Here is a 72,089-nt window from a genome sequence, read left to right as displayed (position 1 = left end):
TACAGGAACTGGATTAGAATGAAAAAACTTTGAATTACGTTGAAATCAAACATTGAAAAAAAATTAAACCTTCGGGGAATTGGAAGAAATCTGCAAAAAAATATTAAACATTTTAGAGGAATCTTCATGAGAGATACATTACCTGAAAAAGTTAAGAAATTTGAATGTGGAATTGTGAATTTAGACTCGATTATGGGAAGTGGAAACGCATTGTATTTGTTATTATAAAAATGATAAGAATGCATGTTATTTTGATTCGTATGGAAGAATTGAGGACAAACCACCTATAGAATTGATTAAATATTTGAAAAAATCAAGCGTCTACTATAATGATTCTCAGATTCAAGATTATAAAGATCCCCCAATTTGTGGTCATTTATGTGTTTTTGTTTTGAATGAGTTGACTGATGGTAAAGATTTTAAAGAAGTTGTTAAACAAATTATTACTTAATAAATATGGATTCACAAAATATTTTTGACCGTATTTGGAACACAAATTAAAACAGAAATTATTCAAAATGTAGATAATAGTTTGAATTTTGATAGTGTTGAGAAATGAGTTTGATAACAAGTTAGAAAATTTATTACAAAACCTTCCAGATTCAGATATGTTTGCTGTCCGAGAGATTGAAGATTTTAAAGCAGAATATGATAACAAACTTGCAAATTTTATGAGTTCAAATGAAGTTGCTGAATAAAATAAAAACATTCGAAAAGAAGTTGATGATGGTGTAAAAAATTATTTACCAATTTAATGTCTTCATATCGAAAAAGCTGATAGAAATTACTAAAGCGATCAAAGTTGAAAAGAATTATGTTAGTTTGGCTAATAAAAAAAGAATTGTCGGTGTTCGACCTGGTATTGACAAAACATGATGTTGTTATTAAAGAACAAATTTTGAAACCTCTAAAATTATCAGAAAACACATCGATATTGTTGATTTACATGATCCGAATGTTAAAAATACCTTAGATTTTAAAGGAAAAAGACTTAGTAGCGTTATTAAAGGAATTAATCCATTTGATGTTGTTGTAATGATTCAATTAGAAGATCATATTAAAATGTTTAATGAACTAAACAAAAAATTTACGAGAATCATAAACAACTTGTTAAAGATTTTACAACAGAAGTCTATGAAAAAACTTGATGAAAGAAGTAAAAGATCAGTAGACGATGTTGGTGAAATTTATGAAAAACTTACTAAATTTAAGTATTTGATGAGTATTTTGATAAGTTTAGTTTAGATGCTACGAAAACTTTTGAGAATATTGGTCATAAATTTTTTGAATACAATGATTCTTATGCTGCAAAATTTTAAAAATTAGAAGAAAAAATTAATAACTTCAAGGAAGATCTTACTGAAATAGGTATTCGCGTAGGGTTTTATGCCTGATAAAATTTCCTTATATAAATGACGCTCATATATTGTGTGAGGTGTAAGGCAAAAACTGAAACAAATGGTATAAAATACTATGCAAACATCAATGGAGTTTAAAAGAGTTTCTGGAAAATGTGCTGAATGTAACGCTAAAAAGAGCCAGTTTATAAAAACTTGAAATTTTTTCTTAATAAATAGAGATGGCGGGACATTACAGTGCTTTCGATCTTTTTATAATGCAACACGAAAGAGATTTGAAAAATGAACATTGGGATGATATTTCTCAAAAATATGAATTGTCCGAAGATATGATGAGATTATACGTAAACAAATTGAATTGGTATAACATTGCTAAATATGAAACTTTATCATCAGAGTTCATTCAAGAAAATATACATTATCAATTAAAAGATCATATGTCTGTTCTTTGCCTCTATCAACACTTGAGTATAAAGTTTTTGGATGAAAATAAAGATACAGTTGATTGGAATAATATTATAGATAGCGGTTACTATCCTGTGCAGATTTTATTGAAATATGTGGCCGAAAATTGCAAAATTTAAGGAAGAGAATCCTGAATATGACGAAGTAGATCATTAAAAAATGACTAAAATTTATAACTTTTCCTATCGACTTTTACATGATGTTTAAAATTTTCGTAAAATAATCTTGAAATTTTTTTATATCAATGGCGGACTACAGAAAGTATGCTAGTGATATTGAAAGGACGGAGTTTAAAAATTTCTATCCAATTAGTAAACAACATTTGAATGAACTGAATAAAAGAACTGAGTTTAATATTGATTTTGGAGATAATTTTTGCTCGTCTAACTTCCAGTTTTATATTTCTGGAACTTTAACAAAACAAGATGGTCAAGCGTATCTTGGAAAAATGATGTCAGATTGATTGATAATTTCGTGCCGTTTTTATTTTCTAAAATTGAAGTAAGAAAACACAACAAATTGATAGAAGAAATAGAAAATTGTGGTCAATTAAGTACTATTAAAGGAACCATATGTTATTCCAAAAGTGATGTATTTTCAAACAGTTTTTGAATCAACTTTTAAATTTGGACAATTTGAAGCGGTTCGGTGATTTAGCACATTTCGGCTTAGGATTCTTTGAAAATGTAAATTTTCCAATCTATAAAGGTGGATTTTACATTAGTTTCATAAGAGCTGAAGATGATGATGCGATATTTAAAACAAAAACTGGAAATGATATGCCAGTTGATGGCAAAATTACAATTAACGAGTTTTGTATTAGAGTGCCGATGATTGATTACAAAACTACGAGTAAAATTATGTTGATTAACGAAATTACAAAAACTCAAAATATTATGTTTAATTTTCTAGATTGGCAATGTATTGAGCAAAAAGGTATTTCCCGGAACAACTTATTCGTTCGATATCACAAAATATTTATAGAAATATCTTCAATCCTAAGTTTGTTATTATAGGTTTTCAAACAGATAGACAGAATAATCAAGAAAAAAATCCTTCAAAGTTCGATAGTTTGAATGTGAAAAATATCAGAGTAAAATTGAAAGGTTCTTATTATCCAGATGAATTACAAAATTTAAAACATTTCCGGTGGTCTTTTCAAATCATGTATCAGATGTATCAAGATTTTAAGAAAGTTTACTACAAAAATATGGAAATATATTACAACCCAAAGAATTTTTAGCGAATAGACCTATTTATGTCATTGATACAACAAAGAGTTTGACAAATATTTCTGCTTCAAAGAACGATATAATTATCAATATGGATTTTCAAAATGCTGTTACAAACGCGATTTGTTACGTGGTTGTGGTTTCTGAGAAATTTTTAGCCTATGATGTGATTAAGAACGATATTAGAGAAATCCAGTAAAATTTTAGATTTCTTGATTTTTCATTCCATATCAGAGATTTGTTTTTATTAAGATTTTAATATATTTACCACAGAATTTCCGTTTATTCGAAACAGATATGAGAAAATTGGCAATAGATTTTACATGGATTCTAAGCAGATTTATTACAATTGTTATAGATTTTTCGACTGTTACTGGAAAGAAGACTATTAAAGATAAAGACTGTGTTACTATCAATTTTGTAGAGTAGAAGATTTTTCGTTTATTCGTAACAGACATTTCAAATAGATTGATTTGACAGCTCAATAAAGTAGAAGCAAACAGCTATAGATTCGGTTATTTTTTTCATTCGTGATTTACAGATTCTTTTATGGTTCAATGAACAGTATTTCACATTGATATTCTGACTGTCCCAAAAGTGGTCTAGGACCGCCATATTACTATCTACTTGTATACTCACATATACATATTTTAAATTAAAATGAATATATTAAGGTCGTATATTTTTACAATTGTTTTTAGGTTTTGTATAGAGAAGGATTTTTAGATGCACCTGTAACTAAACCTGGAAACATGAAAAGTTTACGTCTATAACCAATTTTCTAAGTTCCGAATTCCCGTTAAATTTAAGTTTACATTAATATTCGTCATGGTATAAAAGTAAATATTTACTTACACATACATGCGCACACACACACACACACACACACACACACACACACACACACACACACACACACACACACACACACACACACACACAAACACACAAACACACACACACACTTAAATAGAATAAGTATTATAATTTCTTATAATTTATTAAATGCAAACGATAAAATTAATTTAAAAACAGCATAATAGGAAAGAATGAGACAATATATGAGAAACCAGCGAAACTGTTGTGGCTATACCATTCCAACCCCTCTAGAAGCAATTACAAGAAAGCCTTTATGGTCAGAGCTTACTGAACACCACGGAGCTACAACCCAAGTGACTATAAAATCATAAATAACGTGACAATTCCTTTATACTTATAGCTCTTTATTTAAAATATCACATGACGTTGTTGTCTCTAGTGATGTGTTATGATTGATAAACGGACTAATGTGCTCAATACAATGAGCATTTTTTATTGTAAACCTCATTCATGGATATTATAATAGGGTTGTACAGGTGTGAATCTTTGAGTAACATTGATCGTTGACATTTGTTTCAAACCGTTTTGCAATAGAACTGTCATTACAATTTGATTAAAGGAAATTTATACTTAAAAACAAAATAAATAAGTTATTTATTTAATGGGAACGCAATGCCTACACAGAAACTTAATTTATTACATACGTAACTTCTACCTTCATATAATATGTGTATGTATGGAAATTATTGAATTATTAACAACAAAATGGAAACTATTATTTTAGTGTAACTTAAGATAATATTATTTTATGTTAATAGTGTTATTTCAAATCAGTTTAAAACACTTTTATTCTTAAACAAAATAACCCAGGAAATACAGGATCTGTATGAAATATTAAAACATGTGTTTAATGTTTGTTTAAACTAAACAAGCATCGTTCTTTAATTGCCGTATTATAGCATATACTTCCAAATGCAAGAAATAAATTCTACAAAATGTTCATTAAAGAGCAAAATCTTAACATTTGCTGAATAGTTCAAAGAATGTTTTAAAAGAATCAAAAATCTTTTCAAAATAGATGGAAAAATATAGTTCTACAGTATTATGTGGTTTTTACTACAAAGTAAAACCTTAGACGATACAAACTAAATTTTTTACTTTTTAAAGCCGATATAATCCACAATATTAAACAAATCGAAATAATTTATTTAGAAAGGAAGACGATTTCGGTTGTTACTTATTTAAAAATAAGTAAATCTATGGATTCAAAAATTTTCTTCAAAGGTTTTTCGTAATTTTAGAAACTTATAAATATCATGCAAATATAAGCAAATTTTATAATATCCTATTGAGAAACTAATAACTATTAAAACAGTAACGGGTGAAATATAGTACATTAGTAATCAAGCTAAAGAAATTCAAGAAAAAGTCGTAAAAAAATGTATAACAACAAATATGTTAATTATATAGTGGCCTATTATTTGTGGCCTACTTCGGACTAAAAGCGTTATATAGGGGTCTAGTAATCTACTTCCAGTCTAAGGTATTTAAGTGCCAGGGGTAAGTTAGCATTTATATAATGATAAAAAACTATACATACTCACGTACGAACAGATACAGTGGTCAAAAATTTCAGCTGTTTAAAATAATTTCCTGTCTAGTTTTATTCTCAGTTCACAGTTAATTTTTCTTTATTAGCCCAACTCGTATATTACATGTAGCACTTGGATACCACCTGAGATTATAAACCGTGTACTTTTGGTCTGCCATATATTTGTTACTTACATTTATATAGAAATTTATCGCGATCAATAAAATATAAACATAAAAAATCTTAAAAAGACTAAATTTTCTCAAAAACATTATATATATATATTCTTTTAGCTTGTGTTCTGCTTGTGGTTTACGTGTAATAATAGAAACATTTTGAGATTATGTCCATTTAACGTAAAAAAATAATCGTTTATAATAACTTTTCGTTATAGATGCATTGTTGTTTTTCCAATATAAGTCTGTAAAAGAATAGCTTATTGAGAAATGTTTTGACACTCCACCTGTATTCCAAATGGCACTCTAATAACTCCATACACAATCTCAAGGTAACAAACCCCTTATGTGCAAACACTCACGGCTTTGTTTATTAGAGAGGATTTTATATAAGTATTACAATAATATTTACAATGCTCCGAAATTGTTTTTCAAGTGTTTAGAATCGGAATACGGAGAGCTATCTGAGTTGCAGTATTTACCTAAAATCATAATATAACAGAAATATGGATTAATGATAATGAAACACAATTTTATCAAATCCCAAATTATATCCTACATGCAAAGACAAATGAGCATTACAGGGCGGGTGGTGCAGCAGTTTTTGTACATAATAGTAATTAGTAAGTTTGAAATAATTCCAATAAATTTTGAAACTGCTGATGTAGTAATGTTTTTCTTTTCAGGAGATGGGTTTTAATATTAATCTAATGGCTATATATAGAAGGCACCAACATCTAGTACAGTTTTCATTGATGAATTAAAACATTAATTAGAGAAACATAATGGTATGACCTGCAAGGTCATGTTAATATTGGGCGATATAAATATCAATATTTTAGAAGATAATTCAGTAACTGATTATATAAACTTACCTTGGCTTGTAATGGATTTGAATCTTTAATTAACGAACCTACTAGAGTCACTGTAAATTCAAAAACATTTTTAGGTCATATACTATTAAAATTAACGAACAAAAACAAAATAGAAATTAAAGCCGGCGTTGTTGATATTTGTCTGTCGGACCATTACTTGACAGCTGTTAGTTTGAAGGTAGGGGCCCTTCCCGCGCCGTGTGATTCGGTCAAGGTAGCACAGCTGTCTTATCGCATCGATAAGGATCAGCTGACAAATAGTTTAGAGTTGATGGATTGGAGTGACGTTTATCAGCAGATTAATGCATCGTTGGCCTTTGACGCGTTTTCACAATAAATTAAATTCCATGAATTGCAGATTCAAAGAGTGTCATAATAATTAAAAAATCCAACGTAAGCCATGGATTAATTCAGCTACCTGTAGGCGTATTAAAATTAGAAACAATCTGTTAAAACAACTTAAGAAATATCCTAATGACGAGGAAAAACAGAAACAATTTAGGGAATTTAGAAACAAGCAGCAAAATGATATACGTGTTCTAAAAAATAACTACTATTCGGTACTATTAAATAAATTTAATGGTAATCCTAAAAAAACATGGAGTATTGTTAAAGATATTACGAGCCAGACAAAATGCAATAATTCTGCCATAAATTTAAATGTAAATGGTAATATAATTAATGACTCTGAAATAAGTGGCGAATGAATTTAACAATTACTTTTTATCCATTGCTGGTGAAACTAAGTAAAACAATTAAGAAACCAAATAATAATGACTATAATGATATTAAGAATTGCTTTAAGAAACAATGTAGCACCAAATCAATGTTCTTAACCCCTGCAACCTTAGATGATCTCAGGATAGCAGTTGTTTCTTTAAAGATTGGTACCGCTGCAGGCCTTGATGGTATTGGCATCTCACTGATTAGAGAAATGTACAATTATATTGCTAATGTTCTACTTTATATAATAAATCTTAGCCTTGAAACGGGGCATTTTCCAGACAAATTAAAAGAAGCTCTAGTTTATACCAATTTTTAAAAAAGATTCTAGAACCTCTCATAGCAACTACAGACCAATATCTTTACTGTCCTCTTTTGCAAAAATATTTGAAAAAAAATTATGAAACAAAAATTATTAAACTTTCTCCAAAATACCAATTTTTTTTAGTATAAATCAGTATGGATTCAGACAAGGTATGGGTACTGAAATGGCTTTGCTTGAATTCATGGATAAAGTGGGCATGGGATCAACAATGGGAAAAAAGTTTCAGGACTATTTCTAGACATTACAAAAGCGTTCGACACAGTGGACCATGAAAATTCTCTTAAATAAATTATATGATTGCGGAATACGAGGAACTGCATACAGATGGTTCAATAGTTATTTGTCGGGGAGGAAGCAGTGTGTTAAAGTCAGTGACAGTATAAGTCAATTAGGTGAAATTAAATATGGAGTACCCCAAGGGTCAGTTTTGGGCACAACCTTGTTTTTGATTTATGTAAAGGATCTGTGTAACGGCAATTTTTGTGGTAGAGTGACTGCATTTGCTGATGATACCGCTTTGTGCTACGTGAGAATTCATGGGAAGAGATCGAGGAAAAAATAAATTTAGATTTAAAGAAATTGAGGTGGTGGTTTGCTGTAAATAATATGATTTTAAGCCCACAAAAAAACTAAATATATAAATTTTTCTTTAAAAGGACGGGCACATTTTTTCAAATAAAATTATTTACAAATGTCTATATTGTATTAACAGTAATGTTCAATGTAATAAAGATTGTAGTTTAGTTTTAGAGGAAGAATCCCTGAAGTATTTGGGGTTATGGCTGGATAGGAATTTAAGTTGGAAAACTCATATATCAAAATTAAAACAAAAACTTAATAATGTCATAAGAATATTCTATTTTTTGAAAAATGTTTGTGATAAAAAGCTCTTAAGAATATTATATTTTTCCCTAGTTAACAGTAGAACTGGAATATGCAATTTCGTGTTGGGGAGGGACGTACATCTCAAATTTAGAAACTTTAATTACTTGCGCAGAAGCACTTTATAAGAATAATTATGAATAAAACGAAAACTGAATCATCATATCCATTGTTTTTATGCTTGAATATACTGCCTTTAAGATACTTGTTTTTATTTAAAGTCCTAAAAATTTTCTTTATGAGAAGCCAAAACTATAAGCCTACAAATGAATATAAATTAAAGCTACGAAACGCAAACGATTTATTAGTACCAAAACCTTTTAATACCTTTTTTACAAAGACATTTTTCTATATGGCACCAAGAATGTTCAATCTGTTACCACAAACAATCAGAAATGAAAATTCGTTAAATGTATTTTTAAAACATCTTAAAAAATGGCTTCTATCATTTGTAGATATTGAACCAATATTATTTAAGTTTGATACTTAAATGGTTAAGTAATAAAAGTTTTATTTGTTTATCCTCCTCATCTATTTTTATGGAAAATGTATTTATTTATGCAAAGACAAACATTTATTTATGCTTACTCTCCTTAGTTATATTAATTTTGTAATTGTATTTTTTGACTCGTGTAATTGTATATATAGGCTCTTATAAATTATCTGAAATTATTTATAGTATTTCTAGCTAAGCGGAAAGTAATTATGTATTTCAGTTGGTGAATGTAAACTTGTATAATATATTGAATGTTTATTGTATTTGCTTGGGTTGCTGCTATATTTTTTTTCAGTTAATTGAAAGTGTGTAAAATTCTCCAATCAGGCATGCCTGGGAGATTATACCTTTATTTCTCAGCTTTACCCTATTGTTGTGCATGTTGTAATTCATATGGTATAAAGAATTATATTGTTATTGCATTGTATTGCAGTGTAGTTTTAATTTGAAGATTATATTATTATTAATTACGTATCGAGAATATATTATTTATTCTGTGGACCTCCTTGAATATTCCGAAACATTTTTCCCAATTTTTTTTTCAAAAAATCCCCTTGGACTTATTAGGAAATTTACTTGGTGTTACCAAGAAAATATATTATCCGACACTTTTTCATACCCGTTTTATTTTACATTAATAAGCTTGAAAACACATTAGGCATTCCATTTCTTTTTTATAAGATGTCAAATTATCAAGAACAAAAATAATGGATGTAAACACATGTTTAATGTTATAGATACCATTACAAAGTATAATTTGGTTTCTAGGCAATAGGGGGGGGGGGGGGGGGGGGGGTGGGGGGGGGGGGGGGGGGGGGGGTGGACATATTATTTTCAAACACACTTGAGAAAAAAAAAATTTAAAAGTGAAGCATAAAGCTGCTTAAAAATCTTCTCCTATCCTTAACATAGAGATAGAGGACTTATAGCTTAAAATCATGGGGGGGGGGGGTGGGGGGGGGGGGGGGTGGGGGGGGGGGGGGGTGGGGGGGGGGGGGGGTGGGGGGGGGGGGGGGTGGGGGGGGGGGGGGGTGGGGGGGCAGTACATTAAAATTACCTTTTATTCACAATTATCACAAAAAGTTTCGTTTACACAGAAAAATTGTAATATCAGAAACATAAAAGATTTTTGTTTATATTATATATTTAACTACAACTGTTTGAATATATTTTATTTAACGCAATAATCAGGTCTTATGTTTTAGTTACAATTTAAAGGTAGGCTATGTTTACTAGCTGCAACAGAATTAAACAAATGCTATTAGTCGTTCAGAGGGCCGTTTAAAACCGACGTTACCTGACGCTCTGTTGTAATTTTATCAGGTGATAGTCACTCTCTAAATGTAGTGTCAGTGACTTGTCCCCAGAGTCTGTGGAATACACAGACACATTTAGTTTACTCTACAAAAGCACAATATCACGTCCATGGAGATTACGGAACATATCATGGTGTGGGTCATTCACTAATTGTAAAGTGACGTGTATTCCTATATTATGAAACTAAACTATGTGTTAGTTATTTTCAAACATTATTACGGCATATCCTTGTTGGATGTTGTAGTTTCCTAACTTGTAAAGTGGCATACCCAGGTTAATACGTTTTAAGAAAAATTTAGACTGTTCGGAAAAAATAACTCATAGAACCTTTACGAAAATAAATGATTTTCACATTTTCTTACCAATTCTCTAGCTTATTACAATTATTTCATCGGGAAATTTGTATTTCTTATGCACATCTTCGATGTTTATTAATGCAGAGATTGGCAAAGGATGAAGAACTTAATTTTAATTTATAAACATTTAGCTAAAACACTGCAATTATTGTTTAGGTCATGTTTGACTTCGGATCACTAATAAAATAAACAGAAAACAGAATAATTTTCTAAAATGATGAAACTTTCTATTTGGCTTCGACTAAGTTATTAAGCAAGAATAAATTTCGTACATGCACAAGAATCAATTTCAAATCTTTGTTTAGAAAATGATAACTTGATATATTGGCAATATAATAATTGATAGTACAGGGTGGAGCGCGGTAATTTGCTGATTTGGAAAATTAAAATAAAAAAATTATGAACCATAGACAAAATTATTTTTTATTTTAATTATATTGAACAGTAAGGGAATTTTTTTATTACATGGTTTTTAAATAATGTATCTGGCAAATGTCGACCTTCGGCATCCACACACTGCTGCATACGTTTTCTGATGTTTTCATTAAACTCTAAACAAGCGTTGTCGACTGGTATTCTGCCAATTTCAGCCTCAATATTGTTCCTTATGTCTTCCAAGGTGTTGGACGGTTGATATACACCCTGCGACTTGAGGTAACGCCAAAGGAAAAATCGCATGGGGCTAAGTCTGGTGAGCGTGCCGGCCAGTTCACAATCACCCCTCAAAGAGATAAGCCGTCCAGGAAACATTTGCCTCAAACAATTCAATGGTAACCCTCGCTGTGGTGTTGTGCAGTGACACCATCCTATTGGAAACATGTATCCTCTAATTGCATTTTGCCTCAAGAGGCGGCTGAAAAAAATCCTGTATCATAGTCAAGTACCGTTCGGAGTTCACAATTATGGCACGACGTTATCCTAAAAAAAGTAAGGGTCAATGATGCCTACTCGTGGTATGGCGCACCACACAGTGACGCGGTCCGAATGCAGAGGTCTCTGGTGGACTTCTCTGGGGTTTGTTTTACTCCAACAGCGCATGTTTTGCTTGTTGACATACCCACTGAGGTGAAAATGTGCCTCATCAGAAAAGAACACAATTGCGTCGCGCAGTATAGTTGCAAGCATGTTCTTCACAAGAAGTACGCCGTGTCAAATAGTCCCGTGCTGACAATTGATGGACCACAGCACATTTTATACGGGTGAAATTTTAGTTCATCATGAAGAATCCGGTGGAGAGAACGTCTTGAAATGCCAAGAGCAAGTGATTGCTTATGAGCAAGAGTGTTTTGGAGATTGCAGTACTGCTGCTCTAACTCTATCGATGTTTTCCGGTGTTGTAATCCTTCTCTGTGGTCCCCTTCATACACATGACACATTCCCTGCTGTTCTGAATGCAGTTACCCAATTTACAATTGATTGCCGACCAGGAAACACGTCCGCGTGGTGGGAACAGCGAATCGTAAACGAAAAAGCACGCTGCACTGCAATGATCGAGTGGGCATTTGAAAAATACGCTTTAACACACAAAACGACCTCTCCTCTTGTGTCCACTGCATGATGGGCAACTGGAACGCGGAGGTATACAAATCTCCCGTCAGCCACCATAAGCCACGCCCACTCTCCCCCTCTCTTCGACCAACAGTGGCGCCACAGCCTGCAGTGCAAAAAGCAAATTACCGCGCTCCACCCTGTATTTATTGAGAAAAAACACACAACCCAATTCAATATTATACAGAAGGCTAAGCCACAGATTTTTAAATACTACTGTTAATTTTTTTGTAATAAATATCAAAACTTTTAAAACTTATGAATATAATATATGAAAGTTATACAAGAAACTGGCTATTACCTAACTAAAGAAACCCAGTTTTAAATACTAGAACCATGAAATTTTAATCCAGATTAAGACCTCAGTTTTATGTATTAATGCAATAAAACATCATATTTACCACAACGTTATTAAGGTAATGTTTTACTAGAAACTTTACTGTAATATTTTACCTCCAAAAAGTGTATTACTTCTTATGAATTCGATATAGAGCTTTAAAAGTTTCAATTAATAGTGTCACCAAACCTCATTATAATCATAATGATCAGAGGTAAAGTTGTGTTCGTACAGACGACGTATGTTTATGATATAGAGCATTGATATGATATATTTTCCAACTGATCCATTTATGTACTTAAGAAGCTGTGAAATACGGAAACGGATTTTTAATCTTTTCCAAACTTCTACAGAGGCTTCGTGAAAAACACTGTTAAATTCCCTACATTGCGTAAAAATTGGGCCTCTCAAAATTGACTCGTTCACTTACAACGTAGTCTCCTCTACTGAGACCTCTACTATGCGTAAAGTACAAAAACCTATGATTAAGATCTACGTTTTTGTAGCTTCCTCTCTCCCTGCATAATGACCGCTAAACGTATTATGGAGTTACTCTGGATCTTGACTGTCACCTTGATCCCCCGTCCTCTACAGATGAATGACTGATCCAAAAAATTGTGAACTAAACGGGCCTTCTGACGCATTGTTACGTAGCCCTAGTATGCTTATCGTGCACAAACAGTGAAGGTGAAATACGCGTAAGCCTAATTTTATCAAAAAATCGTGTTGTCCGTATAAGCGAGTTACACTGTCAAGACTGACACTGTGTGTTTGAACAATTAGGTAAACATTTCACCATTGACTCTATTATTTTGTGGTGTAATTCTACTGTAATCTTTCCTTGGCACCAAACCTCCGCCTACGCTCTCAAGACCGGCGGTTTGCTAAACCGTGTAGTGCAAACAGAAGAACTCATCCTCCCGCAGTGGTATTCTCGTGCCTCAGTACTACTTAACAGGACATCCCCCTCTCTCTTGGCCTCTCACCAGAGTTGCCAGTGACATCACTGGTAGTGACAGTGTGGTGCAGTTGATACACGGACGTCTCAGTTTAATTTTAATTCCATAAATTTCAAAGTAAGAGTTTACTTTGCTCGCCATCCAGCGTGCTATATTTGCTTACACCATCAGTATTCATTATTCAAAGTTATGTTTGTATATGTAAATCTAAAACAGTGCATTGCCTATCCTTACTTAAAATTTTTGTTTGCTATTTTATCCTATTTTTAGATTTAGTTTACCAATGAATACATAAATTGTTTATTTCTAATCAGGTATCGCGCTCTAGTATGATTTATTTAGTTTAACCTAGTTTTTAATGACGTGTTAGGTTAGTTATTTAGCCGAAGAAGAGATCATATTGCAGAACTAGAAACGTAGTGTTGCAGATTTTTTATTAGTAAACGATGGCAAATGTCCGGAAAATTCCCGTTTTTTTAAACATATACCTTCCCTAAGAAAACTACTTTCTACCTAAAATAGCCTAGATTGAATTCGTCACTGCTACAGTTATTAGTAAAGGTAATATTACAATATTATCACAACAATGTGTACCAAAGTACGAAAGATTTTTGAATATAATATAAAATTAAGAAATCAGTATTTTATTAGAAGGCATATTATCAGGTATTCTTATATCAAAGTGATACATATGGCAAATTCCCTCAAACCGCCTATTCTAGAGTTTATGTGAGTGAGTATTTAAATCTAAACAACCAAATATGCAAATATCCTGATTTTCAAGCACCTTCTTTACAATAGTTCTCATGTATTATACATATATAATAACTCTAGAATAGGTGGTTTGGGGAAATTTCCATATGTATCACATTGATATAAGAATACCTGATATGTCTTCTTATAAAATACTGATTTCATATTATATTATATATTATTCACATAAATGTAGACTTCTTAGTAGAAATATTGTAAATATTTCGGCGTATTTATACATTTATAAAACCTAAGTGAATATATATATATATATATATATATATATATATATATATATATATACTCTATATATATATATATATATATATATATATATATATATATATACTAGCTGTTTCCCGCGGCTTCGCACGCTTTTCGTAAGTTTTGCCCGCGTATGAGCATTTCTGGTTGAAGTAAATTATATTTCCAACCCCGATGTAGAGTTTACCTTGATCACGATCAAGAAAATATGTCAAAAATGTATTGTACATGCATAATGTATTTTATTACAAAGTGGTCTACCACTCAACCTTTAAGTTCAACCAAAAATTTAGTTTAGACAATTATGCATCATAACTTAGCGCCTTCAAATAGTGTTTCACTGTTTAATATACGTATCTATCTCGTAATTGCAGGTTATAATGTGCAGGCGCTTTGAAAAACTTTTCTTCATTTTATTCGTTTATATTCACGACATAAGCGAATAATTCAGATAATAACTATCCTATCTTCTAAGTTAGACTAAATTACGGATACATGTGAAATTTGATTGAAATTGGTTCAGTCGTTTTGGAGTTTATTGGAAACATACATCGTGACTCAAGATTTTTATATATATAAGATATATATATATATATATATATATATATATATATATATATATATATATATAATATATATACTATATATATAGATTTATGGACTGTGTTTAAGCTGTTTATTTACAGGTACCGCCTCCCTGACGAGAACAAATATAATAGGTAATGCATAACATAGTAACAACCCTTCATTGGAATTGACTTGTCTTCTTCTTAACATGATATATATAAATATAATGATTGAAACAAATTGTGCATATGTAATAAGAAAAAATATTATTAACCAGCATATATATAATATATATATATATATATATATATATATATATATATACATATATGCTGGTAAATTAATATTTTTTCTTATATATATATATATATATATACAGGGTGAGTTTTTTAAAGTGATCCAATAGCTAACTTTTTAATTACACGACTTAGCACCACACTTTAAATTTGGAACTTGCTCAATTTTAAGTTTCACTCAGGGATACACTTTCAAATTTTTTGACGATGGCCGCCATTTTCCAATATGGCGGTCAACTTTAAAATCTCTTATGGAACACCCTGTATTTTATGTTGTTTTTAGATTCTACTCAACAAAATAATACATTTTTGCTTTTGAGAGTTTTTCAATATCTCTAATGGGTCAGGAGCTACGTGGACTGGAAGTTTTCATAATTTTTGCCAATATGGCGGCCAACTTTTAAAATCTCTTATGGAACACCCTGTATTTTATGTTGTTTTTAGATTATACTCAACAAAATAATACATTTTTGCTTTTAAAGAGTTTTTCTATATCTCTAATGGTTCAGGAGCTACGTGGACTGCAAGTTTTCGGATTTTTTCGGACTGATGATAAAAACTTTTATTTTATATATTTATATGTATTTATTTATATAAAAGCAAAGTAAATCAAACTCTCACTGTCAATTTTTACAACTATTGGTTTTTTCAAATTGGATAGGTTCTGGGAGGAATTCAATATTTATCTTTTACAAGTATACAAAAATAGTCTATGACTATGTGTATTATGCTATATTTATCGATATTAGTATTATAAGAGTGGCGATGAAAACAAAGCCAATTAACTTCACGTAAAGAATTTAAACATCCACGTATAATACACAACACTTTACAGAATTAAGACAATCACTTCATCAGCATTAATAGGAGATCAATATTCACAACAAGCATTAGACCTTTAATTGACTTGCGTATTTCAATATTATTAAATCATTAAAACAACCAACCAACGAAGTTCGAATTGTGAATCACCGCTAAATGACGTTGCCATCAAAATTAAAAGTAAGCTGTGAAATAAAAGTGTTATTTCATATTCTAACTCATTACGAATCCATTCCAAACTCATTGTATTGGAAATTTATGATTTTTGTTTAATTAAATCCAACATTTTCTTGGTTAATTGAAAGACATAAATACTTTAAACATTCTCTTCCAGATTATGTATTAATTTTAAACAGCCCTCTCTTAAAATAATGTAACATTCAGGAAGTAATTAAAAAGTGTACAATTAAAAATATAATATTCTGCAAATATTTTAATTTTGCAGTTTTTTTATTGTGACTTTTAATCTCCCAGGATTCTGATTTAAAAGATTTCTTATGATAGAGGCAGAATATATTTTGTAAACTTCATCGTTTCCTATGAACTTCAGACATCTGATTATAATGTTGTACATTTTAAATGGTATTAATAAAAACTAAAGATACCGAATATTTTGCTTCATTGCCAAACTTGAAGGACAAGAAGTATCATTCCATTTATTTTCTGGGGCTGTTAAACACATCAGTAGTCACTGTCGGCACTGCAGTTCTTTCGCCTTCCTCTTCTATATGTAGTAGGTCCGGAGTTTTATCATTTAAGAAAGTGTTGTTACTAATGGAGAAAAACATTTATCGTAGTAATTTAAAAGATTAGCCGCAGATGAAATTTAAAGTTCTCAACGGAAGGCAATTTACTAAGTTATGATCATTCCTTTGACTTCATTTTTTACAGTTACATTCATTCGGACTTTCGTACTAAACAATACTAGATATATAACAGATTACCTGTTTTGAAGAAGGTCTATTGAGGAGAGCTTAGTTGAGAGGAATCGTAAACATTTTCACCACAGGTCTGATTCTTAGAAAGATTTATTTACATCTAGGTATATTTTTAATACCTGATGATGGATTAAGTTATGTGTATACACATCTGTCATCATAGAATACGGTGAAAAAACAACTTTGGTATAGGAAAAGCTTGAGAACAGCAGATATTGGGCAGATAAATGCACGGAGGGTCAAGGTTATCATAAAGATTGATGAGCTTGTTTACGTTGTCAATGAAGGCTTTAATTCATAGGTATTTCAATTCCTGTTATGATAGAATCTTGTTTACATACAAGTAGTAAACAACACCTATTAACTATATTACTTTATTTGTATGTGTCAGTTTGAAGATAAATGTGTTACTAATACTATACAGATAATCACCTTCCAAACATCAAGATATCGAAGAGATCAGAGCAGCTAACACCTATATCAGTATTAATCAAACCATAAAAAATCGAAGAACAGACCATGTCAGCATAGAACTTGTAATAGAGTACCTAAACTGTAATAGAGTTTAGACATAGTAAGACATATCCACCGCCCTTAACAAAATTTTTTGCGATTCATTTGAAGTAAGAGGTAAAGAAAATTTCACCTCTCTAGTACTGCTATATTTCTATCAATATGTTCATTCCATCATTTGCTAGCTTTAATTGCAATATTGCTATCTAAAATGAACTATTATAGACTGAACGAGGGAGTGATTAAATGGATAACCTTGTCAATGAGACATGTCATCCTCTATCTAATTAAATGACGGGGTGTTACTTTCGCCTCAGACCAATTTTTTTTTAACTTGTACGCATCTTATTTCGCGAGCTATTTTTGGCCCAATTTTATATGGACCATTTATAACTGCACTTGACATTTGAGCCAAGAAAATATTTTCAAAAGCCTTTGATTAAATAAACTATGACGTTAAAAACGTCCTTATATAGTCAGTGAACTGCATATTAATGCGAGACAGTGTTCCGTTCTTCGTAGATTCCCACACAATATTCTGTAAGCCCTATCTGTAGGCAACATAGAGTCGTGGTCGCGCTCGATGGTGGAAATCTAAGCGTATATGACAAAGTCTTGGGAGTCGTGCTTGAGTGTGACTTTACATTTACATCATGTCACTAACACTTCCCAGAGTGTACTTAGCGGAGTGAAGGGCGTGCACGGGTTTAGAAAACTGCTGCCAGGCTTCAGTTTATGCAGTAACTTGTCTTATCACAAATTATTTCGGAAATAACTTCTGATAGGAATCAGGAGCCTGTAGAAACAGCATCCGGCAAATTTATAATCTCTGTCTCTCTGATCACCTGCCTACTGTGCGGGATGTTGTTAATATGCTCCTAATAAAAGAAGTGTTCACCCATAAACCCCTTATTCTGAAAGAACCACTGTCAGTGAGGAGAGATTTTCTTTCATAAACTTAGGTTTCAAGAGTGGAGGAATATCTGTTCAGATTTTGGCCCTAAGCCACTTACAGGTTACAAATATTGTTTCTGTTAGTAATGTTAAAATAAACCCCAAAGAGTTATTGGTTATTTTAAACAAAAACCAAGATGTTTTTTACTGTATTGTTGGTAAGGTGTGATTTTTTAAAAGCTGATTTGGAACTAGCTTGAGATAAAGACGTAATTTGTAAATGATATTACATTTTATTATTATATTATGTTACTGTTTGAGGAAAAATATATCCAATTCAATGTTTAAATTTAAACGTACATTTATAAATTTATCTTCATGACCCATCATACAAAATTACTTATGGGCAGCATTTATAAATATCGTTTAGTTTAATGAAAAAACTAAGAAGTGTGTCTAAATTATGTGATGAAATAAAACCACAAGATTTGTGTTACCAACCATTTAATGTTTACACAGAAACCGGAAACCTGAAGGAAGCGGGATTTCATGAAGCTCTCGTGGCTCCCCGCAACCATTTGTAGCAACCCCAACTGTTTAAACTTGCATTGAGCCTTTTCCTTATATTTATCAGACTTACTTCAGTTTCTCTTTTTTAGTCTGCGGTTAACACATATTTACTTTCTGATCCCTCCTACGTCCAATACTGCTTCCATTTTAGTATCTAGCACTTAAATAATTTAAAAAACGAATAATATACAAATAGCATCATGTAATATAAATAAACCTCACTTTTACACTACATACTGTGAATTATACTTGATAAAATGAGAGTCCGTTATTTAATTGGTAAATCATTAGAGGCATCATATCTAAGATGACTTTTCCTTGTATTGGCGATTGAAGTACAAGAATGTAATCTTGTCGGACAATAGTTCTTAGAAAGAATGTGTCAAAACCTTAAATCCCAATAAATAAATTTACTTGATTATTTGAATTAATTGAAAGTCAGTCACTTAGTAGATTTTTTCGGATACTAAGTACTAAATAGGTTACAAAAATTGGTGATATTGGCTGTAAGTAAATACAAATTTCTCAGAACGGTTTTAAAGTTTTATTTTAAATTTAGTTCTTATATATATATTATTCAAAAAGAATAAAAATTACTGAGGATTTTAACTTTATTTCAATCATTACACATGTCAATCATAGCTTTTAACACATAACAAAACAAACTTTAACACGTTCAATGAACGGGTAATGAACTATCCAATATTCAAATTATTTTCTTTTTAGCTAATGTTACAAAAGACTTTACTATGATTATAAATATTTTTACAATTTTAGAGACTATAACCTAATATGTAATGACACCATTTATTAGATATGTAACTACTACTTCCAGATCGTGTTTAAAAACTACCTCTAAAAGAGCGTTTACTGGAACCCTGATGTAGACTAGAAAAGTTCTAACAACAACAACTGTGAGGTAACTTATAGATATATGGAACATTTTTACCACAGCATACTAATCTATTCATAACTGTGATAACATAAGGTAATAGAATCTGGAACGGAGATATGTGAATGACAAACTGATTGCAGCAACACGGAGGACATCAGCTATGTAATTAATAGATAACAATCTATGTATTATATCTTATCTCACTACTCTATAATGGATCACAAATTCCTAAAACACACCACATAAACTGGAACTTCAAACACCAATCAATAGCGACTTTAATTCCCATAATTTGTAACGCTAATTTAAAAATTCTTGGAATTCCTAAGGTAATGATAGTGACCGAAAAATACATCAAGTAATGATTCCATTACGCTGTTCAATGTGCTATTCAGTTAAATATTAAAGGAGGATCATTTTGAACCCTGGTAAAACTAAGAAACTTCCCACAGAAACTCTTAGTTAGTAAACTGTAATTAAAAAAAACTCCAGTCCCATTCTTTAATGTCTCTCATTGCTTCAAAAGGACTTCATATTGTCAATTAGAAGGACGACACTCGTAAAATTAAAGTGAAAGGCGAATAATCCGACAGCAGCTCTGAAGTAACGTATAGTAATTTGTGATTTCTAATCTGTGCACTCAATACTATCCTGCTACTCCAGGACAGATACATTATATTGTTTTTAATAGAAGAGATTATTTGGATAGTTGCCATAATAATGATAAGTTTCGTATATAACATGAAGTAAGTTATGGACATTCGAAGGAATAAACATCTCAGCGTCGTATGTCCTACCTTTTCTCCATATCGTATTTCAAAAGACTAGAATAATCAACTGTGAGGTAACTTATAGTGAATTGGAAAATTTCTATTTCTACAATAAATCCTGTCCCTTTACTCAAGGACGGTCTTTATTTACTGCCTCCAGTAGAGATATCGTTCCGATGGCAAATGCAATGTTTCCTATTAGTTCAGAATCAAGTCGTAATATTTGTTAGATACCAGAATTTCCACAACTTATTTGTTTTTATTCACTATATGATTTTATTCGTATAATGTATGTTAATTTACGAGCCATAGACCTATTCAATCCTAACAAGTTAAGTTAGACCTCTTGGCTGCAGAAGTCTTCCGTTTAAAAAAACTATTTGTAAAATCGGCTCAGTAATTTTATTCTGGATAAATAAGTGGACATGAAAAGAAGTCTATTTTTGTCTGTAACACCTATTAAGCTTAGGCTGGAGCACTTTCTATTGTGACAATATTAATGTGACTGTCTGTCTGCAAGACAACTTGAAAATCAAATTATCTATAGATTTAAAATGTTGTAATCCAACCTCAAGGAATCCTTACTACGCAGCACGTGATATGGAGTACACATGCCTTTTTTAAGAGTTGCAGCTATAATGTAAAGGCTGTATATATCTAAACTGTAAAGAAGACATTAAATTTATTGGGAACCAGTGGCTTAATTTAATATGTCAGACCAAATTACTTAAAAGTACCGTAGTAACTGAATGATATGTTTTGGAGGGATTTTCCGCCTACTTCTTACGATGCAAGTGCATCATCATAAACGTGTACCTCAAGTGAAGTATTAAACTTCGTGCTGCTATCTTATATTATTTGTCGCCAGCCCTGTCACCACTTTATTCCATTAAGTTTATTGTACTATTTTATAATAATATTGTAATTACTTGTCTTGCCATTGATTTATGTTGTGCGTCGCGGGTTTGTATTTATTTCAGTTATAACATCTTGTAATGTAACTAACTTTTTGATGACTTCTGGTTAATTAACAACTTCATATGAGGAACAAGTTGATGGCAATCTAGTGGAATCAAAACCAAACGTAATCTTTCATATATCCCACTGCTGAGAGACTTTAACCATGGATTCATTCTAGAAGTTTGAAGTTCTTATTGGTATTAGTTATAAATTTAAAACAAAAACACTCCAACAATATAATTTCTTCTTCATGTATATCATTGGTATATTAAATTAAATGTTATATTCCATGAAATATATAACTATATAATATAACACGTTGTAAGAACACTGTTAGGAAAGAGTATTTTTCGCTTAAACATGTTGTAAAACATTTTACAAAGTCATAATAAACTTTGACTTCCACCGTTGGAAGAGTAACAGAATTAATTATACTCATAAATATAATATATGTATTCAACAAAGTTAGTGCAGTTATAGCAACTATGAATTTATTATTGCGGAGTTTAATTTATGATTGCAATTTGTTTTATAAAATGCATTTTATTACCTTTGATAGACAGAATAAAATTTAACGACATTACTTCATCATATATACAGTACAAATAATGAGTTATGCTTATTTTTAACTCTATATATTTAGATTTATCAATAAGTGTTAAAATCGCATAATGTAGACAAACTTAATTCCTGCACAAAATGTATTCTTACATTCAATACTATATTGAATTTGTAAGTTAGTTCAATAGATTAAAAATTAATGAGATGAAACTCTTCGGATACCAGGAAGGAGTAAATGTTATAAAGCATAAAAGATATCTATTAAATTATAAGCAATGAATAAATTTATTTAATTAAAAGCTAAAGGATTATCCCTTACATACTGTGAATAACGTTACTTCAGCCATCCTAAATAAGCATCGGACAATGCTGTGTGGGTCCCTCACCCCACTTACTGCTTCGCTATTACCCATTCAGCTACCGACTTATATATATTCATATGCATTTTATTACCTTTGATAGATATGTATAGATAGACATAAATACACGGCATCCGTCCCAGTTGTCGATACTCACCCGTCACTCGGAGTGTGACCGTCGAGTCTGGAGGAAGCCCGACTCACACGGTGCCGCTGTATATATATATATATATATATATATATATATATATATATATATATATAAGTAATAAGAAGCTAATCAATAAAACTAAAAAAGAACATGTGTGATTAAATTTCGCTAGTATTTTGTTTGTTTTCGAGTAAATTTATCTCTTTTCATGGAGTCTAATGAGTGTTCTCGGACAATTTAACTTAGGAATATGCAATGAAAAAGATTTTCTTAAACATATAGTTTTAACATTTATCCATAAGATCGTAGGTATTCAGTTGTTTTTCAACATTTTAACTTAAGTTAGAATATATTGTAAAATTCGTCTCAATGGAATAGACGCTATAGATATCAAATGTCACAGAACGGAAAATTCGCATTTCATAAATAAACAGTTAAATTAAACTCTTTGCTAGGACAAATATGTTCATTACCTGATACTATTATTTGAGTGCTCTTGTTACGGTGACAGCGATGTCAGGTTGAACTTTATATTCTTAGCCATGGACCTGGTACAGTATCGGTTGTTTATATACGGAAGAGTGTCTATACGTCTCAATTGAATATCTATTATTGTAAAGGGAGAAATTATTTTATTTAATCTATTAAATGGGAACTGTATATATTAATAATGATAAGCTGTACACTGGGCTATCACGACAAATACTTAAAACAAATAAAAGGATAATGTTTTTAGTTTTACAAAATATTCTTTCGGAATCAAAGACAAAATACCAAATGCACCTCTCTAACAATTTCATAAATTACTTCACTGTATCAAGTATATGACAATTCGTCCTTTCCATGTTGCTTTAAAGTCGTTCGTGTCTCATTCTAAAGGTTATAAAGTAAACAAGAGATGTCTTGAAGTACCGTGTTGTTAAACTTCTTCCGGATCATGTTTTATAATTATATGTTCAATAAATAATACTTCTAATTACGGATTATAGTAAAATATACCTAACTTAGTTGTTGTAAACTAAATCACTTTCTGCAGGTGTTTAAAGTTGCATTAGATTTGAGTATACAAAATTGATTAAGTTAACATAAATATTGTGTTATATAAAGGATGTTTAATAAACAACAACCTTGCGTACTGCTAAGGAAATTATTTTCAAAATACTGTATCCAAAATAATATATGTACAATTCATTTAGTATGATCTACTCTTACTTGTATTAGTTACCGTATTTGTGTATTGTTGTTTTAAAACTTAATTCATAGTGTAGAGCTAATACAGTCACTGTACTGTCTCAGAGTAGTTCCAGTGAAATTATTGAAGCATATATTTATAGCAGGACATTTTACAGATTTAGAATGTTCTAAGTAAGCAAGTAACAAGTTTCAAAATTCTAATATTTCATGTCGTGCTAAAAATATCCTGGAATATACATTACAAATTATGGTATAGTAAGATTTATTGTGTCCATACAAAGATTCTAATCAACTACAAAAAAATATTTAATTATTGTTAGGAATTCATTGAATTAATAGGATAACATACATATCTTTTAATTACTCTGGCAGAAACACTCACGTATGGTTGTAATTTTCAAAAGGTATCGTCTAAAAATTTGAATACCTTTTAAAGGAATTTTATTACTTTATTTTATTATTTGTTTTAATAACAAATATGGAAAAATATAGAGTAAGCGTATTTATAAAGTGTCGCATCATTTTTCTAAAATATAGTATGTTTAGATAAATCTTTAAATTTAGTTTTCAGTCTTTTAAATTAATAATTAATTATGAAAAGGTCATAGATTTCCTTTCATATGAAATATTATCTTTATTATTTGTTGCATAACATCCAGTGCAAGAAATTACATTACTTGTAATAACGTGGGACAGTTACGTTCTAACGAAATGGCAGGTGCACAGATATGAACCAGCTTGAGTGTGCTTGTGAACCTTTTGAAAATCGCTTGGCACACTCGGTCCTTTGTCCTCAGGTCATTGTCAAGGCTCACAATAGCTTTTTCTCCTGTGTCCATCATATGCTCTAGAACTAACACATTTCTGTCACAAGTAATTATCGTAGTGATCCTAGTTAATCGTGGTATACACAAATTTAATTATATCTCCATTATGCTTATAGACAGTACGTGCTTGAGTTGCATCTTCTAAATTTTATGAATTATTATATTAATACTAATTTTCATAATGTTTTATAGTAGGTGATTAGAATCTTCATATTGACACATGAAGGCTTAGGTTCACCACAGTTTATTTTCATTGGAAGGTAAAAGTATGATTTTCTTTTTTTAATGTTTTATTGTATCTAAAAATAGCTTTTTACAAGATAAGGAGAATGTTTCTATTTCCATTTCAATTTAGCTCAATGTATAAGTTATATTTTATTTTTGTGTAGGGACTCCATGTTTAAATAGTTACTTACGTATTTAACTTTTAACTACCGCACAGAAACTAAAATCTGCTATTATTAACTGTAGGATTGGTTAAGAGAAAAATTACATTGGGTTTTTTTAAGTATATTTATTTTTTCATACTTTGCATGGAAAAATATCAACGGAACTTATATTCACTGTTTTATAGATATTTTGTTATTATACTTTTCGATTTACAGTATCCCATTGATATTTACCGGCACACATAAATTTCACTGCAACATTAGAAATAATGTTTAAATATGTTTGTAAGGATTCTGTTTCTTTTTTTTGTAACTAATAAATTTAACTCGTGATTCACGGTGACTTATACTCAACCGTGAGGAATTTTCATTGTTACTACGTAATTATTTCGTAACTGTGTCTTAACCAAAAATAGGTTTTATGTTGTTTGAATCCAGCATAATTAAACTAAATGAACAAAACAACTCGGTTTTTTGTGTTTTTATCAATGTTCTTTTTCTAAAGAATGTAAATTGTCGTGTTGCAGCATTTTTATGTTAGGGATAATTTCATGATGTATGTCATAAATTTTTGTTGTGATGAAGACTGCTAAATGATATTGTGTACAATCTCAGTACAACGATATAACAATTTATTTTATGATTTGTTAGGTAATGTGACAAACACAAGCGAGTTGTAAATATCTATGTTATCTTTTTAAAAGGACTCCTACAATATAATTCTGCTCGTGAAACTTGTTCCCCCTTACCTTCTCAGGACCCTGCTATAGACATTATAAACACTGATTGCAATATTATAGAGTAAATAATAGTTTCAAAAACTACAAAAAAACACGCTTTTATAGCTGACTAAACTAAAAAATAGAAAATAATTTTTAATTACAAAGAGTTCATATTATGGTAGTAGAAGGCAAAATTCATAGTCATTTCACCTCAAAATAAAATTATAATAAAATTATGTTATTAACAGAATAAATTCATTCAGAGTAAAAAGCGTAGGGTGCTTGATATATTAAATTTTACAATCATTCTATAGGTAATTATCTTTGAGAGGAGACTTATGAAATGTAGTAAAATGCACCCACGCTTTTTACTATGAATTAATTTATTCTGTTAATAACTTAAATTTTATTATAATTTTATTTTGAGGTGATTGACTATGAATGATTGTTTTTCCTTCTACTACCATAATATAAACTCTTTGTAATTAAAAATAATTTTCTATTTTTTAGTTTGGTTAACTATAAAAGCGTGTTTTTTGTAGTTTTTTAAACTATTATTTATTTTTAATTTTTTAGTTCGATGTATCAATTAGTTTCTTGTGGAAATGTGGTATTTCTTACGAATCATTCCGAAATCTCATCATTTCATTTAAAGCTTCACTTTTGCATGGGGTATTTCCTGTTAACTTAGAGCAATCAAGCTCTTCAATCCGAATACCGTCTAAAGATCTTACACGACTAAAGGCCATGTCACACTGCTGTGGCGTCGCGTCCATCTGCGGATGGATTTTTAAAATAATCGCTAACCATGTTGTCAAATAGGACAAGTCACACTGACATAACCGACGTGGCGCAACGTTCATCGCGTCGGCCGCCGTCTGCTGGGATATGCGGCTGGAGCGATTCTTGGCCGACGTCGGCGAAGCAACTTTGGCTGGCGCATGCGCATAAAGTACCTTGGTCAATTAAATCTAAAACTTCGTAAACTTTACTTGTTTAGCCTAAAATAAGTACGAAATTTGTCATCATCGGCTTCAAGGTCATGCATTAAATGATGGTACTCGCCAAACATCCTTTGTTTTTTATTGATAGGATGTACCCAGTGATATCTTTGTGGCACTGAATATAATAACACCAAATCGTCATCACTGCTACTATTATCGCTGCTGGAATCACCCAGCCATGGAACTGCTGAACGTTAAGTAGGGTCTCTTAGTTCACTACAAAATACCGGTACACACATTTTATTGTGTACTGAGCTTCCACCCTCCTAGAAAGACGTGGCGTTGGCCGTGGACGCGGATGCGTGTCAGGTAGTCTGACGGGATTCGAGACCGTCGCGGCATACGCGGACGTTCATACTATGGATGGACGGACGCGACGCCACGGCAGTGTGACATGGCCTTAAGTGCTTCATAGGCTTTTCCAGCAGCAAACAATCGCGAGCCTAGATCAAGGATGTCGGGTCGGACAGGTTTTTGCCCGCTTGGTGCGTTTCTGTCATCTGTGCCCCATTAAAGGTTCTGTCCTATTAATAGCTACCAACGGGGAAATAGCAACCTGCATAGCCTCAATATGACTCCTCGAGCTTGCACGTAAGATGTCGGCTCTGATCCCTGGAGACTCGGGTCATCGCAGTTCTCTTTAGATTAATTATTGTCGTAAAATTCGAAGGCTGGCATCTAAGCTATCAAGGAACTGTGGCTGTTTGAAACACCTTTGCCGGACTGGAGGGTTAGGTATGTGAAGTATTTAATAAACGTAATGATAGCTAGTATATATCATGTATCATTCTTACTGAGATGTATTAAACCTATTATTTATTTGAGATATACTATTATAAAATTTTACACCCTTAACTAAGTTGAATTTTTCGTATTTTAAATCATTTTATATTTTTATTATATAATTGCTATATTCTGATATATATATATATATACATATATATATATATATATATATATATATATATATATATATATACATATATATATATATATAATTATATAATACTATATAATTTCAATAAACATTGAATCGCAAAAAGTACTTGCTCCGCCGGGACTCGAACCCGGATCTCTTACTTGCCGGGTGAATGTGCTACCATTACACCACAATTCCCTCAATTTTTCCGATTCAATTATTTTGTATTTCGCCGTATCTGTCACATATGTGTTTAAATAAGCAAACTAACATATGATCAGAAGATCCAATACCTGTCAAATGACTTTTATTTACATTAAATAGTATAAATGTCAATAGCCTTATTTAATTTCAATAAACATTGAATCGCAAAAAGTACTTGCTCCGCTGGTACTCGAACCCGGATCTCTCACTTGCCGGGTTAATGTGCTACCATTACGCCACAGAGCCCTCTCTTTTTCTTTGATATATATCAAACATACACATACATAATAAAACTAATGGTTATTGTAGTTCAGACTCTAATATACCCATATTTTGGTACTTTTATTATTTATTTTATTAGCTATACGTCTTCGGTAATGTGTAAAATAACTAAACTGTATTTGTTCAACTTTATTTTGTAGAATATAAAATTGGAAATTCAAGAAAAATTTGGATTATTGTTGAAATGGAATTAGTTAAATTACACTGAAGGCTTTGTCTAATAAAAATACTATGTATGTTTCTGTAAAGCAACATCCCAAATTTTTAATATGTAATGTTAAACTAAACAAAGAACATGCATGGATCGTGTACTTAGAAATCTGGCTGTCAAGGAAACCACTGGAAATTGCAGAGACTGGATGACTACTATAATATTTATATATTAAGAGAGTCAAGCACATACGAGAATACCGAGACGAATGAAGACTTGAACGCTGGATTAGCGCAGCTCGCGTGCTAGCTCTCTCTCACTGAGGATCTAAGAAAGAATTTATTAATCCTGGCGGTCCTTATAAGGATAATGGAACACTATGATCAAATCATTGCATTGTCATCGGTCCTTGATACGTATGCAAAGTTTCACATTAATCAGACTTCTGGAAATTGGTGAAAATTATGCTCAAAGATTCCGTTACATTGATGTAACCGAAGCTTATATAAAAGCGTGTTAAAATTATTGATGATCAGTTAGCTCGAGTTAGTGGTTTTACATTAATTACTTTTAACCTTACACTTTATTGGATGTTTATCATCTATCATCATGTTTGGTCAAATCACATATTCCAATAAAAATAGAAACATCTAGTATAGAAAATACTAATAAACTTGTAGCAAACAAGAAAATTTAACTTTACCTAATATAATATAACAATTTCCTAAAGTGGCCTCTTTCATTGTCTGTATATATTTAGCACTTTTAATTACTGATTTTTTTCATAATGTTTGCTCATTCTTCTGTTCAAAGAAAAGTAGAAAGTTTTCAATACTATTCGAAGATCCACAAGAGATTCTGTATCAGTTACTAACGGCAGTAAGACGTGGAGGCAGGGCCGTGCGCAGAATTTTATTTAGGGGGGGGTTCTATACTTATTTTGTGAAATAAAAAAGAAGAAACTTAAATAAGTAATAGATTAAAAATTAATACGTATGGAAAATGAGTTTATTATAAAATTGTAAAACTACATACTTTTAATACATTTGTAACTCATTCTTTAAGCAAAGTAAAAACTTTTTCAAATAAAAACATATGTGATCTACTCTTTCAATAAGTTTATGCGTCGAGATACAGAAAAAAAATCATCTAATACTGAGTTCACATCTACTTCAATGTCTCGATGAATGTTCAGTGATGCCAATCCGTTCAATCGATTTTCACTCATGGTAGAACGCAAATAATTTTTCAACCTGCGTAATGTTGAGAAAGAGCGTTCGTTTGTCGAAGTTGTTACTGGTAGTACAGCCATTACCCTCAAGATTTTATGGACATTAGGAAAAGCATCCTCATTGCAGACATCAAGAGCATCAAGAGAATTTTTGATATTTTTGTCCAAATTTCTTTTCGCCAAATCCGCACTTCACTGATCCATACTTCAGGAGAATCAGCATTCAAAATCGTAGCGTACTTCGAAAAGAGTTTTTTGCAGGCTTCTTCATCTAGGGTTGAAGTTTTCGATGGAGAAAGACATCCAAAATTTGTTAGTATCTCGCGATGTTTGAGAAAACGGTCTTCAAGATGAGTGATGAATAAATCAAGGTATGGTAAATACGTAGAAATTCTATAGTAATCTTCAATATCCCCACTCATAACATTGCAACGTTGAGTTTGACGGGAAGCAAGTCTCGGCTTTTTTACTTCAATATCGTGCTTTCCACATGTCTGGCGAACTTCTTCAAAAATCGTACTGAAATTTTCTTCTGCGTGCTTTATCATATTCATTAATTCTTCTTTTACAGCATCGGCCAACTTTATAGCTTCAACTGAATCCTGATTCTCAGTTTGAAGTACTCGACTTAATGATAAAGCCAACGAATGAACTGATTGAAGAATTTTTTATGAAATTTGAAAATCCAAGGTTCCTATTGCAGATAGAAGTTGAAAAGCGTTGGCCGTCGTTTTTGAATCAGTCCAAGAACTTGAGATGACTTCCAAGGCGTCTATAACTGCTGGTTGTAGATGAAAATATATTCCAACTGACTCGTGCTGTTCCACCCATCTCGTCGTACATGATTGTTTTCAATTTCTTTTTTTTTATCATCACGAAGGTAATCATTTCTAGCAATGGCGTCTTGAAGTGCAAGCAGGCGTTTGGGGTAGTTGAAAAAATTATATACGCTCTGAATAGTGCCTAAACAATGTCTGATCGGAACAACTTTGCACGCGTCACTAACAACCAAATTAAAACTGTGAGCTGCACAATGTGAATACAGAGCTAAATTGTATTTTTCCTGAATATAAGCTTTAGCTCCGTGAAATTCTCCACTCATATTTCTTGCTCCGTCGTAGCACTGACCGAAGAAGTACGTACAATCAATCTGTGAAGTTTTCAGGAACGATAAAATCACATCCGCCAGTCCTTTCCCAGTAAGTTGTGTCGTTGGAATAAAACTCAAGAAATCTTCGCAAATTTTAAATTTACTGTGATCTTCGCTTACGTACCGGATGCAAATCGAAATATGTTCGACCCTCGAAATGTCCGCTAACTCATCTGCCATAAGCGTAAAGGCCTTAGAATCATTAATCTTATTGATGAGCTGTTTTTGTATCATTTGATTACAAATGGAAATTATTTCATTTTGAATACGGTTTCTAATGTACATCACATTCTTCGGAGAATGCTCTAAGTGAAGTTTTAATTTCACATCAGTTGCCGCACGATATCTCAAAAGAGCTCGAAAATTCCCGTCATTATAATCGGGTCCTTGCAGAACGATTCAACCAGTATCATTATTTCCTCGGAGTGCCAATCCTTGTCGACCACAAAGCATCACTGTTTGAACTATAGCTTCCATATGTTCTCTGCTTTCGGCTAAGAAATCTAGTTTCTGCTTCGATAGTAATAAATCGATCGACAACGTAGCTTGATTATCAATATCACCTCTTAATTCTGATTTTAATAAAGCTGTTTTGTGGTATTTCAGCGACGAATGGTTGTTAAAGCTTTCTATAGCTTTCTTCCAATTGGTGAAAGGTTTTGATACTAGGTTACCTACTTGTTGTCCATGAACTCCTGCCTTCGTGACACCAAACAATACACAGCATTTGCAGAATGCTCCGTTTTTTACCGCCGAATATGCCAACCACTTATACTTCGTTAACCAAGACCTCTGGAATTTTAAATTTCTTGGGCCCGATGCTGGAAATTGATAGGTGTCTGGTGGAACCCAAATATTTTCTTGAAGTTTCTTCGTAGAATCAATGCTCGAAGCTGCAGGCTTTTCAACGAACAGTCCAATATCGTTTGGGTTTACTACTTGTATTTCAGTTATAGTTGTCGAGGCAGATTCTTCATTTGCATTAATTTTTTCAAAACGAGCCAAAGGTTGATTATGTATCTGTAAATACCAAATAAGAATAAATATTCGAAAATTATATTCTAATTTCGCATTAATTATATCTGCATGCGCGACGAGAAAACCTTTAGTGCCAAAGAAATAAGCATTTTATACTTACATTTACTTCATCGTTCTCAAGTCGTGGTTTTTTACTCAGAAATTTCCGAATGTCTATTTTGTTCCAGTAGAACGATATGTTAACGTCGTAACGTGCGTCTTTGAAAACAAACACTGCAGCTTTCTGGTGTAATTAGTTCAGTCTGCGCCACTCAGTATACAAAACAAAGCTTGTCGTTAAAACGGCGACTTGACAACGACAACAGCGACGACAAAAACTTAGGGCCGGCCGCCCGTTATCGCTCGCAACAACGCACCTATTCACACCTATTCGTGGCTGCAGGAGGACTGAGCGCTGCACGCTCCGTAGCTCTATCGCTCTGGTCCGCGCATGCGCGCTCCGTTTTTGGTCCCGCGCGACCAATTGTGTAGCGCGTCGGAGCTCCAATTTTTAAACAGTATATAACACAAATCAGGCGGAAAGCGCGCGCAATCCAACGATTGAAAATATTTGCGCGCGCATGCGCGTAAACTGACGGCGCAATACAGCACAATTAAACTGATATATGGAAACAATATGATATATCCCAATCTTCAAGGGGGGGGGGGTTTGAACCCCCAAACCCCCCCCCATGCGCACGGGCCTACGTGGAGGTAAGGATTGTGGTTTTTAATGAAATTGTTTTAATATTAGTTGGAATATGTAATAGTTGCTGTTCCTAGTTTCTACTACTATAATGAATTGAAGTGAAAGTTTTATATGTTGATGTGATAACTTGAATATTGCTGCCAGGCTGCAGATGTGGAGTTTAATACTTTTACCTATACTAGGATTTATTCCTAGGAATAGGATCATGTTTGTAGGATCATTTAAAATCAAGCGATTCCATTTTTTTATTATATGCTTTATTTATGACACGACATATGTGCTTTCATCAATAAGGTCTAATTATTAAAATCATAATTAAGGTAATAAGTAACACCACATAGTAATATCTATTTATTTTCTTATTGCATATTCCCCTATATCACTCGAAGGGCTGGAGACGTTTATTTACGTATATATGTCTGCCTTTCCTCTTAATATCACTTTCTATAATTTGTGAATATAGGCTGCATCAAGTTTGATGATGGCAGAGTCACTTTACGGGGTTAGATTAAACACTGGTATTGCTGGTAACTATGATTAGAACGGAAAAGTTGTATTTTAAATAAATTTGTAGGCCTAAACTAACTGAGAAAAATTATATACCATTCCAACAGGTGAAACAGTACGATTGCCCCCTACTTTATAAATAGGTATACTAAGTTGAGTAATGTTTCAATAATTACAAAAGTAGTTTCCGGTTTTTATTAAACCAAAATGATTGAAGAAGAATATTATTCAGATTTTTGCACAGAAATCATGTAAAAGATACTTTAATTATTAGTAAGTGTTCTCTGTAAGGAAATAGCATGGTAATAGCTACATTAAGCGGTTGTAGTAAACATATATGTGAGAGGGCAAAACTTAATTCACCATAATAGATCAAATGGTTGCAATCCTTAAAAAATATCTAATATTTTTAATTTGCCAATGCCCTAAAAACATTAAATTTATTTAAAGATAATAATAAAAAAACGATGTGCATCAACTATTGATAGGGGTTAAAATAGAGTTGGGAAACCCTACAAGGGCTGTATTACTTTTTCAAACTTCCTGATATTATAGGAAGACTATAGGCCAGCAACTCTTTATATATAGGAGGTAATTTATATTTTGTTAAAATTTCTCGATATTCTCAGGTTAATATGTTTTACAAATACGTTTTGTAACCTCATAATAGACAAATACAATAGTTTCCTTAAATAAAAATCTAGCATATGAGTTTAAAAAGGGTCGCAAACCCATGGACTGTGAGTGATATTTTTGATCATATCAAACATCCATAAGGAGTGAAATAGGAAGAATAATCGTTTGAAGAAAGATATATTTGAGCTTTCCAACTTTCTTAAACAAAATCAGATTTCATACGTACAAGTCTCTTGACTCATAAAGAATAAAAAAATAATTTTTCATAAATACCAATGTAAAATAAATTGGAGGATGCATTCCCTGTAAACACTATTTTTTGTTAGCATTTCCGGTGTTCTAAAATAATGAAATTCCATACAAATCTGCTTCTTCCTCTCTTTACTTTTGATTTTTAATAGCTGCAGTACAGTGTATATTGTGTTTACGTTAAATGTAATTTTACCATATAATCTGGCTGTCTTAAACCATTCTATATAATAAATAACTCAAAAGTAAAAATGTTTTTAAACTAAGAATATTAAAATCGTCCCTTACAGGGAACTAAATCGTAAATAATCTGTATAGCTGTCATTAGTTCTCATTTCCTAGGCAATAATAAACGCTTTTTTTAAGAGCAAATACTCCCATAATATTTTATTCCAAATAATGTCCATGGTGATTTTCATTTATAGCACGTGCGTAGTAATCCATATCGTATCCTTCCTGCTACAACATTGTCTCTGCCGCGCTCTAATTGTTATTTTGCACTAATGTGCAGTGGTATAAAAATGTGTACCTCTAATGATTTTCTTATTGTTATTTGTTTATTGCAAGCAGAAGGGAATAGTGTAGCATAAATCTGATGAATAATGTACCGTGTTCACGGAGAAAACATTAAGTGTGATACTGAGGTAGAACATTCAAATATTCGAGTAGTTTTGGTTTATTCTTGTATTTTCAGTGCCATAGCAAGATTGGTGTGAATTATTGATTTCATCAAGTAATTTCAACAAAGCATATATACAGTAGGTCTCAAACGTAAATTTAAAAGGCATATTTAGAGAAAGAACCTACTTACGTCATGTAATGTAATCTACTTATGTTCTAACAGGTATTGCACAAAATCATAACTTTGAACACTTTTAAAATAGAAAAGGACTTATCAAACCACCTTGATTTAGTGGGTTTACATTACCAAAAGTGTATTACATGTAAAGTGAATATTTCTTTAAATAGTGAAAAATTTAAATGAAATATAAGAATGGCATTTTTAATGTTTAGAAGTTAAAAACTACAAATAAAACAGAACAAATTTTACTATGGATATTTTTGTACACACAAAAGTCCAATTTTTACGTGTATTTAAAGTCAGTCACGACAAAAAGAAGGCAGTACAAGTGCAGAAAACGACGCTGTCTTAGAGCACTTGTTCATTAGGTGTAGAACGATAAGCACCTTCAGCAACTGTCTTTGTACCCTTGCCTTTTGTTATACTCACACTGGGTATGCTTTACTGCAGATCCACACACCCAAGCAACAACAATCTGTCATTACTAACTTTAGTTTTTTCCCAATATACTAGTATTCTAATCTCATATTTTTGGATTACTAACATCAACATTCATTCAAGTGAATTAGTGTTAAACCTATGTATATTTTTATTTCAATTTAATTCTAAAAATAATTCTCTTATTAGTTGTATATTTTTTCGTTGTATTATTCGAATAATATGTATTGTTACAGTGTAAAGCGTTTTTAATCCATCTTCCCGTCAGATTATATAGGGAATGGTGATATGTATTTTTTGAAATGCTTTAGCATTATTCGATCTACATATGATAGTTTTAAATAATACAATTAGCAATAGTGTTTACGTTGTTTGTGGGCTGCTAATAAGCAATAATATTATACTATTTATATAAGCACTAAACATTTTAATAGCAAAAACAAACTAAGTGAGAGTCTCTTATCGATTCCATTTTTTCTGCTCTAAACTCAAATATAATTAGTAATAATTAATAAATATGTACTGTACATAAAATCAATTATCCATACTATAGAGAGTACAATACATTTTTATGATAACTTTTTACTGTTAGAGGGCCATTTTTTCGATATTAAAATTTGTCTATAACAATTTTAATGGCAACACTGAATAAAACAAATTTAATTTCCTCAACAATGGTTTGTTTTTTAAAGGCAAGTATTAAAAAGCTCCCATATATTTTCTCAATACATATATTATATAAATGAAACTATGAGTATTTTTTGCAGTAACTGGCTGAGCAAAAACAGTTGGCATTGTCCTTTAACAACTCTATTTTTATTTGGCAACCTCACAATCATAGCTTCAACTCACCAAAATGTCTAGTGCGTGTACTAAACATCCCCAAGTCACTGACATTCATCCCTTGAGAAAATAAGGCCTTACAATGATTAAGCTGAGTCGGACGCTATATTAAATACTCACGAAGTTTTTTTATTCCATATCTTCAATTACTCGTAAAACTTTTTAGAAACGTATAATTTTGTTACACGTGTTGGCAATCCTAATACATGTAATCATCGGATTACTTTATTACGAATAGGTTAATAAACATTTTTCTCTTAAGTGCAAACGTTTTAACACATGAGTTAAGTTATGTATGTATTTATATTTCTTCCTGGTAGGCAGAAACAATGGGTATCTTTTTTCTTATAAAGATGTATACTACAGTGCACCAGATATAATATAGTAATATCTTTTCCTTTCCTACATATAATAAAATTAGTTTAGGAAACATTAATTTTATCAATTAAATTAATTTTATTGCTCAATCGTGTTTGCTATACATATCTACATAAACATTTTCTATTCTTAGAAAAAGGGAACGTGTTATTAAAATTATAACAAAGAAATAGAATATTTTAAAATCAAACTACATAATAGAGTTTATATTACATTGTACTTCCACTTTGTCCACCAATTTTTAGTTATTTCAAGGTTGTATTTATAAAGGGTTTAAAAATGTATGAACAAATCGAGTGCACATTGGAATAAATCTGAAACAAATACATTGTTGTAAACATATTTCTGAAACAACTAGGCTGTGAAGTAAATCTGATTGTTTTCTTTCCCTTAACAACTACCAGCGATGAGTCTGAGATGTAAGGTGCTTATTGATAGGCCTTTTTATTTAACTTTATTTATTTTAACGATAAAACAAAGTTGAATAATATATTCTTAAAATTATTACCTTACTAACATTATACTAACTTGTGATTATTCCTAAAAGTAAGGTCAATTATTCGTTTAAAACAGTTAAAAACAAGACAGCAATCTGCCTAAATTATAAGTTCATTATTTGTAAATATTTGAGTATCGAATATACAGTGATGAAATCAAGTAACTTTTACATGATTTCTTTTCCTGCAATTCTGTATCACCGTAGAAACTAAGGATTACGTAACTCTGCATTTGGTAAAGAGTAATAGATATAAGTTTAAATCCATTCCTTCTTTATTACAACAATTTATAACGGGTATACAAAGGAGCATTCTGATATTTATGTATTAATGAATTAAAATGTATGTATATTTTCATATTATTTTATATATTTTGATGATTATAAGATAATAATACGGAAATCTCTACAGAGGTTTGTATAGGGCCTACCAAATTTTTAGGAATTTCTATCATAATTTAGATTACTTCAAGCACTAATAGGTATAAATCAAATTGAAGTTGGGATTTTTCTTTATGGTAAACCTGAAAGACTTAATCCGTTCAGAATTTCTTAATAAAATTTTTCTAGTTATTTTCCAAAGTAGACAAGTAGCTTTAAGTTATTGAAAAATAGTTAGTATCTAACATTCTACAAAAACTCTAACCAGGATTATTATGATTAGTAAGTCCTAAGCATTTTTAGTTTCCAAGATAAAAAACTAAGTAATCATGCTAATATTCCACTTTGAACTGCTATTCAATTAATGTGGTATAACAATGATACACACACAAAAAATAAATTTATTGAAAGAACAGTGAACAAACTAGTTACTTTTCAATTTATGGAAAACTCGATGATGAACTTGAATATTTTAAAGTGCAATGGGTTTAACAAAGGGTTAACAAATAGCTAACCCAGTTTACAGAGATGACGGTGTTTATCTCAAATTTATATTCATTTAAATTTTGGTTACGACAGTATAAACTAGTATAGAGACAATATAGTATACAAAGTTCTTAATGGGTATTACTGAAAATCCATTGACTTATAAGAAAGTAGCATTATTCTTTAAATTTTATTTATAGTCAGTACATTCTAACAATTATTTATTTGGACTCCCATACTATATATTTGAAAAAGTGTACTTCCATACCGAACAGGTCTCTTTATGTACCCTAGATGGTCTCTTTAGCTCTGAGTGCTTTTAGAAGCGAAATGTAATTTTGGGTTACCCTGTAGATGGTTTACACTCATGTCTGAGAGGATTAAAAATTATTTCCTAGTGCATAATGAATTGCTTAGTAAGGCTTACAATGTCGGGATCTCATCGAATTTTAAATTATACTAATATCTAAGTTAATGTTGTCTATTAATTTCATATATTTAAATTAAAAATGCTCATGTGATAAATCCTCTAATTAAGTGTGGTATTTGTTAATTAATGCTATATTTTTTTTTTAGAAATAATTCATTGTTATAAGAAACAAGACAATATGTCATATTTTTCCGGATTATACTGAATAATGGATTGAGAAGATTGTAACAATCCGTTATTGTATTGTAACAAATCCATTTTAAGGATCACACAATTAATAATAAAATTATCCTTGGTCAATATTATTTGACATATGCATTAGCAATACGAAAGCCATATGCGTATAAGAACCTACAACATCTTACACAGCATGTTATAAAGTATTTAATTACTAAACATTTTACATTGCTGCAAAAAAAAGTAGTGGCAATAAAGCAAAGAAGTGAGAAAACAAATTTGGAAAAATTTTAATTTTTGCGAACGTTTCATAAATACACATGTAATTAAATAAAATCATTGTAGCATATTTTACAAGAATATTTCACTACTTAGGGTTGTTATTAGTAAGGGCTCTTACAAAGAAAACGTGTGAGTTGTAGTTATCTGCACACTTATAGTTCATTATTAGGTCATTTTCTCTTAACGAGCCTAATGCACATCTGGAGTCACGTGCTTTGTTAATGACTTACCTTTCTCTACGTGATTCTTACGGCTACTACTACACATTTTCCGTGCGTCAAACAAATATTAGGACACCATTTGCTAATAACCTTAACTCACTTCTAAAATTGCTTACTATGTTAATGAATGTTATTTTCATATGCGTTTCTTTACTCCCACTATTCAAATTCTCCATAAATTCTAAATTAATATTAGAGGTATAATTCTTTTTCTACAATGTTTTTAAATGTGAGAATATGTAAGATAATACGACATTCACAGTGATATGATAGTTCAAAGTAGTACAACTCAGGGAATATAATAACAAAGTTAGAAACAGATAAACAGGTTAATAATTGAAGCATAAAAAAGTAAAAACTTGCTGATACCAGAAGTCCATGCATGATAAAAGAATTTTAAATTACTTTGCTTATTATAATAACTTTATTTTAATATTTATATAATATCAAATATAAATGAACGATTAAATATTTAAATGGCTCAACTGAGATAAAATATGTAAGTAGCTGACAACGTAAAAATTTAAATATCAATAAGGAAATATGCAGTATAGTAACAAATATGCTAATAAAGAAACAATAAGACTGGACATGGCTTGCCAGAACAACTACACAACCTACATCCACACCCATGTGATGAGCTCTGTGTACATGTCCCGATGACGGCTCCAGAAACAAAGCATAGTGCCTGTGTGTATCCGCTGCGACGACCAACCCCCAGGTGACTAGGACTCCACATACTCCAGTTTGTGTTGTCCTAGACGCCCACGGAATTCGTCGACAAATGATCTATACCCCCAGCCGTGTCCAGTCATACAACCGGCCAGCACTCATCCAGTTTTTACTCTATGTAGGACAATGTGACATTGATGATGCAGCCGACCATGTTCACCTAGTCTATATTAAACGGTTCCAGCCGGCATTGGCCTACTTATTCCGGTATATTTTTACCACGCTAAAAATTTTACAAGGGGTCTAGTCGCACATCGACTCCTCCAGGTAAGGATACTAATAAGACGTCATGTCAACGGTGGTAGTGAGTGCATATAGCATGTGGGCAGTAGGCTCGTTAAACATACCACACACCTCACATACATCGTCAATATTATACTTCCCCACCATTGAGGGGTGGCGTGTTAAGTCTCATCCGATCTGGAAGTCCGGGATGCGGTTTTGATGGTCTCCTCGTAGCATATGGTTGGAGGTGGACAGGTTGTCTCAACCCGAGCTTTGTGTGGTTTCGTGGTAAGAATAGCCCAGTTATGAAGTTGAAGCATCCTTCTCAGAATAGATTTTCATCAGTACGAGATGCAGGCAGCAGCTTTGAGAGGCGGTTTCTTGAATCTCGAGCGTCGGACACGATGGTAGTGACGTTGTTCCTCATCAGCTCCTCCTTCATATATACAACAGGGACTGACAGACAACACAGTTCTTACTAAGACGTTGACACTGATCGACTGATTATCCTTATTATTCAAGATATTTTTGACTGATCATGTGGTTGGGGTAACTTTTGTTCATACCGGTGAAGCTGTTATTCTCCAACATCTTATTCGTTGCATACATTTTATGTGCACTGGGTTTTGCTAGTAGCATGATTCAATTGATGGATGATTGATAAGATATCGCAACAGATTTCTTACTCTAAAGCAAACTCATCTCAGAAGCCTCTCTGTCATGTGCAGCTTCTGCTGTTCTCCCCCCCCCCACTCATCCCTGGTGCCCTACTGAGAGAATCTTTAATCTAAGAGTGGCATCGCCAGGAACAAAACAAGATTACCCACCGGTTATTTTCTGAACTGTAGCTGTATTTAGAACTTTGATTGAATATGGCAACAGTAGTGATTACGAACTGAGGCCACCATTGACAGAATTACTCATATCGTGGTGAGCTATTGTAGTGACAAGGTTTTCTGTACAAGGCAATGTTTAGGTACTCTCACTTAATTAAGCTTAATTTAAACTACATTATAAATGGCTTTATGGTTGTCGGCGTAGTAAGGGTATTTAAGAGTAGGGTTAGTAATATTTCAGCATGTTAACAAAAAAGAGACATTATAGTATGTATGTCAAAGTATTTTAAGGGAATCACTATTATTTCGTTGAAGAACCGGTTGGTTTACAATAATATAAATATTGCAGAAGAAGCTCAAGGATTATAGGCTATCTGAAGAACTTCTACGTTTTATGATAACTTTTTACGTTTAATATGACTAATATTTATTCATAAAGTTTCAGATAGATATTAAAACAAACGAAATAAGTAAAAATCTCTCTTTGACTTCAAAACTAACCGTCATCATACTTACTTAAGGCAAAACAGAGACTTTCCAAACAAACTTTGAAATTATCTTTGTCTGTCCGTCTATACGATAGCTCTAAAACATCAAAATATAAAGTAAATAACACATTGATAAATAATATCAGAAGTATAATAAAGATTTTTCATTATTACATTTTAGTTTAGAATGAACAATAATATTACTATTGCAAAAAAGGAACCAAACTTAGAAAGAAAACTAAACAAATGGCTTTGCTCCAACCATCCAAGTTGACATTTCGTTTTCTCACTTTTTACAGCACTTTTCTCTAATTACAAACATTCCTTTCTTTTTCTAACTTTTACGTGAAACGAGTAATATTATTTACACAGTTATTTAGTTTAATTTGTAAATATTAGTACTGATTGCCTACTCAAATTAAGAACTGTAAACTTTAAGTTAGTTGAACATCTTATTTACAGCTGTTGAAAATGTTGTTTAATTTTCCAAGCACATAAAACCATACTAATTTTATCATAAATAAAATATGTTTATGTTTACTGTTCTTAACACTTATTTCAAAACACTATGCTTCAGTAATGTCAGTAATTTTTACGAAAATGTTGGGCTACTTCCTATTAATTTTAATTACGACTGTTAAACAAAAATCCAACATACCACATGTGGACAGTGAGTCTAATAAACAAATCAAAATGTCAGTGTTTGTTTGTATATGTTTGTCACTCGGTCACGAAAAAGCTATTGGACTGATTGCCCTGAAATTTAACAAAGACAGTTTTAATTTCCTATTCCTGTTATGAAAAGCGCCACTAGTCTCTAAGATTTACCAAAAATCCCATTTTAGTATCTAACGTTGGATTAGAGCAAACAAGCATTATTCATTGATACAATATGTTAAATATAATGACCTGTTCTGTGTGAACATTGCTTTATGACACCACAGTTATATGATTAATTAATTTAACAATTTTTTTATTTATTTCCATTAAATCAAATCATGATTTTGATACTAACAACAATTGTTATTTCAACTTTTTCTGCAACCACTGTTAAACATAGCTTTAATTATATCCCGATAAGAGAACTAAAAGAAGAAAACATATACTTCTTACTGTAAACCTAAGGAAATATTAGTTACACGGGGCTTTTTTAGTGCTGCAATGCAAATATGAACGATAAAGTGACTACATAATATGTATAAATTTAAAGACTGTCATACAAATATTCTCAATTTTGTTATTTTTGAGTTTTCTGAGATCCGTATATATACTCTTGATCAGTGAAATTAAGAAAAATTAATTAAATAAAAAAAATAATATAATCAGAGAAAATTTTAATTGATATACACTTTTGAAATACTTTTTCAATAATTCAACAAGAAAAACTCAATATCTGTGTAGGATATATTATTCATTAATACACATGCAAAGTATAGAGATATACTTGCCAAGTCGCAGGGTAACTGGAAGTGTTAAATAAGCAATCTCATTAACACAAAATAACCTTTATTGTACTTAATAAACTTTTCAAAATTATTTTCTTTGTAAAGACCTGATTCATTACATACAAAAATAGATATATTTTTATCGTATTCCATAAAGCAAAATGTTAACTGTACAGCATGTTCACTTAAGAATATACCTCAGCAAGTACCCACAGTATTGATAAATTTTCTTTGCAACCAGTTAAATGTATTACATATTATTTCTCAATTCAGCTTTTTACAATGTTAATTATTTAGGTTTATAATAATTAGTATATTGTTAAAAAAATAATTTTATAGTACTGTTTATAAAAATGGTTAACTGTTCTTTAGTAAACAGTATATTAGTTTAATATAGGATGAAAGTTTAACAGGAGACATCCATGTTTTAACTGTGGTAGGCGGTAAAGGTAAATCAGGCATTATAAACACAATTAAAGTATTGTCATTTATTTCCGTGACGGAGAAATTGTATGATGCTTTGTTTCCATTTCAGAAACATTCTTATTATTAATTTTAAATTTTCATAAAAAATTATACTAAGACTACCTTACGATATTTAAGTACGAGAACAAATACATCTATTTTCCTTTATTTACAGTATAGCTTATTCAGTGCATCATTCTTAAAAGCATCATTTCTCATTAACCATGCTTCTGAAACCCGGCCTATCTCTCCGAGGTTAATAATAAAATCCTAGCTAGGACTGGACGAAGCCAGGCGAAAAGAGACCTTTTTAGGCCTTTAACACATTCACTGCTGACGACGCCTTCAGGCGTCACGCCGGTCTTATGGTGTGTGCGGCTGACGCCTTTCGGCGTCAAAGACCGGTTATGGCGTGACTTATTTCCCGCCATATTCTGGTGCAGCCTGTCAGTCAGTGTTTACCAGTGATACTGTAATTGCATTTGGAGGTTATATTACATGGTGTTATCGATAGTTTGTTATTACATGTTATACATCGTATAAATATTGGTGACAAAAGGAAAAGAGACTTTCGTAATCCTGATAACTTAACGATTAGTGAAAAAAGGCTATTATTTGTGAATTTTAATATTGGAAGACATTATACAGGTGTGTATTTTATTATAATAAACATTTGTATAATATAAAATCGTTATATTAGGTCTTGTATAAAAAATACCTCAAACGCCCATAGGCGTCATCAGCACACACTACAAGAATGTTGTGTTATGTGCTGACGACGACCATGGGCGTCATTATTACTTTTCATAAATTTTGACTAAAAATCTTTATGAATATGCTTTTTTAATACTAATAAACAATTAAAAGTGTTTAAATTTATTTTTTTTATATATATATATATATATATATATATATATTTTCAGCACAAGGTGTAGCTGTTGATAATATGATCAACAGTGAATGTGTTAAGCTCATTTAATAATAGCAAGCTTTATTTTACCTAATTTCCTGGCAATAGAGAATAAAACATGTGTTTCTTCTAAGAGAACCAGTTTTATTTCGAAAGTACATAGAAACTCAAGGATTACAACCACAAAAACAGGTTTTACAGTAAAATTTCTTAAATTTACCTCCACCGGTTACAACGACTACTTAAAATGACCTCAAAAATACAAGTACTTGTTTTTAAAAAGGAGCCACAGTTGATATCAGTTTAAAACAGTCCTTATATGGACCTAAAATATAAAGGGCTTATAATCTACAATAGTTAGTCACTATGTTCTTTGAGAAAGGTAAATTTCTGTTTCAGTAGAATTTCCTTCTTTATTTCTATATTTGCAATTGAGTTCTAGCCTTCAATAAGTTTACATTCGTACAACACCATTTATGATAAGACAATTGCACACACACTCACACAAAACTGTGTACAATAGGATCAGAATGGCTGGAAACAAAGGGACGATTAACGTACCACCAAAAGCCAGAAAAATATGTTTACAGGTAAGATATTTTTACATACAAATACATAAAAATTGGAAATGGATGGAATAAAAGAAAAAGATAAACCTATTTATTTAATGTAATCTAATCTGATGTTGAAAATCAGCAAAGTTTTTGTCAACCTCAAAAACGATTACTTAGGTTTAAAATTAGATTTCATAATAAGTTAGAAAGACACTAAAATATCTCGAAACCCTTTGACAGAAAACATTTCACATTTTTACAAACATATAAAGATGAATTTTTATCATCGGTTCAGAAATAACCGGATTGGAAAATTCAAGGTTTTATTTTACCACTAGAAGCCAGAGACACAGTTTTATACCTAATAAAATTATACAGTAACTAAATACATGACGCTAAAAGAATAAAATTTACTGGGACACCAAAACTGGAACGAAGGAAAAAACTATAACTGAGACGAAATTAAAATAATGTAATAAATGATATAAATATAATCGGTATGAGGATGAGGACGAGCATGGAAAAAGATTCAAAATAATTTATATGGGTGGATAGGATTTTAAGTGAAACATTAATATGGAGTTTGGGATGATGAGAAGAGTACTTAAGGAATCTGTAAAGAACGTGAGAGCAGTTAAAATCAAGGAAAGATGATCCTTTGCGTCTTGAGAGCTCTCTCTAATGATATGGCTCGTAACTGCGTCTATCGATTCGAAAAGTTACACTACACGTGTTTCGTAGCGAATATTTTATTTATATCTACTCTTATATATGAAACATATTTACGATTTATGAAATCTTAAAAGTATTAATTATGTACAAATATTAATACTAATATTAATTATGTAGGGAAACAAGAAGAAATAAAAGTTTCATAACAAAAACTCTCTCACACGTGATAACGTTGATTAAAGTTTAAAGTAAAGTTTTTATCTTATGTATAATTTTTTAATTTAGGTATAAAAGATGTTGATTGCTGTTTAATTTATTAACAAAATTATTCCTAAGTATTTGAAGTTGTCTACTCTGCCTATAACTAAACATTTTCAGTTAGCCCTATAAAAAAATTAAAATGTATTCCACGTATATAATTTATTTTATTCCGTCACAGCTATAGTTAGTTGTAACGTGTGATTCTTATTAAAATACAGTGCTAAAACAAATATAATGCATTCAATTTTTAAGTATGTCTTTATACTTAACTAATAATTTTTATAGAAATCGCATAGCCTACCAAGTTTTAGATACTATGACCTTCTATCCCGTTGAATATCATATCTTCGTTAAACACAGAATGAGTACTCTATAACATAGCTCATAGTCAACATTTATTTACCCATTTATTTCCAGATTCTCACTTACGAACTAGAACGGCCCAATCTTTCTTCAATAGGAAGAATATTTGTAATAGCGAAGACTGGATATTTGAGACACAAACATAAATTAAATTATGGTGTGAAATATATTTCTACAAGATCTCATCAGTTATGGTAATGATAAACCATAATCGACGTTTCTGGTATTTTGGTGAATTGGTGCTGGCACACTTATTTTTTAAGAGTTTTCTCAACAATTTTCCGTCCTACAAGAATTTTCCCTTTTTCTGTATAGGACTGTATTAATTCAATTACTATTATTAGTGCCCAACATTTAATCAACAAAATGAGTCCATTAAAAATTTTTCTTAGTTATTTCAGAGTTTCAAGGTTAGTATTTCGTTACGTAAAACTCTAACCTAATATATGATCAGCCTTCAATAATATGCCATACTTAGAGGAAAAACATTTGAATTTCATTTAAATCTGTTATTAGTTATTAACATTCTTGTTAGTACAATTTGTATAAACAATACATTCATAGCCTACAGACTTTCGTAGTATATGAATTGTAAGGCTAGATATAGTTTTCACGGCAATATTCCCACATACCTCTTATATTGGCCGCGTGTGGCAAATGTTGTGTTTAACTTTGTGAGGCGTGATCGATGAGGAAAATAAAGCTTTGCGCGCGCTACTCTGGAAACGACATGCAACCCCATACCAGATAAATATGTTATTCCCCTACACAGCGCTACCTCACAGTTTTGTAAAATGTTGGAAACAATCTTCTCTTTTTAAATTTTTCACAATTTTACTAACAAGCAACTGGTGTTCAAAACTGTTCCACATTCTTGTAATATGCCCGGTGATATTGAACGTATTAATTCAATACACTAAAAACTAATATAGTATAATGTTTACCCTAGAATTCTGCATTATAACATTATAGTAGGCCTATTATTTTTCATATTTTTAATGTTTAATATGATAACGTAAATTAAATCTATTAGTAAAACAAAAATAATTATAAATGTAACATAGTTTTAAACGTAACAATGTAATCATGACAGGATGTGGATGGTAAGAAAATATACAGTTTACGTAATCATTGCAATACAATCTACCGTTATGATTTAAGAGGTTTACTACTTCTTCTATGTATCTTTTTACAATAAAGCGATCAATTGCTGAACAAAGCTTGAAGCTTTTATAACCCATGTACGAAATGCAATCTTGCTTACCACCTAAACTAAATAGAAATATTAAATTTTACTAGTCTACTAAATAATACCGAATCCTTTTTTGTAGTCGTTACTATAAAAATAACTTGAATATTTTAGAAACTTTTTGACTACCACTATATGTATTCCATAATTATGAACCATTAAAATTGGATAATACCAAGATAAAGTCTGCAATCGCGATGGAGTTGTCAATGGACAGTTCGAGAGTGACTAGCACCAGCTATATTCTATAATCTAGAGGTATGTGGCAAGTTACTTTGAGGTGTTAGAGTATTGTAAAGGATTAGTTATGGACAGGACATTATTTTAATTAGATACTAGAGTTCATTAAATTATTATTTTATGTGTACGAACTCCTTAATATACAAAAGTTTGCATCCACATATATATATGGATGCAAACTATCCTCTTGTGTAACTTAGAACAAAATGTATTATTAGAAATAAATTTCAAATTTCGCAGTTCAATTTATATCATCTAATACTTATGTACTGATGTGTAGCACTCTTTAGTAGATTCATATTAGTCCATACATACCAACTAGAACCAATTTGGCAATCTGCTTTAACCAATTTAATATTAGTGGCATTTAAACTTTCGAAATTTTTTTAATATAGTTGGCTATCAACAGTCCACATGTTTGCTTTCATTAATTAAAAATTCTCGCGAAATCTCTAACTTTAGTTCACATCCAATAAGCAGTAACTAAAATTGTGATTTTGAAGCGAATATCATTAAATTGAAAATAGGGTGCGGGATGTATTATATAAACAAACACTGGTAGTTACAATGAGTTGACCCAGTTTACAGAGATGACGATGTTTGTTCTTAATTGTATCTTCATGTTGGATTATGTCACGTCAGTATAAAATATTACAGAATCAAAATACTCTCATCAGGGTCTCCACTTATATTTTAGAGGATTAATCAACAATGAAGTTCATGAAAGTTTCGAGAAGGACGGAAGAATTCGAGATCCCTTATATATATATATATATATTATATATATATATATATATATATATATATATATATATATAGCTCCCGGCGGAGCAAGTACTTTTTGCGATTCAATGTTTATTGAAATTATATATATATATATATATATATAAAATTCTTTATATATATATATATATAAAGAAGATTGAGCGATTTTAGTCATTAATAAATAATATACCATATCTGATTAAACAGAGCTCAACTTAAACATCTACAAATTAGGGAAAGTATTTGATAGCCCCGCATTTATTGTAAAAATTCATTGTTATAAAAAACAAAACAATGTGTCATACCTTCACCAGATTATACATAATACAATTGATAGGATTGCAGGAATGCTTTTTAAGGATGACACACAAAATCGTAAGAAATGCCGTCTACTAGTTGGTTACTATTATTACACATGAGTTACCAGTACAACAGAAGTAGTTGAATAAGAACATATTAAATGTTGCATAGCGGGTTTTAATGTGCGTAAGAAACTATCAACAGTATATTGCTAGAAAATATTTTAGTAGAAATAGTTCAAAGGACAAAGAAAGAACGGAAGGAAAATTTAAAATTTTACCAAGAATATTTGTAAAAGATTATTAATTTAAAAACTGTATGTTGTTTAATAGGAAGGGCTCTTACAAACAAACCTGCAAATCGTAATTATCTGCTCGCTTTTAAGTCAATAACACCCACTGTAGGTTCGTGTTCTCCTAACGAGCATAATGTACTTCTGAAGTCACGTGCTATGTTAATGACTATTACCTTACTCTACGTTAAGTGGCAGTCTTACTGTACGCGGACTATTACACCTCCTATAGCAAATACTAGGAAACCATATACCACAGACCTTAATGAACTTCTAGAGTCATATAATATGTTAATAAATGTTATTTTCTTATGGGTTCATTTACTTGTAATATTAAAACTCATAAATTCTATACGTAACATTTGGGGGCTTATTGTTTGCCTTAAGTTTTACTAATTCTGAGAATACGCAAGTTATTAAAACAGGCAAAGCAATATAATAGTTGAAAGTAGAACAACTCAACAAATATAAATATAAATACTACAGATAAGTAGTTTAATAAGTAAAGCGTAAAAAAACCATGCATATTCGTGCTTGCATGAACTACAATTTATTACAGTTTAAACATTATTTTACCTATACTGTATATTTATATAGCATTAAATAGAAACGAAAAAATAAATATATTTTAAGTACTTCGGAAGTGATAATAATAATTGTAAGTTGCTGATAACATAAAAATTAAATTATTAATCAATAAATATACTGTATAGTAACAAATATGTAACACAAAAATACCGAGAATAAACATGGCTTGATGAAACCAAACTACCCAGCGCACTGCAAAGCTTCCTGACGAGTTCTGTGTACAGGTAACGACTGCATGTGATGGTTTCGTGAACAAAGTGCCGTGCCACGACCAACTCCCAAGTGACTCAGGGTGCTCCATTTCAAGTTTTCCTAGTCGCTTAACGAAGACAAATGCGTCGAACGACGAGCTATACTTCCAGACACGTACACCGTATTGCAGGTCGGTACTTGCCTAGTTTCCGCTTCTCGTAGGGCTCCCTGACATCGACGATGCAGACGTCTTTGTTGACCTCAGCGTATCATCCGATTCCATCTTGGAATTGGGATATTACATCAAGAAATAGATGCTCGAAGGGAACTCTCTTGTCTAGCCGAAAGTGTACTCCTCCAGGCTCTCACGCTACGAAGATATTTATGGTGATGTCAAGTTGCATGATTGCCGTCGTTAGTGGTAGATAGTGGGTTTAGCACTTGCCCAATGGTCTCGTTTAATATACCATAACACGTAACTTGCAGCGCCGTAAATATCTGCGTAGTTTCCCAAACTGCTATACACATTTAGAGGTGGGTAGTTAACTCTGCCCACGTGCATGAACCGGCAGCTTGCGATGTGGTTAGGACGGTTTCAACGAAGCATGTAATATGAGATAGACAGGTTGTGCCTCAACCTGAACTTTGTTCAGCTTATAAGCACGAGTAGCCTGGCCATGGAGTTAAAGCGCCCTCCTAAGAATGGATGCCAACGAGCGAGCGTGGGCTGCTTCCCGATGAAAAGCTGCACCAACATTATTACAAGGCAGCAGCTTGGAAAGGGGGTTTCTTGAGGGTAACCACAAGCACGGTGGTAGTGACGTTTGTGTTCCCAACAATCTCCCCGTTGAGATAGGCAACGTAAACTGGCATAGGTTAGAGGTCTCCCCAAACCATTGACACATTTGGACTGAATATCTTTCTTTATTATTCACTAGGGGTAACACTAATCTCCTCGTTACAATAACTTTTGTGCATATGAATACCGGTGGATTCTGGTCTTTTCAAACCGTGTACACTTTGCATGTAGGTCCGTGCAATCAATATCTCGTCGTTACTAGAAAACTGAAGAGATATACTTCCAAAGCGTTCTGGTCTGAGCTATAAATGAAAAGCTGCTTCCCGATGAAAAGCTGCACCAACATTATTACAAGGCAGCAGCTTGGAAAGGGGGTTTCTTGAGGGTTACCACAAGCACGGTGGTAGTGACGTTTGTGTTCCCAACAATCTCCCCGTTGAGATAGGCAACGTAAACTGGCATAGGTCAGAGGTCTCCCCAAACCGTTGACACATTTGTACTGATTATCTTTATTATTCACTAGGGGTAACACTAATCTCCTCGTTACAATAACTTTTGTGCATATGAATACCGGTGGATTCTGGTCTTTTCAAACCGTGTACACTTTGCATGTAGGTCCGTGCAATCAATATCTCGTCGTTACTAGAAAACCGAAGAGATATACTTCCAAAGCGTTCTGGTCTGAGCTATAAATCTGCCTTCCATGTGTCCCTTATGATGCTTGCTCCCCCTTACTCACTGTTCAGTGACCTACCGAAGTAAACTTAGATACGATAGTGGCACTGAAAAACATAACTGAAGATTTTCTACCTAATCTGATCTGAATTATATCTGTATTCAGAAATAGGAGATTTTATTAAAACCGGCGGCAATAAGGACTACGAACACCTTTGGCTACCTTTGACAGTATCACTTATGTTGCGGTGAAGTGCTATGGCGAGAAAGGTTTTATTTACAAACCTTAGTAAACTAAGATCAGTTTAGAATATTCGAAATGTGTTTTAAATTTGTCTATGTAATAACCAAACTTAAGTGTGGGTTTAGTAATGTTTGAGCTTGGTAACAACAAAGAGACTTTATAATATAATTATATGTATATATAAGTGTCATACATATATATGGTAGGTGGTTTCAATAGGATTTATATTTTTAGGGAGTCATTAATAAATTGTAACAAAAACTATAGGTTTGATACATTTAATATATATAGCTTATAAAAATGTCTAGGTTAATCTTTTTAGATGTCCTACATTTAATGATAACTTATTATTTGTATAATATTTACTCTGCAGTTATTTGCATTGTTGCATCGTAAATCCTTGCATTTGGTTCAACACTGTGTTTATCTAAAGAATTATTTTGCTTTTCTTAAAAGTATTGATATTTAAAACACATGATTTTCTATTATTTCAAAACAAAAAAAGATTTTCCAGTAATAGATACATATTACAAAGTTCTTGTTTTGGTAGATATTAATTAAGTTATAACAATAGTCCCTTATTTCTTAAGTATTTGCATTAGACAATATAAACGTATTCCAGTAAATCAATATTATTCCAAACTACTTAAAATTGTTTTAGAGCTCAACATACCCGTTCTTTATCCCGCGGACTCAACATGCCCAAGCGGGGTTTCACGGGCTCAATACTCCTATAGAGGGAGTCAGGGACTCAACACGCCCATGCGGGATGTCAGGGGCTCAACACGCCCATGCGGTGTGTCAGGGTTTCAACACGCCCATGCGGGATGTCAGGAACTTAACACGCCCATGCTGGGTGTCAGGAGCTCAACAGACCCATGCGGGGTTTTCGGTTACCACTCAACGCGGCCTTCCGAACGGTCGGGCCGCTAGGGCCCGACTTCGATGCGAGCTCCATGCCAGCAGCTTATCTAGTAAAGAGATGAGGCATAGAGTTTGTCTTTGTATTTAACAAGTTTCCTCATCCCATTTTATTATTTATTATTTCTATGGCTTTTTGTGGCCAAGTATTTTTCTCCGACCCCCCCCCTCCCCTCGAAATACTTGGGGATCTCAAACACTTTGTTACACTGGTAGCTCTATTGACTGGTTCACACCTTGGAACCATTAGATCTACCCCCAAGATATTATTTAAGTTCATTATTACTCTATTTTGGCAACAGCGTGGCAAGGCTTTATTTTTTTACAACTATAAGTTAATCTTGTAGTTTTTATTAGCCACAATGGAAGTTATATATAAACTTTGCAAATCGAGTATTTATTACTACAACCTCAGAGATATTCAACCCCATGAGTTTCGTCCATTCGGCATGCAGTAATAATTAATATTATTTATGCCAGGTCATAAATAAGTACGATGGCGATGATTGTAACCTCATATTGGAAGTCAAAGAAAGAATGTTATGTATTGCAGTTGTTAGGAGATGGTAGACAATGTTTCTTAGATAAATGCCTTTAATACTCTAAAAAAAAAATGTAATAGGTAATTCAATATTGAATGACGATATACGTCAAATTTTGAAAAAAATCATGTATTTCACTCAATATTCTAACCTTACAATTCAGATGCCGCTATATTCAGTCGGGTGTCAATCAAGACTGAATTGGATTTTCAGTTGTCGTAGGCGTCAATTACATGGCTGTCACACTTTTCACCAAAATTCCACGTGTTCATTCTCAGTATTTGTTTCTGTATCTATATACTCTTTTTTAGATGTATAACTACAGAGTACATTAAAAGTGGAAAGAATATTTACCACACAAAGGTAATTGTAAATATTCTCAACTATTACCTAAGTATTCATTAAGGTCATCCCCTAAAAGTGCCTAAGCCGCTGACTGACTCGTGTAATAACGTATTGTATAGGTCACATCATTAAAGCTACTGATCAGCACATATGTTGATAACAAATGAACTAATGTGCTGATCAATAGCTTTAATGATTTTAACTAGAAAAGGGAATTTATGACATTTTACAAAAAAAGACTTCTTCATACTAACAGTTCAAAAACATTTTCTGTTCCTATTTGGAATTCACAATTAGAAACAATTAAATATCAAGGAAAAAGGAATCTCAATAATTTCATTTTTATATTTGATTTAAAATTTGCAAACTAAAAATTTATTTTCTATGATTGCATAGCTTTCCCTGATTGGATTATAATAGTAAGTAGTGAAATCTAAGAGTTATAAAAGAGAAATAGAATTTCTGAGACTTTATTTACATTACCGTTTTTTAATCTGCCAAAAACTCGGTCGTATATGGATGACTTGCAGTACTTACATAACGGTATAACGTTCCAGTTTATGATCATAGGACAGGGTCAAATTATAGTTAGTCATTCAACTTCTACGCCCAAAACGGAGAATTGAGTCCAAACAAGTACTTGTAGGTAGGATTGAGTTACTGTAGAATTTGTTTAAGCAACCATACCGTTTGTAGGTTAGTTTCTGTTAAGAAATGCGTGGAAATAACAATTCTTCTTTATGAGGTCAAAAACAAAACTTTTAAGATAAAGTTAGTTCGGAACGATAGATATGAAGTTTTTATACGTCATTAATGTCTGATGTAAATACTCTACAAATAAGTGATTATTGTTATTACTTAATATCGACCAAATAAAAACATTGCAGTATTTTTATTAGGCCCTATAGGAAAATTAGTTATATATTCGATAGATTACAAAATTAATTGTATTAACTATTCATTTTTTCAAGAAATTTTAGATTATTATTTCAAAATAAAATAGGTCCAGTTGCTTTAAACCAACCGTTTTTTGTTATAAAAGATTAGTTATGATCTCAAAATATAGACCCTATGTTAACTTGATAATGATACTGACATTGGTGACCGTATTTAGAATTTAACTTTAAAAATATAATTTGTTAGCCCATATGCACCCCAAATTTTTAGAATATCTCTATAATTCCAATAATTTTTATAGGTCCGTGCTTGCAATAAAAAGATTATTTTAGAGGTGTTATAGTTACTGTAAGCTTTTAGGGTCCAAGGGATTCAGGTCTAATAGTTTTTTACAAATTTCAGTCATTCATAAATGTACCGGAACTTTACCTGTATTTTATTACTAGTAGATATAAACAACACACACACACATTTTTTTTCATTCAATCATTTCGCTTATTTTCTTTCTTTTTTATCTAATTTACAAGAAATTGAAATAGAAATGGCATTTTGACGTAATTATGTTAGATATTTTATATTACACGGATTTTCAAATAATACGAGCTAATGATAGAGATGGACAGTAAAAACTATTTTTTACTTCTGTTTAGCAATGTTCATACAATTTCGTTAGTGAGTTAGTTCAACTAATTCTTGCAATTAACTTGTTCGAGTGTGCAAACAAATACACTCGAATAATTTTTGGCTATTTACCGTTTTTTTGGCTTCCATCTATGTTAAAACTTAGTCATTAGTAGAACGACATTATTTAAGCTTTAATAGGGCAATTAATCCTATAAGAACAAACGTGATTCCAGGTTGATTTATCTGCATAATTTCTACAGATCCACTTTTTCGTAAAGGATAATGATTCAAATTGCTGCCCAGCAATTAAGTACTAAATACCAGTAATAATTTAAGATCACAGATAATATTGTATTAAAAAGTATAAAGATAGTTTTCTTCTTATGGAGAACAAATAATAACTATAAAACCTATATCATATGCAAATTGGCTGTTGCCTCCTGGAGTATAGAGAGTGCCTCAAACCTTTAACAAACTTTTGATAATTCTTCGATCAAGAATAAACAAATGTATCACGTTCAAAACTCAAAAGATCAATATTATAGGTCAAGGAGCAGCTGTTTTGGTTATCTTTCCTTAATCGCACTCTTTATTTAAGAAGGCCCTATGAATAAGTTGAAATTTCGTATACGCCTTTGCGATCCAAAATATTGTTATAAACTTAAGATTTTCAAGTTTGGTCTTTAAATAGCACTTTATTAATACTTTTAAAACGGGAATATATAACAATAACAATTTGTGAATAAATTGAGGAGATAATTTACCTTCGTCAACTCGATAGTGAAATAAACTTATTAATGCAATTAGCAATACTGGTGAGGTATATTACTATAAATATCTTTGTAAAGTAATTATTTTTACTTTATTAAACAATGTGTATAATATTAGTGTTTTGAAGGATTACAATTGCTAAGGATAAAGAAGAACATACATATATCCTACAATGCTTTGCTTTCAGTATGTTTATAAACAAAACCACAACCATATGTTCTTAAAATAGATTTTTTATTCCATTATATTTATAGTAATAATCTGTAATATAACAAAAAACTGTATTTCGTATAATTTTTATTAAAATCGTTTGCTTGTACGTTATATTAACAACGTATACCCGTGTGGAATTTAATTTAGTTTTGTATTTATTATAATTTCTAGTTCTGTAGCAGAATCTAGCAACAAATTCCTTCCCCTTGCTAAGTAAAGGTTTAATATGTTGTATAATTGATACGAAAGCCGGTCTAAATGGCAACATTAGTGCTGTTTTCTACCGTTAGGACTCCTAATGGCCCTGTACGGTATTATCAACGTTAACATAAGGGTGAAAATGTCCAGTTCAGCTCTGTAAAGGCCAAATTACTTCCATTTTAAATACACCCTAATAATATTGTGGATTACAAAGTTTATTTTTTTTTATTTCGTGTGTTAGTATTTGTAAACGTGTTTAATATAACACAATTTGTTTGGAAACTGTCCAAAATTATGAGAACTTAAAACATATAAACTACATTTCGAGATTGGCTCAGTTTACAATTCAAAATTGAAATATACGCCTTAAGGAAAGTATTCTGCCATTTCTTGCACAATAGGACCAATATTTGCAATTTTACTGCCTGCAAATATTTTTTAAGCAGAGAACTAATTTACGTGACAATGGTGACTCTAGAATTAAGATTATTCGTGTTTTCGTTATCACTCAATATACTAAAATGCAACACTGGTTATGCAGGTTTGAGAAATAAAAAACTAATGAAACTATTAAAGTGATGAAGTGTATGCTTTTTCTTTTTGTCACGATGAGTTAACTCAGATACAACGATATTATCGGTGCATTATTATCACTAAAAGATTATATAGTGTTATACTAAAAACTATTATAAATTAAATTTAGTAGTATGCCAATGGAATAAATTATAATATTTGTTTCCGCATTTCAAATAAATATCCAACATAAAGCTGTCTTGGTCTGATAGTTTGAATATACAAATATTTCTATATTTTCTTATTGTATTATCATTTGGAAGTGTACATATAACACAACCTAATCAAATTTAACTTTCGTTCAATTACATTTACATACTATAATTATGAACCACAGTTATATTACAATTTACACATAATCTACCAACTTTAACCACTTAGGTCTGAACGATATCTTTTTCTTCTGAAATATCATTAATTTAAAATTGCTTATTTTACATGATACGTTGATACTGATGCCACTCTCGTTGAACATTAGTTAAATTTTCTAGATCATTATGCTTTTACAGTACGTATGAGCATAAGTCAGTCAATTACCAGTTTATCGTTGTACGGATCAACTTATAAAAGTTGCTTAACGACTTTTCTCCTGTGGGGATAAGTTCTAAGTCAGAGAGGTACAGTTCTCATTGAATATCTATGATGATATAGATTTTATCAAATGAATACAAAGATCAGAAGCGTAGGTATTCAAACAATTAAGGCCTAAATAGGACAGAGGAATGATGTTAAAAACTGTAGCCAATAATTTTCGATGAACTCGTGGACAAAACGAATGCCTTATCAGGCTTAATCCTCTGTCTTCAATTCCGTTGACGCTTCAATTAACCGAAGGCAGCTTTTGAGCCATAAAATACTCTCAAAACCTATTATGTATCATGAGAAATAGCGTTTAACAACTTTTTTAGTTAAGTTGTTGACTTATTTTAGTAAATACATTATTTACAATTATCTTCTAATATTATTCCATTCCACCTTAATCATAATTGTAAATATATAACTTGTACATATCGGAATCATATATATGAAATAATATTAGATCAAAGATAACTCATAAGAATGTCTAAATACATAATCTATATATATATATATATATATATATATATATATATATATATATATATATATATATATATATATATATTTTAACCTTATCCATTAGTTAGTAGTAATCTAAAATGCCATTGTTCAACTTAGAAAATATACAGCAGAAGCTGTAATTTACGAGTATCCATCCAATTAAAAAATACAAGAGTCCGCCCAGCGTGGGCAGTAACTAGCTCCAGTGAAATGAAGAAAACGCAAGTGGAGATTAAGAGTATTCTCACATAGCAAATCATTGAAAATCTTAGTATAGTAAACCGGTCTTATTCATTAGATATCTATTTACTCGAGGTTTAATATTTAGTGCATTTGTTTCGAAAAAATAGGCTATTGAAGTGGCCTAATTTTAATTCCAAAAGCATTGTATATATAAAAATGTATTCATTTTATTTTGAACAAATCTATAGCACGATAAGTCTTAGGGCATTTAATCTAGGATGAAACAACAAAAATCTACATATGTTCTTTAACCTAGCATTATTTTTACTTATGGTGAATATCCTCATTTAATTTTGGCCCTTGTTAAATTTTCAGTGGTTGGTTATTGAGTGTAAACCTATTTTAATCTAAATTAGTTAGCTCAGTTTGAGTATAATTAATCATTGTTTTGTGAAGTGCGTTTTATTCAGAAGCAGTGTTCTTGAAATCGACAATTCAAATTTACCAACTATTATTTGTCATGTCTGACCCATAAGTTTCACAAGGCATTGGTAATATTTGTTCATTTTAACATTATTACGGTTATGTGTTAGGTTATAATCATTCACCGAGATAATGGCTAATACATTAAATCAATAAAATTCCCTAGGTCTGCAATATTTCTAATTTTAAAAATGTCCTGTTTTTAGACATTAGCCATTAATGAACTATTAATAATTTCCCGTTAACTTCACAAAAATATATATCTTCTAACGAAAGTAGGGTACAGTTATAATTATTTTGTTACCTAATATTAGTTTCTTTTAATTATTTTATATTAAATAAGATATTGATACAGTAATCGTGTAGGTAAATTTAGATACCAACAAAAACTGATTTGCATATATCAACGAAAGTTAGTGATTTTAAAAGGATTATAAATTGAAGCCTTATATATTATACAAATTAGTGTTCATTTTATTACACTGCAAATTAATATTACTATCTGTTGTAAATATTTCAATGCCATTTTATTAGCAATATAATATCGCAATTACAATCAATTTTACAATGATGTAATTACAATCTCTAAACTGTAAAACACAATCTCTATTATAAAATAAACCATAAATTAATAAAAACAATATAAATTATTTAATCAATTTACGTCTTATAAACAGAATATATTTTAATAGTTGATTAATTACCAACGCGTCATCAATACAGATCACTAACAATACAGTAAGGTCAAGCTAAACCTATATCACTTAACCTCCATTATCAATATATTTCATCAACGTGAATTTAACGGTATTGATGGATGAACCTATGTGGGATTAATGCATGAACCTATGTGGGATTAATGGATGGTATAAAATAGGAACGACATAATTTATTAAACGTTATTACGTTATTTATTATTTTTAGAGCACCCGGTAGTGTCTGTTTTGTTCCCGATGTTATCTTTAAAAGGCGTAAAATAACAAACGAAAACTCAGAGTTAAATTTGCAATAAATCTATGGAATATTATATTTTTATTTATGTAATACAGTTAATTACAGTTAATTTTATTTTTATTATATAAAATACGGGTGGGACTGACTCTATAGTGTTACACCTTTAAATGTGTACTGTGTACCTATTCACCTTCCGGAAAGACCTATTTAGAAGTAGTTTTTCTTACCTAACTTAATGAAATTTGTTTTAAATGAAAGGCTTGACTTGATTTTGGTAAATTTACTGGGATTAACTGATATAATAGTAAAAAAATGACTAGTATCTTCGTTTAACCTGGCAAGAAATCATTTTAACCATGAATTGATATATTGTTCAATAACTGCGACTGTTTAATAGAAACAAATATGGTTCCATACCTGAAATTTCTGCGGCCATTATCGCGGGATTTAACGGAACAAAAGTAATTTTATGTTAAGTAAATTACAAAATATTATTTGATAGCACTGAGATTTTATGAAAACAAGTTATTTCCTTGTCGTTTTTTTCATAGATAACTGTTTAAGTAATTTGGTTGCATACTATAAAAACAACTAATATTATACTAATTCTATATTGAAACAATAATAGAAACCCATAAAAGATAAAATACAAATATTCTGCCACAAGAGGCATTTTTTAATTATAAAGTGTTAAAAATAGGTTACATTACGGTAAACTTGACGGTCATATAAAACAACTTTTGATGAATGCCAATCATATTGTTAACACATTACAAATTACCTATGCCATCAGTATATACATATAATAGGTAATAATTCCAACGCTTTTATTTGATACATGTTTTAATTTTTGATTATAAAAAGTCAAAAACTCCATTTTAACGTAACGCAATGGCATTGTGTTGTTAAAAAATAATCCTTGATTTAATTATCTTGATAAAAAAAAAACATTTTCTGGACAAATAAAAAGAACCACTAAAGCAAAATTAAAGAGGAACATGACTTATGAATGAAAAATCAGCGATGATGCAATTCAAGAATTGCCAATAACATAAAATATACTTAAGATAAGTCCCAAAAGTTTTTGCAAGTGTTGTTTGAAAGTGGTCATGCAGAAATACTCCCTCTCTCAATAATTCAGGATTCGTCTTTATGTGATATACGGGAAAGTAGTAGGCGACTCCTTTTTAATCGTACATAAATTATGAAGTACTATGGAGAATCCAAATTATCATTTATTGGACACGTCCCAGCCAGAAACCCCTTTTTGCACGATCAAGAGATATGTTAACCGTGTCTCTTTAAACACCAAAGGCTGATGTCATCTAAATTTAACACTCTAATATTATGTCGAGCAGCCAGTTCCTCAAGTAGGCATTCACGAGCACGGTCTGATTGTGGACAGGGTGGGCCGGGTCCAGGTCGTAGCGGTGCGACAATGTAGTGAGGATTATCTCGTTGCTGGAAGATCCGACAGCGATGAACCCCTCCAGATGGCGGTAAATATTCCGCTAATATCCGACAGCCAGGTCGTTAGTGTCAGCGATCAGAACGTCGCAGCATAGCTGGGGTTTAGGTGACGTTCGGGTTTGTCTCACGATATCCAGAAACCGGGCTCCGGGCTCACCGCGGTTGCAGGGCCGATCAGTCTTTTAACGAGTCCAGCGATGTGGCTGGCGTGACTGTTCCCTTGGAGAGTTATGGACGTTGCAAGTTCTGATTAGATTTTTTGGAGCTTGCTTGTTTGTTTCATTTTTTTTATTTTTTTTTTTTTGTGGAAAATGAGTCACTATTTTTTGGACTACATTAATGGTTGGGAGGCTATTTTTCACCGATACTGGATATTTAGGCTTCCTAGTTTTTACGTATGTCATATGTACTTATTTTTGCCTTTATAATAAGCGCATTAGAAATATTTCAGCTGAAGCTTCAGTCACTGGTTTTCAGCCTCTAAGATCGCTATTGTTCTCCTCAATCTGTCGATCAGTCCGTCGGTTAAGAGCGGCTCGCACTGCACACCGCATTCCAAGGCCATGGAAGCGTGTGCGCACTGGTCGTTGTGGGACGAGGTGTTGATATGGAATTGCAGTAATCGTGTGCCCGATTCATTGTATGGTTTAGGATTACCTCGAATTCTCGGTTGAGGAGTTCTTTCTCCTTTTTAGCCGTGCGATATCCGCTGTTGCATCCTCAGTTGTTTTTTAAGGGGTCGAGCTGATTTCCGTAATGAAAGGCGCTGGTGGGAAGCCGGTGAGTGCCGTGGTGGGGTCAGGACCGGCGTGAATAACCAATCCATAGCGGTTTGCATAACCGATCATGTTAGTTCGCTATCCCTATTAAAATAATTATATATTTATCGTTGAGTAATGGGTATAGCAGGTTATATCTGCACCATATACTGACTAAAGTAGTGTTTAGTTCTATAAAAGCTTAAATAATGAATACCATACTTCTGAATAAAATCATATGACTTGATTCAAGATTCACCTTTAAGCTTCTATTGGCCTGAACAAATACTATCGTAATCTCCTTAATTGTACTATTATATTTTATACAGGCGGCGATGCAAAATTAATTCATTTACGATATCGAAACGAAAGCTCTGTTTTGTTACCCTAATTCAATATACACAATCTGACAACGAAAAAAAAATTCTCTGGGATTGTGTAAGGACAATACAAATTGTATATGTTTATAGATCATGTAATAAAACTTTTTCTTTTTAGTACGAACAAGGGTCTGATCATATTTATATTACTTGAAAAAACCGATAGCCCTAGATATAATATTATGATCTTCATCTTAAGAACATTAAGTTTTCGGGAAATTGTATGAGTTTCCTGAACAAAAGAGAGGGTATGAAACTTGTCTTCAGTAGGCGTATGCAGAATGTGTAAAAGTTTCTTGATAAACGTATCACGGAGTCTACACAACTAGTGTGCGAAAACAAGAGGGTCTTTGCCAGTACAGACAGCCAATGGAGTATCATACATAATAAAATTTAGGCGAAACAAATAAAGAACGTTAAATTCTGTTTTATCTTACAAAATGCAAATATGTAATATAATATTTAATCTCCTTTATTATAATTCTACTTATCCCCACATGAGCACCTTATACGTGATATGTGAAAATAAATAAGTGTAAATATTGTTAAACCTTGTGGGTTTTGTATTGACTATATTTCAATACAAGTTATATTATAGAAAAATAAACAAGGAGAAAATATTATGTACATTACAAGTTTATTCCATTTAATTACAAAATAAATGGGAGTAGTACTTTTAAAAGCTTATGAGTTACATCTATAATAAGTTTGTATCCAGGGAAACCTGTTATAAGATAACATCATATTTATTATATTCGAATATCGTTTGTTGGTAATAGTGGTTTACTTATTGCAAGTTGATATTTTTATGACATTAATCTACCCCAAATGTTGTCAAAGTAATAACCATAATATAAACAATATCAATGTAGGAACGTTTCTTGAACTAAGTAAAAACATAACTACCTTTTCTGATGTATGTGTATAATTCCACACACATACACACAAAACACACACACTTTTTATAAATGGCAATAGCCGAATTTAAGTTTTTTGATGTTATTGTGACAGAAAGCAAGGAACCAGACTTAGAAATAACACTAAACAAATGGCTTTCCTCCAGCCAGACAAGTTGACATTGAACATTTCTCTAATTTCAAACGTTTCTTTCTTTTTACACTTTTGAGAGAAAATTGGTTTAATCTGATAATGATGCAGTTTGACTTTGGTGAAAGAGTAAATAATTCATTCTATAACTCTATTCATTACAAATACATATAAGTATATGTATAAGTAACATATAAGAAAAAAGCATTACATTATTTTAATATTTCTTGAAAATACTGTAACTGAATTTCCCCTTAATTATTTATAATCAAATAATATACAAAATCAAGTCATTCCTATTTAATTAGTTTTAAATTTCAGTCTTCCAAAAAAATAGTCTAAGTTTGAATACTATAAAATAATTGGGTTAATACAAAAGAAAATGCCATAGCAAATGCCTTGGCAAAATTATTTGCAATTTGTGTACACTATACTACTTAGACGTACTTTACTTTCCTAGAAATAAGTTTATCTACTACTCTATGTAGCACAAGCAATATTTCAGTTGTAGTGATTCTCAATATAAAAGTTCGTGCTTGTCCCGCGCATTTGTCGTCTTCTTTTTGTTCCCTATTCCCCTGGCTCCAGGCACGATAGATTCCTAGATCGTTGTACATCACGATCCACCATTTGAGGTAAATAGTAAATACTGCGTTTTAAAGATTATATTACTGATATTTCCTTCAAATACCTACTGCTCAGTACATATTTTGAAGTATTTTTTATTTGTTTTAAAAATAAATCTGTCGGTTATTATATCAATGTATTTTATTTTGATTTCTTGTGATTTCAAGTATTGTGAAAGTGACAAATGGTAACACGACATGATAAACATTACATTATGTCTTACTATATTAAAAGTTATTTAAGGTATTTTAAGCTGAAACTCTGACAAAAAAACTTACTTTTGAGGCTTTTTCACATTTTCAATGTGAATTAAAATTTATGTCGTTCAAATTATTTTGAATAGTCCGCATTTTACTGTAAAAAACTGTATTTAGCATATATTTCTGACGTTTTTCTGTATTTTAAATGCTTTCTGGTGTATTATCTTTATACAGATATACTGCTGTGTAGAGTTATTTGTATTTTACGAAACATTAAAGGCAAGGAAACTTTCTTTTTAAGTTAACAAGTCCAATTTTACACAGCTAGAAGAGAGCTCGTTCCAGTTAATTTAGTAGAATAAGTGAGGGGAAAAGATAGGTTGGGTGGATGGGGAAGTGTTTGTTGGTTGAGAGCTGCTCTCAATTTGTGACAGTTTTACTAAAATGACTCCTTAGAGGGCTGTGGCTAGGGATACCCTCTCCAACTTGGTTTGAGTGGCATCTTGACGTCCTCTAAAACAACACGTTAACACTTCCATTATACACTAGCTCTCAAACAGTAATAATGCAGACCCTTTAATAATTATAACATTTTAAGCATGTCACTTAAGCGGTATTTCTTGAAAATATAAAGGTTCCTTGAAAGCAACCGGGTAAAATTACTGGAGGAGAATTATTTCGAAGTAAAAGATATGAGATAAATTTACTAATTGTTCAAAATACCATTGTTACTTAAGAGTCTCGTGTTAATTGTAGATTACACAATAGGAAGTTTTATGATTCCCAAAAACAAAAAAGTAGTAGTCAAATTTCAGAAAGCTTGTCAAATATATTATAAAAATTACAAATATATTAATTATCTTAAATAACACACAATACTTTTTATTATTTAGTAGTGTTCAAAATCTCTTAAGAGTGTAATGTGTATAGCGCTATTCAAAGAAATACGTATGTTTAGTCCTAACATGGCATACAGTTAATTATGTTTACTGTACAATCTACTGTGATACATAGAATGGAGTTATCGGTTATCGGATGGTTTTTTTATTCTCAAAATAATAAGAAAACTCGTCAAAATTTTTAAAAAATATTGATATTCACTATTTTCATTACGTATTATCACAATCATAAAATAACCTACACTTGTATTTTTCGGTTGCTTACTCTTCTTGTAAAACATCTGATAAGTTTCGGTGAGTATTAGCATAAAATGTGTATATATTTAATTTTTTAATAAGGGTTACAATTCTTATAGTTTTTATACATTCAATAACGATTCTCAGCTTTAACTGAGACTTAATGATAGCCTAATGTCTGAGAGTAATTGCAGTAACACAAAACAAAACTACGTCCTATAATTAATTACGTGCCGTATAATTTTTAATATCGCTGTATATTACTGAAATAAACGGATGGCCTAATCATTATTGTGTAACAATTTAATAATTATATTACCCATTGAACGTAACATATCCAAAAATGAAAAGCAGGTGGATAAAACATACTCGTTATTCCTTTGCTGTCAATCCTTCCATTATTGCAACTGATCAAACACGTTTTATCGGTATTTATTAGTTATACTTTACAACTACCTAAAAGTCTGTAGCTCACATGCAGTATCCTTTATATTTTTAATATTTTAGATGTAAAAGTTCTAGCGTAGCCAAAATAAGCTTATTTATGTTAGTTTACATTTTTTATACATTGAAGTGTGTTTTTACATTGTTAGTGATGAAACTGTTAAATGCCACTAATAAAATCTCTACTTATGTATTATCAATTACTTTTCCATACATAAAATAATTTTTTTGACGTGACAACGTCTTAAATTAGGTTGCGGCTCGGAGTCACTCATGAAAAAGTGTAACGCCCGGTAACGTTACGATGCCCGTCCAGTGGGTCCGCCGCACGGGATCCGCACGGGATAAAGCAGATAACTGTGGGTCCGCCGCACGGGATAAAGCAGATAACTATGTTTATTCGTGAAAATGTGGAGTGCTTAGATTCGTCATTTACAACAACTACAACAATAAAGGTAAATAATTGTACACTGATATTTCATTATCGTAAACTATGATTGATTGATTAATTGTTAGATTGACACAAAAGTTGAGAAACTGAGTTTATAGGTTATGTCTTACTATTGACAAATGTTGATAGTGTTAAGTAAATTATTAGATTAAATCACTCTGCAATCAATCGTAATTCAGTCGATTGAGAAGAAACAGCGCGTATTGCTAGTCAAACATTTAAAATAACAAATTATAACCTCTAACCTGTCATAACAGTGCGACCAAACAAACGAACTAAACCGACCAATCACCACGCGCGGAGTTAGAATTTAACTGTGTTTAGCAAGAATTTCAAATTCCAATTTTAGTAAATGTTTTATTCAACTTTACCATTTACAATAACAAATTTTAATTAATTTCAAATTATGTACAATGTTTTAGTAAACAAAATATATTTCTATAGTTAAAATTTGTGCAATTCTTATTTTCATTCAATTCCTTGTTCCTATTGTGCAATTTAATAATATTCATATCAATAAATATTCTACCGAGAAAAAAGACGTTGTTACGTAAAATCTTCGCCCGTAAAACCGACTTTACAGGCAACCATAATTTTTATTTTTTGTTCTTATACTATTGACGCATTATGTATAAAGGTAAAAGACACTTTTCGTACATAATGCTAAAACAAATGCAGACTGATGTAATATCTTCAGAGCACATACAAAAAGCTATTACTACTTATGGGCATCATTGCCAGGGATCAGTAAGATTAATTTGCAAGCGCCTATTACGGAACTCGCATTTCATTATAAAACCTAAATACGGCAACTGCAAGAAATATGGATGAGTTGCTGAAACTGCAGTAAACACACCACCAAACACTCATTTCTGTTATGTTCAGCTTTAGTAAACAGAAAACAATCTACTGGATGGAAATGATCCAATACCTTGTGATAAAAAATATTTCTACCTGAATAATAATTGTATATTTTACTTTTTAAATAAATATCTAAAATCATTTTATATATTATAGAATATATCAAGTATAATTTTTGTATTAATACCATAAGTTGGTATGGTAATTATTTTAATAATATAAATTTTTTTCGCATTTTAATAATATTTAATGTAACTACTAATTGAATTTTTACTTAACAGCATTCTTAAATTATACGTTCTAATTAATATACGTCGCACTTGTACATATCTAAGCCAAACTTATATGTTGAATTTATTAAGGAAAGTCACACTCTAAGTATTCTTTGAATTTCCTATACAATTACTATTACATAGTAACCAGATTTTTCCAAATGTAAATTTATATTTATTGGATAGAAGTTGAAAGTAGTATAAGTAGACCTCGCCCGCGTTGAGCCGTAACATGGGCTCTTATGGGAGGGAGAAATTCCCTCATGTGCGGGAGAAATCCCCTCATGTGAGGGATAACTTCCCTCCTCACACTCTTATCCTATCAAAATGTTCCAAATTCTGGGTGTTTTTCGGTAAAATCGGTGATTTGGGGTGTCAAAATTGGTGATTTGTTGGGTCCTCACACTCCCCGTGAGGGAGAAACGAGGGACGGAGGGAATTCCAATATGGCGGCGGGGGCGGGAAAAATTGGCGGGAACAGGGGAACCTAACCTCACTTTCTTGGTTTCCCGCGTATTCAATATGGCTGCGCCCATGAATTGGCGGCAAAAATTGGCGGAAACAGGGGAACATAACCCCACTTTCTTAGATGGCTGCGCCCAGTTGGCGGGAACTGGGGAACATAACCTCAATTGTGAAAAGGGCGGGAAAGTAACCTCACTTTACGGAGTCAAGATGGAGTAAACAAGAGAAATAAAGACGAATCGTACCTTATTGTGTGATGTGGTGATTCGATGTGGGCCTAGATGTGGTTTCAGAACATCCGCACTACGTATAGTACCCAGGCTAAACATTATCCAGTATAAGAATCGGTCCAGAGAGCTGGTAGACATCCTACGACTGGATAATGTCCCGTCCCTTGGAAATTAAATTTGGAATATAAATTTTGAATGTGAAGCCAATTGAAGAAGCTTTGAAGAGGTAGAACTCTACCTGGGGAGATATATTGTGAATCTTCCCACAATCAGCTCACGGCACGTGGGGCATCTATCCCCCACTCTGTTGGAGCATGGACGACATAGTGTATGCCCACACAGTCGAAGAGCGATTGTTGGTAGATTCGCAAAGCAAACGGGGCAGGACACTTCGCGGGGTTGAGTGGCAGGGGTTGATTCTTTGGACGGAGCAGCGGTGTTTCTACGTCGGGAGTCCTCCTCCATGCGGGTAGCCGTCTCGTATAAGAAATCCGCGAGGATGTTGCGGATTTCCTCCCAAGCGGCTGGAGCGGCGGCACGGAAACTCCTCCACGGGTCTCCGCACCATCCACCGTTCGCGGATTTCCTCCCAAGCCGGCGGCACGGAACTCCTCCTCCTCGGGTCTCCGCACCATCCACGCTTCGCTTTCGTAGATGGCCCCCTAACCGATGTGATGCACCTGAGTGATTAGACTCAAAGACCTTGACACCGCCCTCATTGCCTCCCATTGGGGATCTCTGTCCTGTAACATACGTAACGAATTAAACAGATGAAACACTACGGAGTTGCATGGATAATGTAGGGAATAAAACGTACTGCAGATGGTGAGAGCAGGGGTGGCGAGCCGACAGCCACTTCCATGGATATGAGGGACTCCTGTGAGGAGGGGTCGGGGGAGAAACCAGAGTGGAAGGAGCCACTAGTGATGGGCGAGACTGTTGGTGGAGTAGACTGATTCAACCTCCGATGGAACTGAGAGAGATCCTCAGAGGACTGTCTACGGGTCGAGGGGTTGCGTCGGAAGTCCCAAGAAGTACTCAAATGTCAACAAAAAATATCCATGTTTTGATTCTGTAAACAGAGCGAAACCTGCAATATAATATGAATGCATTGCCCTATATACTAACCGATATCGCCTCATCTGAGCTGGAATTAGATTCCTCCATCACCACCCTTTGAGTCGCATCGTCGGGAAAAGTCGACGCCTCAGCTATAGCCCTATCGGCAGCAGCGATTAGACTCTCCTCAGAGATGTCAGAGGGGAGAGTGATGTTTGGGGTAGCATCACCCAGGTTTATCGCATCACCGGTCCACCCGAGACTCGATGGTTGAGAGTCGTCCTAAAGAACAAGTGAATTAATACACTGCCAGACTAGCGACGGCTAGTGGCTAAATATACTACAACACCCACCGTGCCAGTGATCTGCCGGGTCCCGCCACCGGTTGATGTCATTGAAGATAAATACACATTAGCAGACAGGTCTATAGTTAATACTGCACGAATGGAAAATAGGATAATGGTAATCACCTCTTGAATGCCGGCGCTTATGACATGCAGTCGACCGCGTTGAGTGGTCACCCATCGCCCAGACCTGAACATCCTCTGGATCTGAGCCTCGTACTCGTTCTGAAATAGAGTTCGATTATAGAGACTGCAGCAATGCATAATTAGTACAATGCAACGGTAACAATGGTGTACTGACCCTGGTCACCTCACGCTGAAGGACAGGGAGTGTAGCCCGATCATCGCCATTATTCTGAAAAGAGAACAATAAAGTTAGAAAAGCTGTCACACACCTAAGGAGTAAAAATTAGAGCGTTGAAATGTGAGCTAACCATATTCAGGTGGACTATAGACCCGCTATCCGTAGTAAAGTATCGATCCCGGATAGCCCCGGGCACAGGGATCGGTTGACTCCTACGCAAACCGTTTGAAGTGGATGGTTGTTCCTAAAAAAAAAACACTGTACAAGTTAGAAACAATGTTGAGGGACAACTCGAGAGAACAATAAATAATCAAAACAATAATTACCTCGAGATCGTTGCCAGCCACCACCAACAGCAACATGGCGAAAACGGTAAAACTAGTTGCCACAGACATAGCAAAGCTATCACAAGAACAGCAAGTGCAGCTGCAGTCGATGCACCGCACTTTTATACGCGGACGCCCCTCCCCACCGAGACTCGCACTTGCACTTCATTAACTACAATTTGTGACCCACGTTTCCACACCACGGTAAGCCAGAATGGCTAGGCCGTAGGGGTCCCAGTGCGTTTTTGATTATAGTGAGTTTCCCCAGTAGGCCTATTCTCACTCTTTCACTTTACTAATCACTTTACTCGGTGAAGCCTTTCAATGTGACCAGTATTTGTGTACAGCCCCAACCACCGCTGTACACGATAGCGATTCACTCCACTACAATGTATCGCTCCTCAACATATTTTTGCCTCCTGTAAGTTTCAATAGCCACTTTACTCGGTGAAGCCTTTCAATGTGACTCAAAAACTTACTGGAGAATTTTATATTTTTTATTATTTTATTTTTTACAGCATCTAGAGCGAGGTACATACCCCTGGACTTACGGAGTTTAGGCCTGCCATAGAGGTATCTGTCACACACACACACATCCACAACTGCTCCCGGTCTTACGGAGTTTAGGCCTGCCGTAAGAGCAGTAAAGAGCCCCAGGACTTACAGGTTTTACGCCAGCCTTAGGAGCTTACCACTCACTCACCCCCGCTCTAGAGCCTTTTTTAAAGCACAAGCACAAGTGACGTCACTATTATGTTGAGGCAAAATACAGTGAGTATCGGAAACAATAGCCTCCTTACTATCTACAATATTTCTATCAACTACGTTATTATGAAAATTAGATAAAAATTCAACTTTTTCTAACCCCTTAGTATATACACGTAAATTCACGACACGTGGAAGTTACGAATGGTTTAGTATTCTATCTGATATAGTCAAGGAGTACAATAATAATGTCCACAGAACAATCGGTATGAAACCAAAAGACGTTAAACAGAAACACGTAAAACAAATCCTTGTCCGTTTAAACAAAACCACAAAAAGAAAACAAAAAATTAAAATTACTAAATTCAAGTTAAACGACAAGGTAAGGATTAGCAAATACAAAGGAGTTTTTAAAAAAGGTTATCTACCCAACTGGACAAATGAAGTATTTACAGTATATGCAATAAAATCTACAAAACCCGTAACGTACATTTTACAAGACTCTAAAGGTGAAGTATTGAAAGGTGGGTTTTATGAACAAGAACTGCTCAGGTCCAAAACTGGTAATGCATATCTAGTTGAGAAAGTGTTGAGGCGGAAAGGAGACAAAGTACTTGTTAGATGGCAAGGGTTCGATAAAAACAGTGACACATGGGTGAGCAAGCATGACATCACCACACACTGAGTGTGTGACTGCAACTGCAGTCGTGGGACCGGATGCAGCTGCACCAGCCGCTGCGTGGGAGTGGATGCAGCTGTGCGCTCCAACGTCCAGGAGGGCTACCAGTTCAGCTCTGTTACTTTATATACTATGTCATAATAATGTGCAACTTAGTTTATCTTTGACAATGAGACTGATTAGTCAATCTATGAAATTACCAGTAAGAAACTTTGACGAGTTTGTAGGTGGTGGTATGAATCGTACAAATAAAAACGGTCCTCTGCTACCTGACACGATTCGCGGATTAATTGTTGGACCGTCTAATTGCGGTAAAACGAACGTACTGTTTAACCTATTGGTAGATCCTAACGGTCTGAGATTTGAAAATGTTTACGTGTTTTCAAAATCGCGAAATGTCCTTTCTACATATAGGAAATCCTCTCTTGATAACTCATGGTAAACAACACGTTCCACACAGTACCAAATATCAGGCTCTATTCCAGGCTCTGTTTTCAAAAACAAGATGGTACAGTGGGGGGTTTCATATGTAATATATACTTCAACCTCGGGCTCTATATCCATATCTCTTCTCAAACACGGGATGCTACAGTAGAGGTTTTGCGAACCGAGTGGTACGTAGAGTGTACACATCACTTAAAAACAGTCGGTTTTAATGTGCTCTTCGATGAGAGCGTCCCTGACCGTCAGCGGTACTTCTAAACACATAAGGGCACTCCCATTGTTAGAAAACTGTTTGACCATATTTTTTTAGCAAGGTCAAACAGGGAGCGTGGCTGGAATGCTCTAAACCCGGCCATAGTTTGAGTTAGAATGAAGTGCTCTCCCACCACCACTGCCTCCACGGTTACTCTCCCACCACCGACTCCCCCACTGAGACCTCACACTTTGCACGAAGATTGTTTACAACAGTATTTACAATTTTACAGTATATCAACACTATATACAAGTTTATACATTTGTAATCTGCCATGGCTGATCCGGTCCATCACTATCTCCCACACATTCACACTCGATCCCAAGGAATTATGGAGTTTAGTCCAACTGAAGGATCACATTCAAACCCCTAAGGCCCCGAACCTCTCGGCACATTCACGGCACCTTCATTCACGGCAAGAGTACATCTATGGGTTTTAGCCCGCCTCGTTGCCACACACATTCACACACGATCCCAAGGAATTATGGAGTTTAGTCCGCCTGAAGGATCGCAACCACTCTGTCCGGGACCTCAGAGCCCACACACACACACACACACACACACACACACACACACACACACACACACACACACACACACACACACACACCGGGGGGGAGAAGCCAAACTCCTACCGGGCGCGTCCCCCAGGTGG

Source organism: Homalodisca vitripennis, chromosome 2, assembly GCF_021130785.1.
Source record: "Homalodisca vitripennis isolate AUS2020 chromosome 2, UT_GWSS_2.1, whole genome shotgun sequence".
NCBI classification, from domain to species: Eukaryota; Metazoa; Arthropoda; class Insecta; order Hemiptera; family Cicadellidae; genus Homalodisca; species Homalodisca vitripennis.
This window is presented reverse-complemented; position numbering follows the sequence as displayed.